This window comes from Bactrocera tryoni, chromosome 1 (assembly GCF_016617805.1).
Source record: "Bactrocera tryoni isolate S06 chromosome 1, CSIRO_BtryS06_freeze2, whole genome shotgun sequence".
NCBI lineage: Eukaryota > Metazoa > Arthropoda > Insecta > Diptera > Tephritidae > Bactrocera > Bactrocera tryoni.
In genome coordinates this window covers 35,618,607-35,690,695 of record NC_052499.1, presented here as the reverse complement: position 1 = coordinate 35,690,695, position 72,089 = coordinate 35,618,607, and the positions used below count along the sequence as shown (strand labels likewise).

Below are 72,089 nucleotides of genomic sequence, written 5' to 3'. Positions count from 1 at the left end.
CATGGTTACAAATGTGATTGCGAACAGCCATTGTTGCGCTCGCCCCGCACCGTGTCAATTCGAAATGACACATTATCTAAACAGCATAATTATTGGCGAGGATAATCGACATAGCGCAGAATGGTAATAAGGGTTCGAACGGACACATGACAAACCTCATTTGTTTGAAATTTTGCAAACGTTGCCATTTCGGTAATGAGACTCTCGTTTATAGGTTCATGGGTGCCGATTGCCGCTAACTAGATTGCAAGTAAACCTAGATTTTCGCTTAGTATGTAATTGAGGAATTTCGCCACGAACTTCAGAAATTTGTACTATGTAAGTTGGGTTTTGGTCAGAACAACATAATCACAACAAGTAAGGAAGGGTTGAGTTCGAATGTTACCGAACTTTATAGACTCTTACAATATGTGGGGAAATATCTTCAGGAGTTGACAAAACTTTACAATACACAAGTAAGGAAGGGCTGAGTGGGGTGTAATCGAACATTTTACAATTTCGCAAATGATAAAGATCAAAGACGAATAAAAACTTTCAGGAGTTCCAAAACTTTGAGTTAAAAATGTTGCTTAATAAATCAACCAGCATTATTCGCTGAAATCGAATAAATTATAATCACATTTGGAGTCGAATTAACTTCATTATTTCATTACTTCATTTCGTTTGTCCGAAATATTTGGGTGAAATCACATTATAACTCCGCACGGGGACGTGGCAGTGGTCCATTCATTTGTAATGGACAAAACTATTATACTGTTAAACAACATGTTGTGAAGTATAAATGAAGTATACGGTTATACGTCTACCTTTACCTTGCCCCTTAATTATCGAACATTGCATTGAGACATGTATGTATATGTATGTATATGATGTGGCTATGTTCATGAAAATGACAGTGCTGATGTATTCTAACTAAAACAAAAAAGTCGAGTTAAACATACAAACTACGAATTCAATAAAATTTAAAAATTAGTATTTTAGATATTACAAAATAAACGTGAACACATCTTTAAATATAAAAGGCTGTTGCGTTAAAATTTCTATGAACGCAACTGTGTATGTATATTAAGCTATGTATAGGCCCCAGTCGAGAGTCCTTTAGCAATCGTCGCCAGAATATTAAAAATTATAAATTTATGAATTTAATGTAATACTCTGGAAAGAGTAATTATTAAATTAATATTAAAAAAAGTGTGTTATTTTTAGGATTTTAACGAACTTTCAAGTAAATTTTCTTGAAAATATTGAAACACGTTACTCGCAAACACGCCTTTGACTATCCATCCCTCTATAAGTTTACCGTTTTTTTCGACCGTATTTAGAACATTTATACACTCCTAATATACAGACATACATAGCTGTTGAATAAGAAATTTTCGTTTTTGTTGGTGTCCCTAATTCCTATTTGTTGGTACTGGTGGACAAATTAGTCTGTGACTCCGCTGTTGCTAATGATACGCCGACGAAATTTTGACGCGAAAGTTGTTAAGCCGATGCCAACAATTATTTGACATTTCTCATTGTGTGCTGGACTTATGCGTATCCGGATTTGTGCCGTGCAAATTATTTTTCGAACACGTAACGGGGTTGTAAGCATACTGCATGAGTATGCGTTGCTGTGGGTGTGCACTTAGCAACGTGTGTCATTTATGGGCGCGTTGCAAGGTGATTAGCGGAACTTTTTGTGTGGAGACACAATCGAAAGGATTCGGTGCAATGAGACTTCACTTACACACATTCAAACGAAGGTATCAAAATGCGTTTTATTTTGTCGTTTGGGAATTTTGCAGGTGCAGCTAATGTTATAATGCCTCAGGCTTAAATGGCAACAATTTTTGTGGAGTTGTGCGCTTTTGATTTTGATTGTCAGTTTTGCGATTAATGTCAATTTATTTCATCCCATTCATGCCGTAGTTGCGCATTTGTCGGCATTAACTCGCAGGTTAGGTCAGAGATTCGCAACTACAATTCACACACGTGCGCAATACACGCATTTATGAACATAACTACATAACATATACTCGTACAACATATATTTCTGTGGAATGAGCGCACTTCTGTTGATAGTTGTTAGCAAGGATTAAAATGAATATCCCTTTGTTGGGACACTATTTCAAAACTCACCCACTTGACTGTTCGCAATTATTCTTAATTCTTGTATCATTTGTATTTTGCACCCCACAGATCACAAGTGCACAAATCGGCATAAAGTAAATCTCAGTAAGGCCGCCCTCTAAACAAAAAACCGACGCCATTGCTACCCATCCGTACTGCCACTTCACTTTAATTCCGGAAGTTTTTGTGCTGCAGCAGCTACTTCTTGGACTCATTATCATTTGTTGCGGCAGTTGGGTAATTTGCAAAGCGTAAAGGCACTCACCTGCTCCACACCGCCGGTGTACGTACTATACTTACTCTCACATTGGTATTATGTGCTGTTCGCTCATTTTCGCCGCATGATTATTTCAAGACAATTTGTTTAGTGCCGCCTTTGTATTGTATTCTGCTTGATATACTTCTGTGTATGAGTACACAGACGGTGAGCGTATTTTGTGCAGTAATGGCGGCAAATGAAGTAAACATTTCCCAAAGGATCTACCTTTTAATGGCACGCATTTATAAGAGGAACGTTTTAGCATGAAGGAAGATGTCGTGAATTTCTATCCAAAAGGATAAGAAAATACTGAGCTGTTGGCTCCTGGTAAATGGTCTATGGTATTGGAATCGTGTTTTCTCATTTACCAGACACACTTGTCATTATTCTCTCGGAAAACTTAATTTACAACTGACTATCAATTTCAGCTGAGATTGCAGATGTAACCAGATCGTTAAATGTTTTAATTATGTAAGCATCGGTGATTTGTACATTCAATCATTTACAAACTTTTTAAGGCATCGTTAATTGTTATACATAGTGAAGAGAATATACATACGTACATGTACATATAAGTATATATGTATAATAATATAGCTAAGAATCATAAATTATTTTTTAACAGCTGAAAGAACACATATGTAGCTTTGATAAACCTTGGTTTGACGAATTTTAAAAACCGTATGTTACTAAAAATGTATTTAGTTTTTTGATGTGGCATGTATTGGAATATGGTTAAATCTTTCCTATTGATTTAAGTGGGTATTCTAGTCTAGAAATGCTATTTAACGGCATTTTTTAAAGTCCAATAAAAAAAACTAAGAACATTTTTACCATCCAATTTTTTATCAGATATTTATTGATATTTTAAGAATACAAAAAAAATCAAAAAAATTTGGTGATAATTTGATTAATTGCGGCGTGGTGGCGTGGCGGGCTTGAAAATAAGGATGCGCCCTTCCTGACACGATTCCAACACTTTGGGTGATCTGAAAAAAAAAAAAAAAATTTTTTAATCAGTACAAATGCCGCTATCGTCTGAACTAGGAGAAATAAATAAAAAAATTTTCAGTAAATCTCGACTGTTTGAATTTTTTGCCCGTTTTTTGGCAAAGATCAAAATTTTTTAAAAATAGTAAAAATCAAAATTTTTAATAATCCTAGTTCGAACAATAGAGAGACAGTATCGAAAAGAAGAAACGACTGGCGCGCTGTTGTTAACTCGGCTATAATCGCGTAAGCGGTGTCTACGCCAATTAAGAAGAAGAAGGTTTAGTTGCCACGTCACTAAAATGGCTACAACTTTGAAAATAATTTGAGTTTTGAAAAATCCTTTTAGGGAGATAATTTTGAATATCAAAACTATCGAATTATATTTATATTCGGTTTTCGATTTCGGATATTTCGATTTTTTCAAATTTCTAGACTAGAATACCCCCTTAAATAAATTGTAACACTTCAACACTTCTATCCAAGCACACCTCTTCTTTTAAGGGGTTATATAAAGTTAGAAGGCCGAAAAAGCAAATTTTCCAGAATTTTTTCTGCGAAAACTTTCAATTTTAATAATCCAAAAATGTATACACATATTATGGTATCTTTTAGCTGAATTTTAAGACTAAGTACTTATTAGTAAAAATATTTATTTGGAAAGGATTTACAGCCTCCTCCCAAAAAAGACATTTTGTGGTGACGACAATATCTCTGGACTAATGGTAAATCTAGTAATTTGCGGACTGTTGTGTTGTAAATCGGCAGCAATTGTTCTGGAGTTTCCGGTTCCATGGCGCTGAACCGGCAGTTTGCGCAAATGGCTGGGCCAATGTTATAAGTGTTTAATGAGCTTACGAAGGCCAATATAGAATGCGAAAAGTTGCGGAATTTGTCTCTCGGGGGATGACCTGAAACTACAGTATATCCAGAGTTATACGTTCATTCAATTTTGTTAAGATATCTTTCACATTCACTGATATAGGCGGACCAGAACCGATATACAATCATTCTTAAGCAACTCACATATTGACGGCTATTTTCGGTGCAAGATCGGCCGTAGGCCCTCTTCCTCTTCTTTACTGGAGTAAAACCCACTTACCGTTTATAGCCGAGTTAACAACAGCTCGCCAGACGTTTCTTCTTTTCGCAAGGTGGTGCCAATTGAAGATTCCAAGCGAAGCCAAGTAGAGGTCTTCCTCTCCCTCTGCTTCCCCCCGCGGGTATTGCGTCGATTACTTTCTGCCACCATAAATCTTTCGTAGAACTTTTCTCTCGAAAACTCGTAACGTCAACTCATTAGATGTTGTCATCGTCCATGCATATGCACCATATAGCAGGACGGGAATTATGAGTGACTTATAGTTTTGTTTTTGTTTTTCGAGAGAGGTCTTTACTTCTCAATTGCCTACTTAGTCCGAAGTAGCACCTGTTGGCAAGAGCTATTCTGCGTTCGATTTCGAGACTGACGTTGTTGATGGTGTTGATGCTGGTTCAAAGATAGACGAAATTATCTACGACTTCGAAGTTATCAATGTAATGTTATCAATATCATCGGCGTACGTCAGCTGATGTACACTCTTATAGAAGATTGTACCTTCTTTGTCTAGTTCTGTAGCTCGAATTATTTTCTCCAAAAGTAGGTCGAAGAAGTCACGTGAAAGGGAGTCACCTTGTCTGGAACCTCGTTTGGTATCGAACGGCTCGGAGAGGTCCTTTCCGATCCTGACGGAGCTTTTGGTGTTGCTCAACGTCAGTTTACACACCGTATTAGTTTTGCGGGGATACCAAATTCAGACATCGCGGCATAAAGGCAGCTCTTTTTCGTGCTGTCAAAAGCACCTTTGAAATCGGCGGAGAGGTGGTGCGTCTCAATTCTCTTTTCACGGATATTTTCCATGGCGCATGGTGAGTATCTGGTCAGTTGCTGATATGCCAGGTCGAAAGCCACACTTATGAGGTCCAATCAGTTTGTTGATGGTGAGCTTTAATCTTTCACGCAATACGCTCGATAGAACCTTATATGCGATGTTTATCCCACGGTAGTTGGCGCAGATTGTGGGGTCTTCCCTTTTATGGATTGGACAGAGCACAATTAAATTCTATTCATGGGGAATGCTTTCGCCCGACTATATTCTACAAAGAAACTGACGCATGCTCCTTATTAGTGCCGTAATCATTCAGGGTCACATATTCGGTGTCTGGAGTCTTGATAAATAGTGCTCCGATTTTGACCATTTTTAAATATACTTTGAGGGCATTGTTTGTGTAATTTTTCGTTCTCATAACATTTCTAAAGTTTAAAATTTTGTTATATTAGAAGTATTCCGGTTTACTAAAAGATACAAATGACAGGATAGTGTTACGTACCGAATTTAGATTTAGTGAGGTAATTCTGGAGATATAGAATTTTACCTAAAAGTGAGCGGGAACACGCCCATTTTCTAGTTATCTTGATCTTCTATAGTATAAAACTATATTTTTCTCGATTAGCTGTAGGTGATAAAACAACTGTTAGATGAACCAGAATGTAATAGACTGCGGCCGCAGGTTGCAGGAGTATTAAAATTTGATCTTGATATTTGAAAAAGCATAAAAAGTTGGGGGCTGTCCAACATCTTGCTTTGATTCATACAAAAGCTGTACATTGAATTTATCAGCACAATCAAAAGTCTGAAGGAAAGCGAACCAAAGGTTGTATTTAAATCAGCCATAACAGCCGTATTTCTCTATATTTAAAATATAGATCTGTAATGGTATTTACTTACACTTTATTAAGGATCAGTATTCAATTACAATGCTTTCTTGTTTTATTAGAACATAAATGGGTTCAGCTTCAATAATTTTCTCTCTACTCATTTATAAATATGTTTTCTTTATTGTGGACATCTAGTTATTGTATGTGTATAGCACTTTCTAAAATCTCCGATTCGTCGCACTCCCTGTTCATTCATACCGGTTAGTTAGTTTCAACTGTTTTGTTGTTAGCTTTTGTTTCTGGCAACTAAGTTGCAGCTTTGAATGCCACAAAAGAGTGTATTAATTGCGAATTCGCGGTTTTGTTGGCGCGCTCCCAAGAAAATAGCCGACATAGTACAATTTACAATTTCCTTTTATCCATGCTATGTTTTTCTGTGCAGAACGGCTGCTCACCACTAAAGTGCGGTGAAGGGTTCCTAGGGGTGGAGAAGAATGAATAAACTTTCGGTTTAATTGCTTCACATTCTTTAAGGCAAATAGTATAATTTGTTTAGACTTTCGGTAATTGTAATTGTGTTGGTGGCTTTATGGTTGCTAGACAAAATGATCATTAAGACGCACACACACACAAAGCTGTTTAGTGAATGCGTTTCTGACTTGGTCGTTAATTGTAATATGAATTTGATTGTATTTAAGTCCTTTTTTACATAGATTCATTTGGTTTGTATCATCCAGCATTTGTCGTTAGAACGATGAATAGCTTTATATAAATTTTAACATACCGTTCCTTCTTTTCCAGTTTTCGTGAACAAAAGCAGACTCTTAGTTAGAGTAAAAAATAATTTTTTAAATATTATGTACTGTACAAACGTTTTATATTTATACCAAATAAGCCATACACAAATTACGGTATACTCATAATAAGCCATATGCGAAATACTTTGAGGTGTTTCTACGTTCATTATTCGAAGATACCATTAATGGATCACCATCATATCGGAAATCTTGGTCCCTTTAATAAGTACGGTCGTAAACGTGATTTTTAGTAATTATATTGTATGTAGACAACTAACACTCTGACCAATATATATGACATAAAGTATGCTAGAATAACGAAAATCATTGTATATAGAATATAGGAGTTGGAGTAATTCGTCGACCAATTGCACACATTTTCGGATTTAAGCTGTAGTATAATACATTGTCCGTTATTTTTCCAAATTTCTGAAAAAGTTCAGTTGACCTGAGTACATAATTGATATACATTGCATATCCGTTGTCTTATAAATGTAGAATAGAGCTAATCCAAAGTGAACGAATTTGTAGTCGATCCGATAAAGTCAGGTTCAAAAATTGGGAAAAAATTAAAACTGCCCTAAACAACAGTTTGTGATTAAACTCTTTATAAGCAACGAAAATACCATTTTATTTAAAATGAATCCGGGTTATCTGAGAGCCATCGGGCCTATGTCAAACTGGACTGAAACCCACGTTCATAGAATACAAGATTACGACAACCTTGACGTTATTGAGTCAACATCGTCATACTAACAATGGGACGAATCTGAAAACAAAAATTATAATTTACGTTGCTCTTTTTTTATTACGTTTTTTGTTCGATGATTTGATATATCTGTATTAAGAGAAAATTTTCAAAATACATTCGATATTTAAAAAAACAAAATTAAATTCTATTACTTATTATAGGTAACTAACTTCATCCAAATGTTTTTGGATACAATCTTTTAATATTAAAACATATATAATTTTTCCAGTTAGCCCATAATTATGACCTCTTCTTACGAATAGTCGAAAGGAATTCTGAATTCTGAATGCACCACACCTCGATAATTGAAAAAAACTGTCTACCTGCTTTGACGTGGTTTTTCTTAGCTTCGGCTTTGCCACGATATTCGGCCGATTGATCGTCTGTTTCCGGGTCGTAAGCATAGATCCAAGACTCACCGCTAGTAATAATATTTTTCATGGCATTGTGGTTGTCGGAAAGCGTTGTTTCAAAGACGTTAACGCGATACTCTGTTTTCGAAAAATGGTTACACTGACAGTCATAATCGAAATTTAACTTGAAAAGTCTTAACATTTTTCCAGTTGCATCTGATATTTTCACTTTCCAGTATGCAAATCAAGCCTCAATGTAACGGGATACAAATTTGTACGAGTTTTGTCTTTATGTTGTGCCATCTCAGGTCTAAAAATTGTCAAAATTTGACCGCAGTCTAAGGCTGACCGAAGATATGGGTTATTGTGTCAGATATATTATTAAAAGTAGTAGTCCGTATGTCAAAAATTGGTTTAATCAAGTCAATGCTTCCCTTAAGAGCCATACACCTAATAGAAAGATTTTGAAACCTCCAGCAGAGAACGTATTTCACCGCAGAAAATTATTAGCGCGTTTCACCCAATTTTTGCATCAAGGGACTCGAAAATAGCAGAATCGACCATTTCCAGTGTTAAATGAGAAAAGTAATCATAGTTCCAATGTTAATGAATGTAAGCTTACAGGTTCGCTAATTTACTAAACGCAAACGACTCTGCATATCATGTATTGATCGATAGATTATTCGAGTTTGACTCGAGATATAGAAATAAAATAATCTATCCGCTTTGTTGAAGAAGAACGAACCTTGATATCTACTTTAGAAAATAAAGCATACGTATTTTTAAAAGCTTAGTGCCACTCTCGGAAGAAATAAGGTATACATACCCCTTAAGGAAATAAATAATATTTTGCAACAAGCCATAGAACCCATAGATTCGGAGCTGACTTTATTTGCATACTGCTCCGTTTCATCTGTAGATGCCGAATGAAGTTTCTCCGCATTTGCAAGCATTTTAACTAAAAAACGAAAATCTTTTGTATTTGATCATTTAAAACATAATTCAATAATTTGTTGTAATCGTAATAACCTTAAAGAAAACAATAAATTTGAGTATAAGTATATTGTAAAATAAAATGTACATATGTTTTATTTATGGATTCAAGAAAGAATGGCTTAGTTCGGATGCAACTGAACATTTTATACTCTTCCAACTTACAAGAATCAAAGCCAGGGATCGGAATCTAAGCCTTTTTATATACACACATTCTCTAATAGGCGTAAGATTCTTTAGAAAATCAAAAATCATCAAAGTCAGTTGGATTATCAGAAATCTTGATAATAGTTATTATTATTATACACGTATGTATATACGCTCTGTAATTTTCATTGAGATATCTCAAATGTACAAGTATAGTGTTGGAAAGGTGAGATTTTAAGCTTCATTTAACCAACAAAATGTAACTCGGGGAAGTTGAAAAAAAGTTACAGCTGTTCAAAAATGAGTGAAAATAATGAAGAAATTCGCTATATTTCGGAGACGATGCTGTATTTGTTCGTGTAGCACAACAATGGTTCGCTCGCTTCCGTTCTGGAAATTTCGACGTGAAAGATGCACCTCGCTCTCTACATTTTACTGGCAATAACTGATAAAATTGGAGCAAGCAACCAAAAAAAAACGGCCAGAACTGATCAACAGAACGGGCTTCGCCTTCCTTCAGGACAACGCTAGACCACACACATTTTTGATAACTCGGCAAACACTGGGAGAGCTGGGCTGGGAAGTTTTGATGCATCCACCATATAGCCCTGACCTTATCCCATCGGACTTACATTTGTTTCGGTCAATGCAGAACTCCCTTAATGGAGTAAAGTTGGCTTTAAGAGAAGCCTGTGAAAATTACTTGTCGCAGTTTTTCGCCGAGAAACCAGAAAAGTTTTACTCTGATGGAATAATGTCTCTAGCGGAAAAATGGCAAAAAGTGTTCGACTAAAATGGTACAAAACTTTTTCGAGTACCCAACCAAATGTCGTGCCGTAACCACTGTATTCACCTGATTTAGCTCAGTGTAACTTCTGGCTATGCAGCAAACTCAAACGACTGCTTCGGGGAACCGTTTTGAGTCAATTGAAGACATTAAGCGTGAATCGCTCCTCGCATTGAAGGCTATTCCGGAAATTGACTTTAACAACTGTTTCGAAGATTGGAAAAAACGGTGGCACAAGTGTACTTAGGCCAAGGCGGATTACTTTAAGGGGGATGATATAGTATAAATTAAGAATTTTAAAACTGTGATGAAAGTCTTACTATTTTTTGCTCATATTATATATATGTATATGTACATATATGTATGTATATATAGTATACGTACCTATGTATAAAATTGCTTGGAACCTTTCGTTGAGGTTTTGATCCTTTTGATATTTTCCTGACTTTGGTCTTGCCAAATTGCAAGAGTATGAAGTGTTCAATTACACCCTAACATAACGCTTTTTTACTTGTTTTTTTTTTTGTTTTTGTTTTTATAATATAGCAGTTAGAGCTCAATTACTTTTTGTTCTTCAACCTGTCCGGGGAGGTCGTGTGCGCACATGAGAACCATTACAAATCCGTCAAAATTAAACGTCAAAGATGCATGGACCACATACACTTAAATATGCATATATAATATGTATGTGTGTGTGAGTTTTCGGGATCTTATATTTAAACTACTTAACTCCCGAACGTAGTTTGCTGATGTGTCGGTTGGTAAGCTGTTGCAGCAATCTCTGTAATTCACAGGTAATTTCCCGCAAGCGTAACGAAATGAGGCACGAAACGCGCCGCATGCAAAGTGAGCGCACTGCGTGATAACGGACACATTTTGTTGACGGCTGGAGGTTAGAGGGTTCCGGGCGACCACTAGGCGAATGTATATAGACTATTTGCGTTTTATTTGGTGAGAAAACATTTACGCACTAATTTCGCTGCATAAAGTTTCCATTACCAGCACAAGTATGTGCGCGCACAAACATCCTCACCGATGCCTAGGTGCGTAAACACCAGTCAATGCGCATTATTGTGTTTGGTGATTGTTGGCCTTCTATGCGGGTGCATGTGTGCCGTTGCCTCCCGGGTTGGCCGTACTGTTATCCCAATGTAACCAGTTGAATTGGCAACACTTCTCCAATTTGATGCGCTTGCGGCCTCGTCGTGGGCGTGAGTGACGGCGGCGGCTGTTTGCCACAGCGGCAAATAGCGCACGCGTCCTGCCACGTGCACCAATTACGCGGTTAGTTGCATCCAAATTGAGTTGTTTGGACCGCTGCAGCCACAGTCACTGCCCTTGGCTATTAGCCGGCATCGCTGATAAACAACCCACTTTGTTGTTACTATTACTACCAAATACGAGTATGTATGCAGTTATTATGAATGTGTGCGTTGCGTTTGCGGCTGCTGTTTGTAGTTGTTGTTTGAGTGTTTAGTGTGGCGCTCGATAACAATGTAAATCAAGAACACGTTAATTGTCAAAGCACTTTGACCATTGTGAGTCGGCGGGTTTATTTCATTAAAATGGCGTCGAACTCTTGCGTAGTGGGCGGACTCGCAACAATAGGCTGGCGCTCATGAGCGGATGCCATACCATATACAGTTATGTGTTTAGGGGATTTAGAGGCATTAAGCTGTCAACATTTAATAGCTATCTATCTTCAATAGCTGCATCGAAGCAGTTGCTGAAAATAATTTTTCTTTTCTGCCCTGTATACGGTATTGCATGGAGTAATATCTTTAACTTATATTAACACTCGATTTTCTTTTTCGCTTCAACAATTTGAAAACTGTTGGTAAAATTTATGAAAAGCTTTTCAATTTTGTAAAAGGTATTTTGTTGCAAACCGCAAGATTATTACAATATCCTTCTGAGGCTGTACTATCATTATGTTTAGTGGATTTACCATGGCTAGAGAATCTTAAATTTAGGCATATTCGACATTACTATCGGGAAAAACTCTCTCTGCATTTCATTAATACATCTGAAAGATTGACCGATATTTTTGGTATAATGTCAGACCTAGGCCCTGAGATTCACATTTTGGTAACTGTGAACTTCAAAATTTATTATGAGAGATTGTGAAAGTGCGATATGAGAGTAATATTCGTTGTTATTGTCCGATTACGCCCGCAATGTATAATAAGAAGTTTTCGAAGTAACCATTATATAGGGAGTAGGCTTGGTTTTCATCGATTTTCGCATTCCATTGTGTAAGGAAGTGATGGAAAGACTTGCTCTCAGCGCCTTTTCAATAACATGGCTTTGATGTCCAAAACCAAATTACAATTCTGTATCTTAATTAGAGTGCATTATAGCGTTTTTCTAACAATATTTAGGGCTCATGGCAATGGTCCGTCCACCTGCTATACCCACTTTCCTATGGTGCTAAGGTACATGTGTACTACGTTTCATGAATATGTCTTATGCTGCACTCCTCTTATAGCTAATACAGATGGACCAACGAACGAATGGACATTCACCCGGAAATTACCACGTCTCTCCATTTTGGTCATTTACACAGGTATGTATTTGGGGTACTGGCTTATTAAGAAACGTCTGGGCGACGTGGATACCAAAATCCAACTGACATGATTAGAATTTAATATCATATATGCTTATTTAGGTAACGGTGATCGACAAGCATTAGGTGATGTTGCTGTCAATATGTAACGCATTATTATGATAGCTTAATTTATGTATGTAAGAGAGAAAGAAGTACTATAACACTTGTGATAACAATGTAAAGTAGAATGTAGGATAACTTAACCTTTAGTTGTGCTAATATTAATGGATTTAGTATTGACCTAAGAACGCATGAATTAGATAAATTTAAAGATATGTTTAAAGTGGGTGGCGCCACATACATATATAGCTCAATATCTGTCTCAAATGTTAGATAACAGCATTGTACATGTTGTCAGAGTATAAAAGTTTTAATAAAATGTTTATATTTTATTTCCACTAGGTTATATTCGACACGGGTAAGTTCAAACTACATTCACAAACACTTTGTCATCACGAGTTAAACGGTATACTCAGAAGAGTATATATATTATATATTTTGAGACAAAAAAGTATCTAGAAATTGTAAATAAAACGCAAAATATTTAATTATTCACAAATATTTATTTTGGCGCCTTCAAAGTAGTCTTGCAACCTTTTTTCAAAAGCACTTTTTGGTTTTCAGCTCCTTTAGTGATTTTTCGGTGGACTGAAAACTGGTTCCACGGAGCGGTATTTTCAGTTTGTCAGTTTGGGGAACATGAAAAAATCACACAGAGCTAAATCTGATGAATGCGGTGGTTGATTGATTGGTATTCATTACGTTTTGGCTTTAAATTAGGTCACAATTTTTATCGGGATGCTGAATGCAATTTCATATGCAAAATATCCAGCAAAATCATTCGAACGAACTTGCGAGAGATGTCGAGCTCTCACGCCATATCTTTAACTTTTTCAATATTTTCATCAGTTGAAGAGGTCGAAGGTCGTCCAGAACATCGCAACGCACTACTGAGGTGTACGGACTTAAGCAGCTGCTGTGAACAAACTGGTAGACAGATCGCGCTCATATTTGGCATACTAATAAAAGACAGTCCTACCAACTAAGCAAATGTTTTTGCAATATCTTGTACTCTGGAGCTTAATTACAATTTCTGGGTGCTTGTTTGCCCCAAAGTATATTTATTACATTTTCCTCCACGCTTTAATTTTTCAGCCAATTAAAAGTCGATGTGATAAACATGAACCAAAGAAATAACAAGGGTACTGTAATATGTTCATAGTTACTGTTTATTAATATTGAAAACATTTCGAAAAATATTGAGAACTTCAAGTAGAAAATTTGCCATTTAGGCTTATAGGCTTTACCCTTGTACCGAATAGAAATGAAGCATAAACATGGTAAAAGATGTAATACAGTATTCCGAGCAGAGTTCTTTATTTTAATCACCTAGCTTATAAGATTTATTCATACGAGTACATACCACTTTAGGTACACCAAAACACCAAAGAGCTTTTTCCACGATGAAATTACAAACTGGAACAAATAAAATGCTGTTTCAGAGGGAGTTAACATATGTTTCGAAATCGTTCAATTTAGACTCAACGACTGAAAACGAAGTAGAGAGGTTATAAATATTATGAATTCTCTGGAGTTTGTCGTGTTCTCCAAATACGATTCTGAATCTTCGATTCTGAAAGAGTTTGGTTTAGACAAGACCACATCAGCTTCACCCTTCGTACCTAATATTACGCGAAACAAAAACCGACTGTAAACATTGCGAATACAAAAGCTTTAAATTACAGCATATTAAATATTTATTATAAATTGTATCACAGTACTGCTTTTTTACATCCAAGTGCCAGTCATCCGCCATTTTTCTCGATTTGCTGCCGCAGAGCGAAATCTTAATCGACCATAAAAACATCAAATTTCATGCGGCAGACAATTCGTTACAAATTTTTATTGCTAACAATTTAAAATATTAATAGCCACAAAACACCAGTAACATATTTTTGCGAGGGAAAACATCATAAAAGCGAAAGGACACATGAACGCAGTTTCCAGCAAAGAGATACAGTTTACATATGTATATGCATATGTGTGTGTAAGAAAAAATATGTCACATATGAGCTGTACTAAGGACCTGCTGGCAGTTTTTCAATATTACATGAGCACAAATTGTAATTTAATCCACAGATGTCACCATTACGAGATCAACGTAACGCGCGGCAATCAAGGGCGGTGAAGGTAGCAGTTATGCTAGTTGATGGTGTCATCAGAGTCTGTGCGGCGGCAGATAACTTCACGCACAAAGCAAGTGTAACGATCAAAGGCACGAGCGATGCCAACAAAGAAAACGCTGCCATGTGACTGTGGTGTCTGCATTGTTATGGTTATGGTTGCTGTGTGTGAGACGCTACCCTCGCACTCCCCGCATTTTAGCCACAAGTGTCAAGTTGAAAAATTGCATTAAAGTCACATGAACAACAATCAAAATGTAATTCAACGGATTCGTAAGGACTCATAAGGACAACAAACATACGCGCTACGCAGCGTGCGGTTAGGCAACGTCAAAACGACAATTGATGCTGCAACGGAGGCAGCGGCATACATATTTCTGCGTTCTGCAGAGAGAGCGCAATTTCCACCCAGTCCCCGGTGGCACTTTAGCGTTCGAATATGTGCGAACAGAACTAAGCTTCAGTTGGTAGAGACTACATGGAGTATTTGCTCTAAATGCTGTGGCATCATCAAAGCGAAATATCTTAAACGTTGTATTTTTTATGATTCCTCCATTGCAACTAACAAAAGAGTGTTTTGCTGTGCGTTATGCGGCTTATATTTCGCACGCTTTACTATTTTGTAATCGAGCTGGGAAATCTGCTCGATCTGGGGCGACGGCGCAAAGGCAGAGTGTATGTATGTGAAAGGGAGTGTTCTATTGCGACTGGAATTTGAATTGGTTTTCAGAGGGTCCTCAGACTGCCACACGAGCTGAAAAGGACTCTAGGGACGACGTTTATGTCAACTAAGCGACCATAATTCAAACACGCGAATGCATATACATTTGTATGTATGTATGGTGTGGCGGAGCAAAGGAGCAAATTAAGCTTTGTGCCAACTGGTGCAAATTTCAAGCCATGGAGATACACATACAGAGGGTGGGTGAAACTTAAAATTTAATTGTTATTGAAGTGGTAAATAAGTGCGTTCGTCCGTTTATATGAATCACTGATTGAGTAAATACGCGCCTGATAAGGTGTTTGTTCTTGCCAAACATATTTGCTTTATTATTTTTATTGCTGTCAGATTTGTTGACATTTTGAATACGACAGATTAATATGTAAATAAGTGGTTGAAATTTTTTGTTAAGTCACAAACACGTTGAATGATTTTGGACAAACAAATAGACCAAAACTAGAGCTCCTAGAAAAGTTGGCAATGCTGAGATCGATATAGATATTTCTAAGGAGTAACGAATAAGAAATGCTAAGCCCTGCGCAGGCGAATTTACGCAATTTCACACATTGCAAAAGTATGCAAAACATTATTAAAACAAAACAAGAAAAAACGTTAACTTCGGCTGCACCGAAGCTGATATACCCTCCACAGGTGCATTTCTTTTAGTAACTATGTGTTCAGTTTATTTGGAACCTATATGCTATAGTAATCCGATCTAAACAATTTTTTTGGAGATTATATTGTTGCTTTAGAAAATAATATATACCAAATTTCGTGAATATATCTTGTCAAATGCAAAAGTTTTCCATACAAGATCTTTTTTCCGATCGTTCAGTTTGTATGGCAGCTATATGTTATAGTGGTCCGATTCTGACAAATGAGCAGCTTCTTGAAGAGAAAATGACGTTTGCAAAATTTCAAAACGATATCTTAGAAACTGAGGGACTAGTTCGTTTATATACAAACAGACGGACGGACGGACAGACAGACGGATATGGCTAAATCGACTCAGCTCAACATACCGATCATTTATATATGTACATATATACTTTATAGGGTCTTCGACGCTTCCTTCTGTGCAAAATTTCAGTTCGGTATTGGTTTTTGCTAATTCATTGTAAATGGTATTAGGTATTGATAGAATTCACATGTATTTCGTTGACTGATCAAAAAAGTATATTCGTAAAATATTAGCAAATACATTTTAATGACGATTTTTAGAAAAATATTGTAAAACTGGCGAACTAGAGAGGAAGAAAACTTCAGGAACAAAAATAATTTCCAGCTTAAGAGAAAACCGTGCTAACTTAAGAAGAAGTTTACGAGACTGATTTAGGAACGCAACCAAGATTAATGCAGAGTTGCAGAAATCATTTAGTAGTGATATTTTAACTCGAACAATTTAATTCGAACACTCAAAATCGGCCTAATGAGATGAAAATGTTAAAAAAAGCCCCTTGTGGCCAGAAAAATTAAAGTATAGCGGTTAAGTTGGGTTAAAAATAAACTTAACGCAAACCAAGTGCAAATCTGTAATGTTTTCTGATGTGTCGAAGTTTAACCATCTTGGACCTGATGGTTATCAAGCAGTTCGTGGCAGATATGGTGAATTCGCATTCCTCATATGGGGATGCATCTCCAAGTACAAATCGGAATCAATTTTGATATTAAAGGGCTCTGTGAATGCTGTGAAATATAAAACTTATTATAACGGAAGGGATGGTACCCAGCTTGGTGCCCCTAAGAGAAAATAATCCAAGCCCTGTTTTTTAGGATAATTCTGATCACTGTTATAACGCTCGCTCGTTATGTTAGATTTTTCACTCCCGTCCTTTTTTACGTTAACTCGTTAATTTTGATATTTCAGATTGGAAAATTAAAGGAAAATTTTGATATTCATTCATTGGATTGGATTGAAGCAAAGAATAGAATAAGTCTGATTTAAGCAGTACTGAGCGAAAATTTAAGTGCTTTATACGAATCCATCCCAAAGAGACTTAAAAGTATCGTAAACGCTGAAGGTGACACCATATATTATTAAAGAGATACCATGCGATTTTTTTCTAAAGAGTATTACTACAAAAAATTATAATATAAAAATATTTTTTAGTAAAATATTAATGGCGTCACTGTAAGTTTACTATTAAATATACGTAAGTCCACTATTTTTGAAGGAACTGAACTAAAAATTATTCTTTGAAGATTTTGCATATATGTATATTCTTGAAAAGTTGTGCTTAATATTTTTATATAAACATTATTAAATTAAACTACAAAAAAACTTTAAAATTCAATTTAAGGATTTATGCAACGTTGAATGTCCTCCATTAAAGCACTTGGGGTTGTCGGCTTGTTGCAAAAGACCTGTAATTTTCAGAACCCTATAAAAGTAAATCACATTATCAAAGGAATTCTGATCACCGCAACGAGAGAGTACGCACCCTAGAAATGTCTGTCTTTTACAGTAAATGAAGTGTTTCAAGAGCTGTATGACATGTGGCTCTGACTTGTTGAAAGCACATATTGGCCATATCAATGTCCTCCAATTTCAGCAAAAAGAACTGGGTTATCTTTGTAAAAAAGTATGGTCCAATTATGCCTCCAGCCAAAAATCAATACCAAACAGTGACACGTTGTGGATGTATTTTTTCGACAATCGCATGGGGGTCTCAGAACCCCAAAAGCGGCAATTTTGGCAATTATCACACTAATCAAGGTTTCTCACACTAATCAGCTGCCAAACTTTCATTATATTTCATTTAAGATATTGATCAATAACGAAGACACGTTGTTCAATCTTGTAAAGCTCAATATTTACTAAGCCTAAACTGTCAGCTATTGTTTTGATCTTTCTTTGCTTACTTTCGGGATGCGTTACTTTCGTGTATGATAAATGCATTAGCGGTCAAAGTCGCATATTTGAAAAAAATAAAAATCATAATATTTTAAAACCCAGGCACTTTTGCTCTCAACAATTACAGAAAATTTTAAGTTTCGAAACCTTATTGAAAAATCAAAAGCAAATGAAGATAGTTGCACAGTGTATCCTCAATAATTCTAATTTAACTGCGGCATCCAAGTTAAAACAGCGCCTTACGTTGCCAGTCTGTTTATATAAATATATATCCTTAGGTATACTATGTACTTACAGAGTATTTGTATATTTATCTGCATTTAGTTTTCTCGTGTATACTACTTAGCTATTTGCAATAAATATAGTTTTATAGTTATATTATATGAGTACATATGCATTTTCAGTTAGCATCCATTTCTAGGCATATACATACATATGTATATGCTTGTGTTGTGTTGTGTGTTGTTGATGAGAGTTTCATCGACGTCAATAAAAGTTAAATGAAGTATGTAAAAGAAATCGTCTTCACATGCGCTATCTCACACTCGCAATTAGATTCCATTTCAACTGTGTCAGCTTAGAACTTTACGAAATAATTATTTCGCCAACAACCTTTTTCTTCTTTGTGGAATTTCCTATACTATTTACTACTGCTTTGGCGGCTGCTGGTAGCTGTCACGCTTCGCCTAAGCAAATAAGCCTGGCATTATCTGTGCAAAGTGGGCGAGCAGTCGAAAATTGTCGCCGCTGCTTATGCAATCCAAATTCAATTAAACAAACACAATAACTTCCGATAAATCCCGGCGATAACTACGAAACTGAATACGCTCATAAAGTCGCATGCCACCAACAACCACAATAACAACAAATGTATAAGCAGAAGCAGCAACAGCAATTATGCCAGCGGAAGCCAAGCTGAAGCTGTTGGCGCGGCTGAACTCAGCCAAACACCAATGGAATCAAGCAGAGCTGCCAGCAAAGTCAATAGCGCGTATGATGAAGGAAAGCGTACATACGCAGACAAGGATTTATAATTTACTAGCGTGTGCATTTCCCAGTGCTCCTTCGATGTGTAATCTTCAGCAATTCAAGCGAGTGAAAAGTGAGGAGAGTCACCCACTGCCACTGATACTGCCGTAGCCTGTCGTAAAAAATGCAAAATAAGAGCCACTGTGGATCCGGCAGTGACACTCGCATAAACAACTTAATTGTATTGCAGATGAGACCGGGTAGGACGGATAATACTTTTAATGTGTATGAGAGAATGTGTGCTTATGGGTGGTGTTTACGGCAATGTGTATAAATAAGATACTCGGCGCTGTTTAGTTGACGGGCAAATTGGAAAGCAATTGTCTTGGATACAGGATTAGTCCCTTTTACGCTTCAGGACATAAGCATACCCTGCTTTTCCTTTATAATCTAACACCATCACATACTTTACACCATCGAATATAATCGTTTTATTCTCCTTCGATAGTGTTTTATTGGAGAGGGAGTACCTAGCGGTTGACTATACAAGTATAATCAAGGCAGAACAGATATTAAAGAGTATCGGATGAAAGCAATGCTGTCTGACAAGTTTGTTGGATAGTAATGGTGCAGTGGTTTGCAATGTTATATCTGCTATTGGCCGCCCGTATAAGAATATTTGAAAAACATTTCGGCGGTGGGCACTCAGTTGGTAAGTATTGCAGTTGAGTGGGTTCAAAAGTGCAGTATCCCTATAAACTGTAAATAGGAACATTATCTAGTAAAGTACGTAAAGTTTTGCAGTTATTCGGTATTCAGTCTGTAGAAGATAAACACATGACTTTATTCTCAAGAAATTACGATTTAACAATTTATGTGCAAAGTCTAAGTTGAAAGATACAATATGTCTCTTCATGGAAAAGCTGTATTATTCTGAGAGGCTGAATATCTCGTTGCATGAATAAGTACGGAGGACTAAGTTCGAAATGGAAGTTGGTGTCATGTGGGAAGTAGTCGTGCGTGCTGTCCGATTTTGAAATTATGGCATGAGGATGTCAACGAAGTGTCAAATGAAATCGTGATTCAAAATTTTCACATAATTCCTCAGTATGGTGTGACATTTTATCTAAAAGAGAGCAAGGGCACCCTTTACTATTGAAACTAATTGTATACCGACTTGCGGTAAAATCTTTACGTTCAAATATAATGCCTATTACCGAAATTTCAGTTATAAGGTATAAATAATATAAATGATAATCATATCTCATTTTAACTAACTAGTCTTTTTTATAAGGTTATCACTTTCGACGAAGCTGCAGGCGATTCATTGCCGACCATGAAGAAGTTCGAGTAGCAATTACCCGCCTGAAGAACAACAAAGCGGTAGTTGCCGATGAATTGCCGGCCGAGCTATTCAAATATGGCGGCGAAGAACTGATAAGGAGCATGCATCAGCTTCTTTGTAAAATATGGTCGGACGAAAGCATGCCTGACGATTGGAATGTAAGTGTGCTATGTCCAATGCACCAAAAGGGAGACACCACAATCTGCGCCAACTACCGTTGTCTTCTCAACATCGCATATAATGTTCTATCATGCGTACTGTGTGAAAGAATGATTTCAAAGCTACTTTTGACAGCACGAAAAGGAGCTGCCTTTATGCCACTATATCTGAATTTAGTATCTATGCAAAATTAACACGGCTGTGCAAACTGCGTTAAGCAATACCAAAAGCTCCGTCAGGATCGAGAGGACCTCTCCGAGCCCTTCGATACCAAACGAGGTTTCACACAAGGCGAGTCCCTATCAAGTGACTTCTACAATCTACTGCTGTAGAAAATAACTCGAGCTGCAGAGCTTAATCGGGCAGGTACAATCTTCTATAAGAGTGTGCAGCTGCTGGCGTAAGCCGATGATATTGATATCATTGGTCTCAACATCCGCGCCGTTAGTTATGCTTTCCCCAGACTGGATAAGGAAGCGAAGCAGATGGATCTGGTAGTGAACGAGGGCAGGACGAAATACCTCTTGTCATTAAACAAACAGTCGTCGTACTCGCGACTAATATCGCTTTCGATAGAACGATGAGCTGTGTGAGATATACGACGGCATTGACATAGTTCAGCGTAGTAAAATACCACGGCTACGCCAGTAGAGAAGAAGAAGGTTATCACTCTCATTAATAGATTTAGGTGTTACAAACAACCATTAGCAGTTGGCAACATGGTACCTGTCATTTCGAATGTGTCGAAGTTCTCAATTAGAGCATACATCCCTTAATGAACTGTAAAATTCTACTGAATTATTAAGTCGGATACATTAACACAAGTATAGTACTTAGCTAAAAATAGTATATCACACGTTAAACATACCTATCCGAATCCATAGCAGCATTAGTAAGCAACGTGTTGGCTCGACAAAAGGAGATTTGTATGAAACTAATTGCAAATATCTAAGTATAGGATTAAAACAAATGAAAAGTAGAATTTCAATGAATTATTAAAATGTTCATGAGTCTTCGTTTGCATGCATACGGAAAACTGAGCATGTGAGTGCGGCATTAGGCAAATACATGAGGAGTAGTCTACCGAGTTCATGGGTTTTGACAACAATAACCCACGACCGAGTGTTCATCTTCTGATGCTCCCTCATATTTGACATATCTACATTATATTTCCATATTAATATTCAAATAAATTCAGCAACGTGAAAATTCAATTCTCGACAAGTGATGAGTGTTGATTTCTCGCCAATGGCAATGTTCTTGTTGTTGCTTCGCTTACTGATGGTATTGTTCTATGTTCTTGTGAGTTATTTCACCTATTTGTGTTGCCTCATCTGGTGACACTCTCTAGTTAACGTGATTTGGAGAGTTGTGTTCTTCTTACCCTTCAGTTCAGAACGATTCGCTACTTTTTATCATTTCATTTATTTATATTAAAATTGTTTTTCTTTTGTTTAATGCCTGAATGCGCCGATAATAATCAAAACCATTGCACATTCGAAAATCGCCGAAACTGACGCTGAAAAACAACACTCATAATTTCGATTGGATTTCTGAAATGGATGGCTCTCGGAGCATTGCCAGTGATTTTCAATTCACATTTCCACTCATCTGTTTGTGTTGCAGTCATTTTGACGCTCTGATGCGGCTGCCGTCGGATTTTCAACACCTCTTACAATAACTTTTTGTCATTAATGGTGACTGTTGTTGTTTTGTTCCGGCTTGTTGTCGGTTTGATATATTTCAATGCATTGAAAGAAATGTGCGTGCGTGTATATGTGTTCAGACTGTCAGCGGTAGCGATGGCAGTCGACTGAACGGTGACAGTCCTCAGCAAAGCCAGGAACACTGAGTAAATCCGACGAGTTGACGCGTGTCTCTATTTTTGGGTGTTTACACATATTCCTTTTATAGGCGAACACACGAATGTATCTACAAGCCGACAAAGAACGATATGCATTGGTAGACATTTACATAATCAAATTGCAATAAAAGTTAAGTTGTGTGATGCTGAAAAACCTGAAAAAAGGCGATGTGGCATTAACTCTGAGCCCTCACACTCGTTTCGGAGTTTTGTTCACTATACATATTGTTATACACGGATGTATATATATATAGTACACACATATATAGACCCATTCATCAGTTGCAGCGTTGCGGGTTGGCCACTCTTAGTCTTCCGGTGCTCGTGATGTGACTGCGGCTGCAATGCAAATCGGATTAAGAAATTCCGTTCACTTCCACATAATTGAATGTTTTTGTTGTCGCAATGAGGAGCAAATTTAAAATTTTACACTTGACTTATTTTTGTTGTCATACAATTTGCACACTTTGCAGGCATTGTTGGCATATCTCTGATGGCCTTATAGGAGTAAATGTGGAATGAAATTACTAAGGGTGTACGAAAGTAGGCTTAAAATATATCAAATTAGTAAAAATTTAAATATATATTTTAATGAGTACTACTGCTTTACGGAATCCTGTTGTTTGATTTTGCCCTGTTTTTGCTCTAGTTGCTGAAGTAAGAAGTAAGATTATAAAAGGAGTACTAGTTAGAAAATCAATTCATACATTTAATGTGAATATCATGAATATAACACCGATGATATGAACGAGTTAATTATCTTTTTCCATATAATTCCCAACTGCTTAGTCTGTTAAAAAAAGGTTTCTGTAAAGAAAACATTGAAGAGAATGATAAGACGGTCATCGAAGAAAATGTGGTTAATTGGTTGACATCATCGTCCACTTTTATTCTAGCCATTGAAAAAACTTAAGTGAATTCCGAAAATTGCTACTGTTTTCTATTGTAGTTAAATTTCATTATAGTAGTTAAAATTAACCCACTTCACTACTAAATGTCATAACTTACTATTATCTTAAATTAAACCGTTATATTAACAAGTATAGTGAACTATTTCCTTGAGAACACATGAAAATTTTGTTTTTCGTGTTGAAAAAAATGCCTGAACTTTCAGCCCTTAATTTTGACTTTAAGTACTTCCTTTTCGAGTTTTTACGTTTTTCATCTATTTTTGAAAAAAGTGAGTTGCTACCGCTATATATGTATATATATTAATTAATACAAAGGGGAATTGTGTATTTGGCGGTATTAAAATATTGTTCAGAATATTATTTAAGGAGAAGAATTGTGCGAATAAAGTCAGTCTAATACCTGACCACCTCACAGTGTCATTACTCGGCCCATTTTCATTTTCCTCGTTGCGGCGATTTCGCTTGTACTTTGCGCTTTTTGTAAATTTGCGCGGTTATAAAAAAAGCCTTATAGCTCTAGAGTGGGATTTGTCGAAACTTTTTTTATCTGAAACTATGACTATATAAATTTTTGTATCTAACACAATTACCTTAAAAAAAATGTAAAATCAACACCAATTATTGTATGTAACTTTTTGGTCATCAAAAGAAACAAATGTATTTAAAATAAGGACTTTAGATATTAAAATATTAAACATACTCTAATGAAATCATGAAAATATTTTGATAAATATAAAAGTAATTCACGTTTTTTCCTTTATTATTATTATTAAATTTTATCATAACATTGTCAATAAATTATAAAAATTTATTAATCTATAGTGGATGATAGCCAGGCGTTTTGTGAACATTTAAAAAAAAATAAGCAAATCGGTTGAGTAGTTCGACCGGAATCATGTCCGCCAGTTTAAAAAAGTGTGTTTTGAGAAAAACGCGTTTAAAGTTTGAGGTGTGCACTCCGAGTGCTCCGAACATCGAGAGGTATTATTATTTTTGGTCCTTTTTCGAACGTTCCAATGGTAAATTGGGTTCTACATTAATTCGAAGGGTATAAGGGAACAGAAAATGCAATAAAATACAAAAACAATTTTTAAAAAAGATTACCCTACTGACCCCTTAATATCATTCTGTAGAGAAATTTTACTTCTATCGGATTTGTTGTCCACATTCTTTACAGCTCGGATAGCTTTTTCTGTGTTCATGAACAACGTGCAAAATATGTTTTCCCCTCCTCATCTAGCCTTAAACAATCATTATACTTCTCCGTCAAAGGTACAACAACATCATTCACCACTTTCAAATATGAAAACCTTTTCCAGCATTCATTGTAGTCTTCTTCGGATACCCAAATATCAGTGTCATCTATACTAATATATAAAGAAGAAAGATTTGTTTGTTTGCATTGAATAGGCTCCGGAACCATTTGACCGATCTGAAAAATTCTTTCACTGTTGGAAAGCTACACTATCTGTGGTGTACATAGGTTACATTAAATTTTCAAAATATTTAGGGATCCATACTAAAACTCCAATAATGTAACCTAAGATGTGAATTATTAAAGAATCCTTTAAAATCGCATGTGCTGCGAAAACTATTGATTATAGAACAAATAATTTACGACCCCTAATTACACTGTGGAAAATTTTTGGGATTATTGTCTGGGGGGTGAGAAATTCCAAGTCAGGGTGATGGTACTAGGTCAGTATAGTAAAACCCTCAAAGGGTTTGGCGTTCGTATGTGTCAGTTTTTTTTATGACCTTTTAAATTGTTTCCTTATCTTGATGTTTTTTCGCTTAGTTGTAACATATTGGCAAAAAAAAAAAACAAAAAGTTTGAAAAAAGTCGCATGGTCGCCGCTCCAGCAACTAGGTTAGGCTGCACTATTACGGGGCAACTCGACAGTTAAAGTTTATAGCATACTAACTGTCAAATCAACTGCTATTGCAGTTGGGATTATTATTATTTACAAGAACTAATGCATTTTTAATACAAATGTGTATTATATCATCACCATTTCATAGGATTTCAATAATTTTTCCAGAATATTCATTGATCTATTTGAGGGTATTAATTTCAGTAAAAAATATCTTCACATATGCCAAAAATTCTCATTAAAATATTAACTTTAAGAATACATAAACATATGTATTAACCTACTATTCCTACCAACCTACTATTCCAGCCTACCTTCAAATAATATTTGCCCTGTCGATATGCCCCGCAATAATAATAAGCGATGTAGGTGCCACTGGGGTACTGGAGAGCAGTCAATGTCAAGAAATTAAGAGTTTTTTTCATTTTAAAAAACATATGTATGTACATATATGTATAAATATACACTACGCACTGCCACTACGCAGCAGTCGTGTGGGGAAATAAATCAATTCTGCTAGAATACATGATTGTCTATACTGGATGTATATACTTTAAATTCGTATAGCAGGCAATCCAACCCAAAATAAAAGTTTTTTTTTTTTTCAAAGTAAACTAAGTTCTTTTCAGAGCTAAACATCAGTTATTTTCAGAACTATGTAAATTAATTTTTCTAAGTTTTCGGTAAATAGTATATTGTAACATTTAACTATCCACAGCTTTGTGACCCAAGTAGTTTTTTAAGAAAAATAATTTAGTACAGTTTAACTTTTTTTCATTTTAAAATGCCCAGAAGATCTAAATCTCCACTTTTTAGAAATAGTTCCCGAGGCGAGGGTATAAAAACACACCGTGATGGGATCAATCAGAAACTGAAAATCGTCTTGCAAGTCGAAGATAATACGCATCGAATTCGCGTGCCGGAGGACAAAATTTAAGGACTTTTCAATTACCTCCGTGGAAGTCGAGTATCGAACGATTGCAGCGGCTTACTGAACAAATTTCAGAACCTCCAAAGTACTCGCTCGAGAGTCAAGTACGGAACGTGTGCCGCGGCTTGAAGAACAAAATGTTAGAAATACTAGGGAGTCGATCTTTGAGCGTTCCCAACGCCTTCATGATCAGAGAGAAAGACATAAACGACTAGAGGTCGTAATCAAGTTTTAGCTCATAGTAACAGATTGGCCTTAAGATACGATCTACAGATTGATTGATTGAACCATGAATAGGATGGGCCGATGAACCAAATGGTATGTGCTGTACCTTTGAAAAAGTCAATATCCCCAATATGCAGGAGCCGCCACAGCCAATAAAAAATTTATTGACAAATAGTCACGCACATTCTGTCCATTTTTTAAACAACATACATAGGTACAATAACTTTTTTCAAATGACGTCGTTTGGTGCGAAAAAAATAGGGGAAGATATTTTTATGATACAATTGTATCATCTAATAGGTTGCCTTCTACCACCATCAGGCCAAAGTCCACAATTCATTTCAGACGCAGATCAGCTATCGTTGCGGTCAAATATAGCTCAAATGCTAAAAATTGATTTAATTAACCAACTACAAACCGCATTGAATAGCAACAATATATACACAAACAATTTTTTTTACAAAACTTAGATCGTTACTCTTCAGTAATTTAAAGTTAACAAAATAAATTCGATTTAGGGAAGTTCTGACTCTATAAATTATTTTTCAGGAGCAGAGAAAGTAAAATTACTATTTATATAGATACTTTTTACAAAAATTTAAAAAAATAATAATAATACAAAAAAATATATGTACTTATTCGAATTTCCTTCACTTTACTCATTTGTAGTGACAACACGCAAAAACGAGAAAGTATGTGTGTGGTAGTGTTTACAAAATTATAACTTTTGAAATGATTGTTTAATACCCGTGCGAAGCCGGTCGACCTGCCAGTATACAATTAACCTATTAGGAGGAGGGGCGGCGCCCACTTTTTAAAATATTTAAAACCGCAGACGTGCCTTGCTACTGCAATCCCCTGTAACAAATTAAAATTTTATATTTTACTTTAGTGCTTCGTTATTTCATTTAGTTGTATATTTCATTTTATAGCCTTTCAGTTAATCGGGTTTTGTGGGCGTGGCAGTAGTCCGATTACAACCATCTACGAACTCGTCTTTGCTCTTTTGCCACGCAACGCGTTGGTAGATATACCAAGATATCTATATTTTTACTCAAGTAACAGCTTGTACAGGTGGACAGAGAGTCACCCGGATATGAACTCGTCGCTCGATTAGTTTTAGGTGATATAAACAACCGTTAGGAGAACAAAACTATTATACCCTGTAGCACCGTGTTCTAAGAGTATAAAAGCCAGTTGTAACATCAAAGTCAATTTTCAGAAATTTGCAGAAGATTCAGCTTCTAGCCCCGATTGAATAAATTTAGCCTTTTCATTCAATAAACAAAAACAATACTTTATATCTGTATGTATTTTTATGTCATACGTAGTTTAATGCTTTTAAATTTCATAATCTTAATTTTGATTTTCTTTGGCTTACTTTTAAAAATTATCGCTGGTGTTTATATTAATTTTATTCACATTTGGATTTAGTTTGCAAGCTTAGAGATAAAAAGCAGAGCCCTTTACTAACAGCTAATGTTTAATTTAAAGCTTTACATATCTACAATAATTATGATTACCTAACGCACATACATACGTGTATATACCATATAGTCTTAATTATATATTTACATTGTTCACAATTTAATGCTTGGTACTAAATAAAATGTTACATTTTTAATCAATTGATATTCCAATGCATACATATTTACAGTAGACGGTTGTGTATTTGAGGGTGCATAATTGACAGCACAAATAAAGTTTTCATGCGAATTTGCTTTGCGTTGCTTTTTGTATTGATGTTCGGAAGCGTTAACATTTTAAAGCAGCAAATGTAATTCGCAAATCTAAGCAGAATTGTATATTCGATTTGTGGTCTAGTCTCAAAACAATACTGCAATCACATTTTACAAAGGGTCACCGACTAAGGTTCTCTACCCAAGCCATCCAATACACTCAGAGTTGTATTTTATTTGTCCAATCTGCTCTCACTGCCGCCCATCTTAGTCGAGTGTTCGTCGCGCTTTTGATATTTGCGCATTTCTAATATTTGCAACAGTCGCTGTTGCATCTTGCAATTTTATGAGTGCGAGTGGCTGAGATGATGCGCTCCCAATGGATGGAAGTAAGGGCCGTATGGTGGATAGGGCACGGCGTGCGAGTAGAGCAGGCTGCTGGCGTAGGCACCAGGTCCAAAACCGCCTCCCGCCGGTGGCGGTGGTATTGTCGGACTATTCACATCCATGCCGGGATTTTGTTTCTTCCATTTGGTGCGACGATTTTGAAACCAGATTTTCACCTAAAATGACATAATAGACCTTGAATTAGGAAAGCTATGTGAAGACATTTTGTGACAGTTAATATATTGATTTAAGTGTTTAATTAATATAATTTCCAAATGGCTTTGAGATTAAGCCTTCGAATCGCTTCAACAAAGGATTGGGTCTACTATATTTTTTAGTTAGATCTAACCATCAAATTACATTAGCATATTTCACAACTATCGATCAAATCATTTTTGAAACAAGTGAAGGAGAGCTAATTTCAGATATAACCGAACATTTTATACTCTTCCAACTTGCAAGAATTAAAGTAAATCAAATTAAAAAATGTTGTAAAAAATTGCAAGGACGATCATTATCCAAGTAGGATATCTTCTTGATTTATATTGAAGGCCATTAACTTAGACTTACTTATATTGCTAAACGTAGATTGTCTTTTATACTTTGGGTTTAAAGAACGAGAACAAATTGTAATTATAGAAAATCGCTTTACTGCTTTTCAAATTATTATCCATTACAATCTATACACTTTTTGCATGTGTTTTTACCAATTGTCGATGCACCTTTGCCACCCTGATTGTGGCATGTCCAAAACATGCCTTTTGAAAGCAGTAACCTCTTCAAGGTTACTAAGTCAGGATCATATGGTAAATGACTTATCAAATTAATGATTTTTATGCTCTAAAATACAATTGTTTCAGTCGATGTTTGAGAGCTCACATTATCGAGGTGAAGAGTGGACCGTCTACGGCTGTTGGATTTCCTTATTTCTTGAAAGATAACTGGCATAGAAATGGTAGGATAACACTCAGAGTTTACTGTTCTGCGTTGTTTGGTGATATGTTAAATTGTTCCAAAACATCAAGAAAAACCATTTGCTTGGAATTGCTTAGTGCTCGAACATCTTTTGATAAATTCGGCTCATCTTGGAATACCCATACATTCGACTACTCATTACTTTCGAGCACATACACCTAAATCCTGTTTCACCATCTATCCCGTTTCAGGACGTCTTTCGAAGCACCGCTATCGTTTTTTTTACCCTTTTTTCAACGATACTACATGAGCCTTTTTTGAGCGATTGTTTTCCGCACAGTACCAATATTTTTTTTTTGCCTAGGAACATAAATACCAAGTTTCATTACGATATCTTAATTTTTACAGAAGTTTCAGCTTGCACGGACGGACGGTCAGACGCGCAGTCAGACGGATTTGAACTCGTCTCGCCATCCTGATCATTCACTTATATACATATATACCCCATATCTATCGCTATTGGTTTTAGGTGATACATACAACCGTTAGGTATGTTCCATGCTCCGTAGCAACAAGTGCTGATTTGCATCACATAAAGAATAATATTTGAAGACAATATGAATTCATAGAAATTAATTTGGCTGTGCGAGAGTTCGAATTTCTGCACTATTGTGCTGGCTTCCTCAGCTCTTCCCTGTGCTCAGACCTCATAAGAGCCTTGAAGAATTAATCGCCTAGACTGAAGTCTGATTTGATCATTCGGCAAAAATGCTGAGTAATAAACGCGAATTTTGTCAAAAAATGGAGTGGTTTCTTAAAAGTGAAAATGCTGTTTACTTTATTCAATTAAACCTTCTGTTACCTTAAGGTCATCTCGTGACCTTTTTATGTTATTTTTGCTTATACATATCTCATAAAAGACACCAAATTTGAGATTTCCTTTTACGAATTCTTGCATTGAGGGCAATCGCTTTGAAAAAGTGCAAAATATTTTTTATAATTTGATAAAAAAAAACATGACAGAATCAAACCTAACGTGTGGGCAACATAAGGTCATTTAGTGGCAAGAGGAAGTTTCGCGCCATTTTTGTGTAAAACGACAGACATTGCAGATATTTTGTAAAATGAAACGTAACCAAGCATCGGTGAGTATTTTGATTGACTTCGATGGAGTATTATCTGATTCAGCAAATTTGTCGTCTGACAGAAACCCAAATACATTAGACAATAATAGAAGACATTGTCAAGAAGAAGAAGAATTGCCAGATGACGAACCTTCTGAAAAGAATGCTACATTGCTGGTGAAGAAGAAGACAATATTGCTGAAGCTGATATAAGTAACATTCCCGTGTACTTTTCACCGACAACAACCAATAGCACTAGAGCCAGAACAGAAAATATAATTCGACGACACTCCCGGTTTCAGTATATTCAGTTCACCAAATATCAAATATAAAAGAATCATTTGACGTGTGCTACAGTTCACCAACATCGAGATTGGGGAGAAATACTCGTATATAACAATTGATGAAATAGAATTTAATGGATTTTTGGGTACTCTGATATTAGGATTAAAATACATATAATTTGGAAACAAGCGTTTATCGGTTGTACGGAGAAAATTTCCGCAGTCTTTGAGATGAAGTTCGTGGCCGACTAATATTTTGCGTTGTAATGTCACTTACAAATTTTTTGGAAATAAGTTGTGTGCTGAGGTTCATTAAAAGAGACAATCGCAGAGCGAGAATAAGTATATGATAAACTTGCTCCAATTCGGGATTTTTACGAGAAATGGGTACCTAACTTACCACTACTGTTTGTTCTCTATGGAAACGTAACAGTGGATGAGCGTTTAATTTCTTTTAAAGGCAAATGTCCATTCTTAGCTTACATGCCAAGTAAGCGATGTAAATAAGAGATAAAGGAATGGGATGCTTGGGTAGGATTGGATCTAGTAAGTGGGTATGAATGACGGAATACAACAAACAGATAACTTTTTTACAACTCGAGATTTGGCATTACTTTTACTGAATAATAATATGATATTGAGGGGCACTATGAGAAATAATAAGACAATTACCACTACTAAACAGACGTTTCTTCTTTGATGGATATCATCATTGTTCAATACATTCCTATAAAGTATAAAATGGTTAGTATATTGAAGACTTTTCATCATTAGGTTATTGAAAACCATGCCAAGAAGTTGCCGGAAATAATAGATTTTTATAATTCTACAAAACCAATTAGTAGAAACATATACGTGCAAGAGAGAAACTAATCGTTGGCCCTTATAATGCCTACGTTTTATGGACAGAAATCCACTCTAATTGGAACGCGTCAAAAACATAAAAGCGCAGGATTTTCTCGAAAAACTTTGCCTATACACATGTTCAACTTTTTATTAACATAACAGAAGGGTTAAGATAAATAATATATATAGTCAATCCAAATAATTTCCTTGTAAATTTCCACGAAGACTAAGATACATAAGTAATGTTTTAAAAATTCCAAGGCGCTTCAAATTATTTATGAAAAAAAAATAGATTTAGCGATCACTTCTTACTAATTAAAATAAATTTAAGTTCTTTAAAACCTAAGTGAAACTATTATTAATTTTAGCACTCACCTGTGTTTCGGTTAGACTGAGGCTCAACGCTAAATTCAGCCGTTCGCAAACGCTCAAATAACGCGTCGTCTTAAATTTGTTCTCCAGCGACACTAGTTGCTCATATGTGAATGCGGTGCGGGCACGTCGTGGCTTTGAACCACCACCACTGCCTCCCTGCGACTTGCCGTCTCCATTGCGACTGCCACCCTTCTTTGAGTCCGTCTCGCTGGCCGGATCATCAATGTCGCTGCTCATCCCATCATCGCACATGTCATCCTGATCCATGTCATTGAGGTCGTGAGCTACAAAAAATAAGTGAAAAGTGGAAAATAAACCAAGAAAACCCTTAAAATCATTGCAAATCATATAAACGAGACAATTAACATTTTGAAGGATATTCAGCATTCGACATCTATCAATCATTTACGCCACCTTAATTTCCTCTCCAACGCTATTAGCTCCATAGTGGACTGTTCGGGGGTTTGTCTGGGCGCTCAAAGCCTGTCTACAACACTTTGATGTCACCCGTTTGATGAAGGTGGAAACGCCGCAACTCGAAATAGTCATTTGATGAAATCAATCACTGATGCGTTGGTCAATCACAACAATAACACAAAAGTACTGACAGCAATAACAAAAACAAACGCAAGGAAAACAATTACAATGATAGCAAAACAAAGTCGACGAGGAACGACTACGGCAAAACACATCGACACGAGTAGCATTACGGAATTAATTGGAAAAGCCAATACAAACAAATACGCAAACGCGCACACATACTCGTATGTACAACCGCCCACGCGCGCTTAGGGAATTAAGGTGAAAATGTGTATGTTGTAAATTTATTTGTGAGAGCAACAGCACACATTCATACATGCCACAGTGCTATCTGTTGCCGCATGAGGGTACACATGTTCCGTTATCTCTTGCTGGTTGCCTGCATGTGTGTGTGCAATAACACAGAGCTCATCCATAACAGTTATTTTTCGAACTCATTCGCCACACCGGCATGTGCCAATCAAAATTCAATTAAAACACACACATTCAGCTACATGCCGCTTTCGTGTCTACCATTAGATACACTTACATGCATATGTGCAGGGTTTGTCCGGAAAGTAATAGGACTGAGTCGTTTTAAAAAAATTTATTGAACCAATCGTTACAATTATTTAAAATAGGCTCCTTATGCGTCGATACAGCGCTGCCAGCGCGATTTCCAAGCATTGAAGGCGTCACGGAAGCCTTCAGAGCCGACGTGCATGCCGCTTGGATCCCCTCTGTCGTCTCAAAATGCTTGCCTTTCGTTGGGCAGTCATTTTCACACATGTTCACATTTCCTGGCACACTTCCACTCGCCGCAATTTCTGGTCGTCGGTGAGCACTTTTGGGACCATCTTCGCGCACACCTTGCGCATGTTCAAGTGCTCCGTCACAATGTCATGAAACACAGATTTTGATAAATTTAACATCTAGGCAATTAAACGAATATTTAGTCGACGGTCTGAGTTCAAAACTTTGCACACACGAGTCACATTGTCGGTGTTTGTCGAAGTCGCGATCAGTCCTATTACTTTCCGAACAAACCCTGTATATGTATTGCATCTCCTACTTTTATATACATATGCTTATGGATTTCGCAGTGGGTGTTGCCCATCGTCCATCAAGAGCGTATGGCCACTTCCGTTGGGTCGTCTTTCAATTAAACGCAAATCATCAACGCTTTTATAAGATGGATCGCTCTTGATCCGGGTTACTAACTGCTTGCTTCGTACCTATGCACACATATGTACATACATTAAGCATTAGGATTTGTATATTATACATAGGCATTTGTAGCAAGTTACTCGCTTTGCAAAATATGCGATCTGCTTGCATTGCGTTTTGTTTACAAACATGAGCAATAAATCAATTACAATCACGCTTACTTATGTATGTGAGTAGGTGGATAGGTATGTGTGTGTATGTAATTAAATTCTTCATTACTATAAATATAATCACATTATATTAGTTCGGGGGAAGTGTATATCATAATGTGAACAATCGATTTGATTACATGACCTGATTGTTTGCTTTTAATATGAAAATGTATCGAGTATTATTGTAATTACTAACTTGAAGATGCAATCGAGTTACATAACATACTCATAAATATCACATATTCGATAGAATGATTAAAAATTTGAGTCAATTAATTGTTATTGCAATGATGAGTATATTCAATTTACCGAACTTATGTTCCGATGTGTGACATTTGCGATGACACTTTGATTCGTCAGCAATGTCTTAATTTGTAGGGGTTACACACAGTTAGAATTTTCAAAAAATCGATTTTTATACCCTGAACAGGGGGGTTAAGTTTGTCACGAAGTTTGTAACACCTAGAAGGAAGCGTCGGATACCCTATAAAGGATATATATATAAATGATCAGTATGTTGAGCTGAGTCGATTTAGCCATGTCCGTCTGTCTGTCAGTCTGTCCGTCTGTGTATTTACGAACTACTAAATTTTGCAAACGTCATTTTCTCTTTAAGCTGCTCATTTGTCGGAACTGCCGATATCGGACCACTATAACATATAGCTGCCATATAAACTGAACGATCGGAATCAAGTTCTTGTATGGAAAACTTTCACATTTGACAAGGTATCTTCACGAAATTTGGTATGAGTTATTATTTATAGAAAAAATATAATATCAAAAGAAATTGTTCAGATCGGCTCACTATAGCATATAGCTGCCATACAAACCGAACGATCGGAATCAAGGGCTTGTATGGAAAACTTTTGCGTTTGACGTGGTATCTTCACTTATCTTACTTAAAGAAATGCACCTGCGAAGGGTATATTAGCTTCGGTGCAGTCGAAGTTAACGTTTTGTTTTTTTTGTTTTTATTTCGATATTTTCGAAGTTACACGCAAATTTCAAAAGGCGTTCGGAGTGCTTGGAAATACAAAGTCACACTTTAAACACGTTTTTCTGAAAATGGAGTTTTCAAAGTCGGTGACCAACATTACTCGACGGCTAAACCAATTAGACTCAAATTTTAACATATATTTTTTAGTAATTAACCGAAGATTTTTTCACTACGATATATACTTTTTTGTTTATAAAAAATTTAAGGCCCTAAGTTTGGTAAAAAATCAATTATTTTTTGAGAAAGCGCAGTTTTGTCAAATGTTTTTTGCATATTCCTTCGGTTAATCTCTAGATTCAACATTCCTTTAACTAAATCTGTTTGCTTTTTAATATCAGAAATGCAATTCAGAGATATATTGGTCACCGCAAAACGCTTTTCGAGAGGAGTTCTCGGAGATCAGCTGTAGTTCCTTTCCAATTAAATATTTTTACTAATACTAAGAAATACAATTAAAATGCACCAAAATTGGTAAAACTTTTGTATCAATTCATTTAAACGTTTTCTCAAAAAAAGTCTGGAAAATTCGCTTTTTTCGACCTTCTAATTGTATATAACCCCTTAACCACACAACAAATAATGTGGATATCTGCTTAAAATATTAATCGATTTAAATGCATACAATCTAGGCTTTAAATCAGTGTTTCCCAAAGTGGGCGATAACGCCCCCTTGTGGGCGTTGCAGGTATCATGGGGGGCGGTAAGAGACCCAAAAAGAAAATGGGGGCCTGGGGGGTTATTTGTATTTTTATTTAGCTAGGAGGCCTCTTAGACAACGACTAAATGAGCTCTCGACTCTCAACAACAACTTGTGAACATCAACTAATATGAATTAAAAGATTGCTCAAACTCGGTTCTATATTTCTCTCCGTGTAGTTCATATATCTGTCCTATTTTATTGAATATAGAAAAAATTAAAATCATGTCAATCGGTCGCTCCATTTCATAACGGGGCATCTCGACAGGATAGAATTTATATAATACTAACTGTCAAACGTATTGCTATTGCCATTGCCAAATCTGTATGTGGGCATTTGCTATCATAATATAATCATTTGCGCAAAGGTGTAGGGTAGGTAGGTTCGAGCTGATGTAGCGAATGCTTTGAGCTCTTGAATAATTTATTTTATCACTTGCGAAATGACGTCGGGTAGGTAGCTGATGTAACGCACGTTTTGAGCTTTTGAACTCCTTAAACCTTTTATGTGGAAAATAAAAAAAGGATCTTTATCCTTTCTTACAAATGTATTTCTGGGGATAAAGATCCTTTTTTTTACAAATGTATTTATGGGAAAAATAAGATAATAAGAAAAGGAGAAAGATCCTTTTTTTACAAATGTATTTCTAGGAAAAATAAGAATTCATAGTTTTGAACTACTATATAATAATTATGCTTAATATAAACAATGTAATATTTATTTTATATTCATTTGTGGTTTTGCGCGCAATAGATGAGCATTACTTATGCCTCCTTTACACTACTCGCGAAGTTAAACGTATTTCTCAAAGCAAAACAATGTCGGAAGTAAAAAAGAAGAGACGGCAATACTGTGCGGAGTACATTAAATTTGAATTCATTGAAAATCCCACAAACCATCTCGCCTTTGTGTCTTCTATGTCTAAAAACATTTTCGAATGAAGCAATGAAGCCTTCAAGACTGCAAGATCATTTGAATAAAATGCATCTAGATAAGAGAGACAAAGAATGTAGCATATTTTCCTAGACCTAGAGAAGAAGCATAATACTCAGAAGTGCGTAGCAAAACTATTTTCGGCGGCTGCTAAGCAAGATGATGACGGACTTCGAGCTTCGTACAATATCTCTTTGTTAATTGCTCAAAAGGCAAACCACATAACATCGGAGAAGAGTTAATATTGCCAGCAATAAATGAAGTAATAACTACCGTGCTTCATAAACCGGCCGCAGATATTATCCGAAAAATTCCTTTGAGTTCTGTGCAAAGACGAATTGATGAAATGGCTGAAAACATTGAAGAATCATTGTGCGATCACCTGAGGTCAAGTCAATTTTCAATTCAGCTGGATGAGTCCACTTTACCAGCTAATGAAGCATTGTTGTTGTCTTACGTGAGTTTTATTAAAGATGAGAAAATATGTGAAGAACTATTATTTGATAGAAATTTAGAGACCGATACAAAAGGCGAAACCATATTCAATATGTATATTGGAAAAATTTTGCGATGAGAAAGAAATTCCTTAGAAAAATATTATTTCAGTTGCTACGGATGGCGCTCCAGCTATGACAGGGTGCCATAAAGGCTTCATAGCGTACTTAAAAAATAAAATTCCAGATGTCCTTGGTGTACATTGCGTTATTCATAGACAACATTTAGTTGCAAGAAACTTAAGTGAAAAACTATTTCATTCACTGCAATATGTCATCAAAGCAGTCAATAAAATCCGCAACAGCTCTTTGAATGATAGATTATTTTATCAGCTTTGTGTTACTAATGACGAGGATTTCAATCGTTTGTTGTTTCAAACTGAAGCTTGTTGGCTATCAAGAGGCAATTGTCTGACTCGATTCTACAACCTGTTTGACTCTGTTATAGAGTTCTTGAAAACTTAAGATACAGAAATGCAAGACAACCTCATAACATCAAAGAATGATATAGCTTACATGACAGACCTGTATAAATTGTTCAACGACATGAATCTCCAACTGCAAGGCGATAATCTAAATTTAATTAAAACAAAAAACGTCGTTGCTGCTTTCGCAGCCAAACTGCTTCTACACAAAAAGAATCTGGGCAGACGTGAGTTTCACAACTTTCCGAATTTATCAGTACTCGTATCATGCAGTAACGACGAATTGTTTGCCTACTGCCAACATTTGGAAAACCTCCACATTGACTTCACCGAACGATACCCGGACATTTTGAACTTGGAAATACCAGACTGGGTGTTGGATCCGTTTTCAAATGTCAACACAGCAATATCACCTCAGCTGGAAGAAGAACTTATAGAATTGACAACAAACGAGGAAATAAAAATCAAGTTCAAAAATGGTTACCAAGAATTTTGGCTACGAAAACCGATCTCGCAATTGTACCCTGGATTTTAGTCAAACGTTCAACGATTCTTGATAGCATTCCCATCGTCATATTTGTGTGAACGTGGATTTAGTGCTGTGACAACACTGCTTACTAAAAATAGAAATCGTTTGCTTGTTACCGAACGTGGCGACTTGCGACTGTTCTTGAGTAAATTGGAACCTGATATTAACAAACGTATTAAACAGCATCAGATTCATCACATTAGTTTTTATATAAGGATCGATTATTTTAGTTTTATTTTTAATAAAAGATTCTCTGTTTTAATACTATAAAGTTGTGTTTCAATAATCATTCTTATTGGCAAGTGGAGCCTGTAAGAGTTAACTTGAGACCTAAGCGCCGTTGTATGTTGCCTACTGCGCTTAGGTTTCAAGTTGCTGGTTATAGTAAAAGTTTCGTTTAGAATTCTCCGTTAATATATGTACATATATACTTAGGCCACAATAATTAATTTGAAGTTATAGTGGTTTTTAAATAGGTGAAAAAATGGGGGCGCTAAAAAAATATTTATTCTCAAAGTGGGCGGTAGACAAAATAAGTTTGGGAACCACTGATTTAAATGGTATACTATAGATAAATCAACCAAAACCAAAGGAGTCACAATTTCTGTTAGTTACCAGAGGTGTTGTCAAGTATTCGTTGAAATACCGTCTGTTTTGGTGGCCTAGTTTAAGGAAAAATATCTGCTCCTATGAAAATAATAGACACGTTTCTCTACGTAAAGATAGTTTTTTATCTCAGTGTGTAATAATATGATTAACATTGCCCTGCATGATACATAATATAATTGTAATTTTTAAATATAACAATTAAATTAAAATTATAATTATAAAATATGTTTTTATTTTTACTTGATTGAGCAAAACTCAAACTCAAATGATGGAGGGAAAATCAAAAAATATCTCCCAATAAATTAAACCTTCATAAGACCGCTAATCCATCCAACAAGCGCGAGAACATTCATACCACTATATTATAATGGCCGTTTGGCTTCCGTCTTCAGGCACACCCTTTTCTGTCAACTTAGCATGAAGGAAACGTAAAATTCCGCCCGTAAACTTTTCGTGTTAACAAATTAACTACACGTCAAAACAATTTAAAATGCCAAAATAAACTGACAATCTGGTATGAAAAGCCCAAGGCATGGCGCAACCCTTTGTTGTCACCAGTCGTGCTTAGCGCAAGTCACCAGGCAAATGTACTCAATGGGATGGTGCGGCATAAGCAAACACTCGGGTTTACACAAATTACACGGCGAAAATTGGATTGACGCAAATCAACTCATTCGTGGCAAATCGAAAAGGGTGCAACGTAAAACGGGCGGCAAATGGGGATAAGGAAAGCTGTCGACCCGAAATAAAATGTTTCTAAATTCTTTCAAAGACGAAGGACTCCAAAGCGATATCTCCAAAGCATAAGTCTGTGGTTGTGTGTGCGGCGACGACTCCCTATGTTATCAGCTAGTTTAAATCTTATTACATTGGAATATCTGCTTAACTCCTGTCATCCACAAATGAATTACCGAACACCGTTCATCATTACACCGCAGATTGATGAAGAATGCTTGAACAAATCTGGTAATTGGCCAACATCATTGGCCATATTTGCATGTAATTAGGTTAGGTGTAGGTGTGAGTATCGGCTGCAGCGCCTAAAAGTAGGTAAACATGCGCGAGCAAACACACATTCGTTTGCTTTACATTAGCGTTCAGCACAAGCAGAGCTCAGCAGCCTTTGGGGGCATTACCGCCAAGAGCTGCGGCGGCTCGACTGCGACAGACAACAGCACAACGCCGCGTCCATGCAATCATTGCACTCCATCAGTTGCAAACATGGACGTATGCATTTGAAAGTGTGTGTTTTGTACATACTACACATACATACAGACATAACAACGCGGTAATTAATCAGAAAAATAACATCAATGGTTCATTTAATATTTAAGGTTTGCTGACGGATACAGCTCGAACAACAACAACGTCGATGGTTAGCATGAAATTAAAAGCAACAAGCAAATCTGTATGGCCTCGGTTAGTTCTGCCAGAAGAAGGGGGTACGCGAGGCTGCAGTGGAAACGGTAGCAAATCTTTGCACAAGAAATTATTGTTTTGTTGCATCAGGGTTCGCAGGCTATGGAGAACAAATGCAGATTGCACTTAGTGGGTATAGCATAGAGCGAGGATTTCACGGTAAATAAAGTGTAAAAAATTCATTTTCTATTGGGTGTCTGACTCTTACCCAGCCCAAGTTTATATAATGGCTCGATAATGAGTCCGCTAAGTTTCGTTGTGTTCTATTATACTCCTCGGACTGTATATCTTTGAAACATATGTACAAAAGTAAAAATGATAGTCAGATATATTTTTATAGATTGCCCAACCCTCTTACGAATATACCACAAGCATACACTTGAGAATTTATTTACTATGAGTCCATATCGTTTTTTTCTACGAAGCCTAACTGTATTACAGGTCAGAAGTTTAATAATAATTGAGGAACAAAACAAACAAACGAACCTAACCTTTAACCTAATAACCATAACCAATTTCAAGAATTTCTCCGTCAGAATTTATTCTGCAAGAAATTATGCTTTCTTTTCATTGTTTAATATTTACCCTAACTTATACTTACAACTTACTCATACAAGTATTAACTAACTGAGGACTTAAATTTTAAAGAGATCTCAAATTTAAATGAATCTCATAATGATCATTTGTCGGAACCGCCGACATATAAAAAGCATATACATAGATGGCATATAAACTGAACGATTGGAGTCATCAAGTTCTTGTAAGGAAAGCTGAAAGATGAGAAGGGTATAATAGCTTCACTGCAACGAAGTTAAGTTGTTTCTTCTTTTTTAATTTCTAACTACATTAGCATAGACTTTCCCTTGTAAATCAAAAGATACACTCTATTAGCTCCACATGTGCTGTACCTGTAAGCACAGTTGAAATGGTTTATATGTACTGGTAGTTATGTAAAATTTGTTAAAATATTTGCATGTAATATTAAGTCAAATACATTAATTTGCGCTTCCATTAAATTAAGCAAAGCTATTAGTGTAATCAAAGCAGCATCTATCTGCAAAGCCATTTACACATATTACATGATTGTGTGTATGTGCACACTTATATACTAAGTGCAATGAAATTTTAATGACAGACAAATTATGTTTGTGTTTTGTGAAATTTGCCACTTTATAAAATTGCCATAATTATAACAACAATTTATTGTGTACGCACACACTTTTACACTTTTAATGTACCGCAATTACATGAAAAGTGCTCTTACTTCAAAAGCTCAGCCATATCAAGTGTAGTTGAACAACTTTACGAGGCGAAGCCCATAATAAAATGGCAGTTTATGAAAATGTGCCGACATAGGGATACGCACACACACTAATACACCAAAGTACGTCCATATGGCAATATCTACGAGGATATTTCGTTCGAAGCAATGAAAATATACATGGGGTTCATATATACATTGGTATATTATATATACATATATATATATATATATATATATATATATATATATAAACGAAGCACTTAAATTGGCTTATAATGGTTTATATCTGTGTGTTTATATGCATGTCTTATCACCCAAACTCATGCCTCGGATATGCCTCCTTGCTTCCCGTGTGAGTCAATGAAGTGCTGTAGCAACATTTAAGTTATTGGATCCTGATAAACCAACACAGCGGCATAAACAAACTTGACTCGACGTTGCACAGCAAGGACATAAATGCTTGCACAAACACTGCACACCAGTACACTTATCGACCGTATGAAAGCTACGCACAGCTTTAGCAAGTCATACCCCATTCATAAACAAACATACATATATTTTAAGTCATAAACTTAATTATGAAATCAGAGTGTTAATTACCAGTACCATCGTATAATTCAAACCAAACACAAACATAAAGAGAACACACACTCAAACACACATTCACAAAGATTTTATCGTTGACAAAAACAAACAAACAACAACTCGGTGGAGACGATTGGTGCGTTGGTGGGTAGGAGTGGTTTACAGACTGCCGGCGGTATTATGGGTTGATGGTTATTAAGCTGCCCCATGGAAGGCGCTACAGCGTCAGCAGAAGCCCGCAATATGATACCTTCTCACGTCTTTTCCGTTATTATGGTTGTAATCGTATTCACTCGTTGCGGCAAACTCACCGACACACAAAATTTCACCAACAACCACTTTAGTAAAGTGCTTACGGCCATGCAACTATATACTCGAATACAAATGTATGTATATGGTATGTATGATATGTATGTGTCCTCGGGGAGCATTTTCTGTCGCATTTTGGCATTTTCATAAAATTATAATTGCTTATAACAAACTTGATACTTTGCATAAATGCGCATTTAAAGGCGCCGTGAATATTTGATCCTGAAAGGGATATGCAAATTGACATCTGAAAGCAAATGGCAGATTCAAAAATGATAACCATTAATTAGTGAAGCAGGTATTCACATTAATTCGTTTACAGAAATTTTCTTGTGCAACCTACTTAAAGTATCAAACTGCCTAGGAAAGCAGCAGGGTGTGATTTTGCGATTTCTTAGCTGTGCATATACAGCTTTCATAGTTGGTTACATAATCTTTGGTAAACGCGGACTGAAATCATAGCCATTACTCTTAATTACTGTAACCTTACCATAGTTAAATTCCATGACTGTTTTTACTAAAATCATCGGTCAATGTGTGAGATATATTGGGTAGTCGAGAAGTCTTTTTATATTTTGTCAATAGATGTCGGTGAGGTGAGGTGAGGTCATACCATATAGTGTTGGAAAGGTGAGAATAATGAAGAAATTCAGTATATTTTGACATTTTTGTATAAAAAAGAGATGAATGCCACGCAAGCCAACAATGAAATTTGTGAAGTTTACGGACACGATGCTGTATCAGTTCGTATAGCACAACAATGGTTCCTTTGGTTTTTGTTCGTCGAGAGAGGAACTTACTGCTCAATTACCTACTCAGTCCGAATTAGCACCTGTTGGCAAGAGTTATCCTACGTTTACGGATTTCGAGGCTGACATTGTTGGTGGTGTTTACACTGGCTCCAAGATAGACGAAATTATCTACGACTTCAAAGTTATGACTGTCAACAGTGACGTGGGAATCAAGTCGCTAGTGCGACGACTGTTTGTTTGATGACAGGAGATATTTCGTCTTGCCCACGTTCACTGCCAGACCCATTTCCTTTGATTCCTTGTCCAGTCTGGAGAAAGCAGAACTAACGGCGCGGATGCTGAGGCCGATGATATCAATATCATCGGCATACGCCAGCAGCTGTACACTCCTATAAAAGAGTGTACCTGCTCGATTAAGATTTGCGGCCCGAATTATTTTCTCCAGCAGCAGGCTGAAGAAGTCGCACGATAGGGAGTCGCTTTGTCTGAAACCTCGTTTGGTATACAGTTATTTTATTTATGCTTTCTCTCCACATATTATTTCTTACACCAACGATGGAAAAAAAGTGCTTAATGAATTCAGTACTAGCAACGGTATATGACATACATATGTAAGTAGTAGCGAGTAACTGTTAAAGTATGGTAAATTTAGTGCGAAGCACACAAAACTTCGCAGCCATTTTACATTTTCATCAACCACCAACACATATCATAATGGCGAAGGGATGGCCCCAGTAGTATGAGAGTGTGTGAGTGGCTCTGGTAGGCTACAAAAGCAGCCAAGCAACCACCCACAATTAAATGGTTGCCAGACTTTGGGGATGAATGCCATAAGAAAGGAAAGCCAAAGCAAACACAATAAAACAAAACAAAAAAACAAAAAACTAAAAACTTTAAGCAGAAGTGAAGATTCGAAACACCGATTTCTCGTGGATTTTTTAAAACATTTTGGCGGAGAGTCACTGTGCAACCATCAACATTAACAAGTCCCCGTTGTCAAGCGACAAGTAGATCGAATCAACTCCATTATGTAAAAATATATGCCATGGCATCACAAAAACAGCAGACACTTACACATATGTAAATATTAGCATGTGTATGTATGTATGTTTCAGGAATCGCATAACCGTAATCTGTATCATAATAAACGAGCGCGTGCAATGCGCATGTCATGAACTCTGTGATACTCAAACATACTTACCTACACTTACGAGGATACAATCGTCATATACAAACACACTCACAGCATTCGCATTCGCTTGAATACACTAGCAGCAAGGACTTTTAGCCGGCAGTGGAGCGGCTACTGGCACCACTTCTGCAAATTGCACCAGTTAAACACACAAACAAGCCGAAGGATCAACGAACAATGCCAACGAATATAGTAGACAGCAGTAGACAGCAGCGACAGCGGCAATAAAGGCTGCAGCAGCAATCGCCTCACAGCCTCATTAAAACAACAACCGCAGTGACACTCGGTAAAGCGAATGCCAAACTCTCATTGAGTCGCTAAATAAATGTGCGGTCATTAAGTACCTTGCTAATTAATGAGTCCAGCCGCTGCACTAACAGCACAATAACGAGAATACGGCATTAGCAGCCACAACACCCAGCAAAGCAGGAGGGAGGCACAAGCCCCACAGAAGCAGAAACCGCATCTGTAAGCGCATGCATATGAGTAAGTGGCTGAGTATCTGTGCGCCAGTAGCGTATATGTAGTTAACTGTATTGTTGTTTCTCTGTCCGCCATTGTTCCTAGGTAAGGCAGGAGTGAGAGCTATATTGTAGAGACAGTAGCTTGCAATTTGCGCACTGCCTTCAGGGTCCCTCGCTTGCTATGGCAGCGTTTCGCTGTAATTATCATTACCAGGGTACACATTATCGACATTGACAATGGCAATAATAATGCTAGCTACAACGATGCGAACAGTGATTCAAAATGAATACCACGATAGTCAAAATAATTTTCGTTGACTTGCAATAAAATAATATTACTTTTTCGTGATATTTCAGCTGTTTATATTGAAAGATCTTATCGAACTTTTGGGCTAAAAGTATTTTAAAATACGGGGTATTGATCCTTATTCAAATACGGTGTATTGGTAAGGACTTAAAATAGAATAACTCGAGGGAAGGGGAACCAATGATTAACTATACTTCTGCTAAGATCATGGTTTAAATTAGCGTCCTCTGATTTCATATATCTTCAAAAGAGCAAATTTCTCCACGGTAAGTTGACCGAGCAGCTGTAATAGCTGTTATTGCAGCAGCGGTAATGCCTACAGCAGTGCCAACAAAACCGCGCACTCCTTCCTCTACAACTGCCTCAGACCAACCGGCCGAGCCACCCACACTGCCGCTTGTCCGCAAACATAATTTCCATGTATTTACGCTGCCTGTTTTAGTAGCAGTTATTTCAAGTGGTACCTTAACGACTATCGAGTTGAGTCAATTTGAGTGTCTGGCTGGCGGTGGGAGTGCCGGCGAGCCGCCTAGCTGACGGGTGTCTGCAGACAGATTGCGGGTAGTAGGCTACAGCCATTCAGCCATTGATAGAGTTAATTGTGTTTTATTAACACAAACACGACGATAACGTGTTGATGATGATGGACGCCATTGTGTTTATAATGTGTGTAGTTAGTTAATTTGCGTGCTACAAGAGCGTGTGTGCGCTGTGTATGCTCGTATGCATAGGCGTATACGTAACTTTGGTAATGGTAGAAATGGTTTCAATTCAGAACCAACTAAAATTTTATTGAAAGAAATATACACCAACAGTGCATTTTACGTGCTGCGTAGTCCATCAAGTATTCAAGATAAATATTTGAACCAATCTTATTTGCAATGTCAGTACTTCATTCATAGCTTAGTTTTTATTGAGAACACAACCTCTAGAGTACTAAATTAAGTTATTTTTAGGCATATTTTCTGCAAAGGTGTTGGAATAATATTGGCTCACCGATATCAATGAAATTTGGAATGGTTTTATGCATGGCTTAGCGTTAGAAATATAATTTCAATTTCATAGTTCTCTTTCTCTTCTAACATACTCTTTCCTGTTATCTCAACCGAGTTACATTTAGAATTTAATAAAATCTGAATCACATGTAAAGAAGAATCGCATCAATAAGTTCGAGTATTTTTTCAGGAGCTAACTTGTTGCACAAAGCATTCTCTTAATATTGATTTAGAATTCACTAAGGAGTGTAATCGAAAATCGCCAAAACATAAAACGAATTTCCAATTAAAATATCAATCAAACCAAAACCTACCGAAGCATAACTGAGTTATAGCATACATACATATAAATAAATATACATATAAGAGAACGGTGATGGGTGAATTTCGAACTCCGTTCATTGATATTTATGTTTAAGTAGGCAGGCATGTAAGTATTTCATGTGTGTATTTGGTTTTTCACAAACCGAAATTTTAGAGAGCTTTTAGATTTGATAAAAAAAGTTAAAATATACTGATTTTCAAAGAAAAGCACATTGTGCTGCTCATAACTAGAAATGAAACGAAATGCGAATAGAACATTTCGAATTGAAAAATGTATGAATACATATGAAATATACCATAAATACGTATACATATAAACATTCGCGTTATTGAGAGCTAAACGCATGGGCAAATGAAAGCATACCCATGAAACACCGATCTAAACACAAGCACAGCTAGATGCTTCCAAAAAGCCACAAAACTCATACAAATAAAAACATCATGTTTGCTAAACTAAAAGCCAGTCTGTATCGCCTGCACCCAACACGCAGTTAAAGTGGGCGCCTTTCCCGTAACCATATGTGTGTACAAGTATGTGGGTGGGAAAGGTCTTTTTATTGCGTTACGAGAAATAGACTACTATTGAAGATTGAAGTGGAAACCCAGAAATATCGCACATTCATTTATTCAAAAATGCGATTTGTGTGAAAGCAGAATTGAAGTGTTGGTTCGTTTGTACATTTTCAAGTAGAATATTTCGAACTCAATTCAGTAAATAAAAAAGAGCTTATTTTCGTAACACTTTTCTTTTTTACTGTTGAATAAGCGCAATATTTTAATTTTATTTGATCAGTGCTGGCAGTCAGTATAATATGTATCTTGGGCTAAGCCGATCCTATATATTATCGTCTAAAAATTAATGGATTTTGATTATAAATCCATTACGAAGTATTTAATATAATTAATTAAAGTTATAATTTTAATATTTCTATATCATTAAGTTAACGAAATCTCTATAATGCTGCATTAGAAACTACCCGGATCAAAAAATTCTTCGAATACACAACTTTTGAGAGAACTCATTACAAATCGCTTTAAAAAAACCAAAGCCGAAGGTTTTTCTGTTCAGTGAGTGTAGCATTTTGCGGTTATATTCACTACTTCTGTATTGCTTTAAGGAAATATAAATTTGAGCAAATCATGATTTCATTATTCTAAACGACTCTTTGCAATTGAAGCAGAAATTTAATTTTTATTAACAAATGCGATTACACTGATTTTTTCTTGAGAGAACGTTTACCGTTATATTTAATGAAAATGTTGTTATAACTCACCTGACATGTCTTCACTGTGCTCGTCGTCGTGCATTTCATCATCACGATCTGCATTACTGCTGCTCGAACCCCAACCACGTCCACCATAATGGCCGATTGATCCAGTTCTGCCGGTAAACTTATTCGGATCCAAAATATTTTCCACCGAGAACGCTAAACGTTTGGTGGTCTCTTTCTCCAATGAAGCATTTGTCGCCGAAGACGTTGTTGAGGTGGATGTTGGTACTGATCTAGTCAGATCAACCGGACAGGCCTATAAAGGCAATAAAGATAATAAAGATAATAAAAGGTGTTATATATGTACATGGATAAGTAATTGAGAAAGGCATAGAACCACATAAATGTATGTAGTATAAAAAGAAACGAACTTCGATGAAACTCAGCATACAATAATCATTTGAATAATATCAAAACTTTTTGACATTTTAAATAATTTTGAAAACAAAGCGCTTATTCCAATACATGGATATACTATCTCTACAATTATTTTTACTAAGATAAAATATTCTATAGGTAGATTTCTGAATATTAGATAAGCTTTGCATCTTAACTGCTAGTAGCCTCTAGCTTTCAGGTAGAAAAAGATTGATAATAAATTAAAAAACGGAAAACCAAAAGAAACTGACTTTGATATATCAAAATGTTATTTTCACAATCACTTCATATCAACACTTGAATTAATCGTTATTTTCACAGTTCACAAACAATGAAAATTAACAAAATCAAAGGAAATGCTTTAAGTATCGCTTGTATGGTATAGACGTGTGCTTTAACTGCTGTTTCTTCAAGTGGCGGTCACTATTTTCTGCTAGTAGAAATTTCACTAGAAGAACTAGCAGCTCTCTCAGCTTTTTACTTTCTCAACTTGTGCTCTCTTCTGGTAGTTGCTCCTGTTTTTTAGGTTAAGAAACGCTTTGCCAGTAATAGTTACCAGTTATAAGAAAAACGTATAACAAGTCAGCAGAGCCTAAGTTCGAGAATAACCAAACATTTAACACTCTTGCAACCTGCCAGGATTACAGCCGGAGTAATACTCCGCAAAGTTTCCATCCGATTTTATTTATTCTAAGCACATGCGGTATAAAGTCACTCGGAAGTTCAAATTATTCAACGCATTTGTAAAACACAAACATGCTACTACATATCAAGACAGGATTCTCTCTGTATTTAATTTGGTGGCAATATTGGAGAAACCGCTGTCCAATTTATTACTAATATGTTATCTACATTTTCTCTAATCCTCTCTGGTCATATTATTTCCAAAGTAGTAAGGGGTCTGCAAACTATCACTACAACCTTTTGAATACATTTCACCTGCATAAACCAAAAGAAAAGTCAATAGATATAGTTAGGTCACCTAAACAAATTTAGTACACATGATACTACTGATATGATAACAGAAATTTAAAAAAACTATGTACAGAAGGATATGCGGCACTTGGATAAATGCACTGGATACTGCAAATTCGATGAGCTCGAGGGAAAGAACATTCTTGGACCAATGGAAAGGAGCCGATATTATTTCTTTTAGCGCTGAATCTATTTGTGCGGCAACGATTTCCTTCTGAATTAGACCGAAACGTGAGAGAACCTTTGAACTATTTGGTCTTATTAAACATCACCTTGCACAAAAGTAAAAATCCTAACTGAGCATTGTCCATGCATTGTGGCTGAATACCTTGTCAGGCGTAGAGCTATATTTTTCTGCGAACCCGCTAATTAGCTGGACTTTATGTTAGCCGTTTTAAAAAATGTGTAATAAGCTCAAAAAAGTACGTCTTTACATAACGGTGTTTTGATCCATATCTAGTTTCTAGCATCAAAAAGTTCTGTTCAAGCTGTTCAAGTGATCCTTTGTTACCTTTGTCGCGAGCATCAGCCTCGTAACCTAACCAACCCTAACTTAGAGAAAAATTTAAAATATATATTGGAGTTATTTATACTAATACAAATATGCGATAAATTCCAAAAACAATAAAAAACACAAAAGCTTAGCCCATTCTATAATATTTGGTAATACTTTTATGATATTGTATGAGACTTTCAACGAACCGACTTCTGAAAAAAAATAGTTTTGATTAGTATTTAAATTACAGGAACATATTATCAAATACAAATATTTAAAAATTATTAGAAGACTATTTGATTTGCTCTAGTCCAAGTATAGGAACATATTATCCTTTAAATTCATTGTATCGTTTTAAAGATTGTAAAAAGATTAAAAGAATATTTGATTTGCTACGGGCTAATCACTTTGTTTCCCTAAAATTTTAATATAAGTGGATTCAAACCACGTCAAGTAGTCCATGAAAGTTTCGCAAAATCACCGAATTCGAAAATTAGCAGTTCATTAGGAAGGGGGCCAGACGCATACCCCGTGATATAAAGATTTCTTAAAATTTCTTTAAAGTTATTGAAGATTGAAATTTAGAGCACGATAAAATTGTAAAATTATTTTCTTATAAACTACTGGAAATAAATCGATGAAATTTTATGAAGTTGAAGAAAAATGTTTGTGCTATATTATAGATATTTTTTTATGATCTATTTGTTTGAATAGTAATATTTTACATAATTTTTTGTGTGCAACAACGAAAGGTAAATTATACATTGTTCTAATTTTGTATATTCACACATTCGTCTATATGTTCATAATAATTGACAATAATTTATTTAAGAAGTATATATTAGAGCTATTGATTATTTTCCTGTATCAGTTTATGCTTTTCTTGCACTGCGCAACGAAGGATGTGCCAAACGTTTTAAGAGCGGAAGAGGGGACAAAATATTCAATATCTTTGAAATGGTATGATTGAACAAACATTTTTTTGCAGATTATTAAAGGCGAATAATATTTTCCGCGTTGTGTTATATACTTTTCAATTTTTTTTAGCGTGAAGAACACATGAAAAATTTCAATTGTTTAACAAAAAATTATGTAAAATATTATTTTTTAAACAAATTTACCGTGAAAAATATTTATATAATAATATAGCACAAACAATTTTCTTTCATTCCATAAAGTTTCATCTATTTATTTCCAGTAGTTTATGAGAAAATAATTTTACAATTTTATCGTGCTCATCGTTTCAACCTTCAATAACGGGGTATGCGTCTGGTCCCCTTCCTAATGAACTGCTAATTTTCGAATTCAGTGATTTTGCGAAACTTTCATGGACCACTTGACGTGGTTTGACCCAGTGGCAGTTATCTTGGATTAAATTTCTAAAAAAATTTCTTTTTGGAAATCTAAAATCCGAGACATCTCATTATATGAATCTCCAAACCTTTCCCGAGGGTCGGGAACGTACCCGGTGACAAAGGACTGTCAACTCGACACCATTCCTTGAAATTACTTTGGGAATGTTTTCTGACGCTACAACAACAACAAAAAAATTTCAAACTAATTATTTGAATGAAAAGATAATTACATAATTTATTATGAAGCTACGATTCAGTAGATAAACGATTAATCTATTGACTCATATAATTGGTTAAACAAAACTCATAAAAGTAGATAACATTTTATCAAACATTGAAACGCAAAATCATTCCAGGTTTGCATTTCGGAAGACTCACCGTAGGTGTGCCATGGGATCCATCATTGCTATCCTCATCATTCCCATCTACATTCAATTCCTCACTGGTATCACTGCGTGCGTAATTCGCCGCTGCGATTTGGCGTGAAGTGGCCGCAGCTGCAGCTGCTGCCGCCGCCAGACCCCCCAACTGTATTCGAAAGCCATAATCACTAAGATCCGGACGAGAACTCGAAGGTGGCAAACACAGACCGGACGCAGCGGCAGCCATTGAGGCAGCAGCGGCGGCAGAGGAGGTACTCGACGCGGAAGCAGCTGAGCTCAAACTCACAGTGGAGCGGGCAGCTACAGCTTGTGCCGCAACCAGTTTAATTCTTTCCAGATCCATGTCATGTGGCGTTGGGAGTACTGATGAGGGACTGCAGCTGGCCATTTGGGTAGTATGTGGAAGAGTATGCGGGCCACTGAGCAGCATTGATGTGGGTGGTGTTGACAATAGGTGATGTTGTTGTTGCGACGAAAGTGCCACACTTCCACTGACAGTGGCGTTGGCAGAACTAAAGGATTGTTGTACGGAATGTTGCTGTTGTTGGTGTTGATGTTGCGGCTGCACGGGTGAGAGCAGTTGTGGCTGATCGGAATGCGGTTGAAGTGGTGATGTGGGTAACGATAGCGGTGAACTGGCTGGTGATGGAAGACGTTGCAAATTCGAAGTAGCTTGCAGTGTCGTCGGCAAACCGACTAAGTTTGATAATTGTGGACGTAGTGGATGGAAATCTGCTACTGGATGAGGATGTGGATGTGTGTGATTTGCTGGTGAATGGTGGAGGATATGCTGATGCTGGTGCTGATGGTGATTATGATGGTGCTGCGCAGCGGCGGCGGCAATAAATTGTGGATTTTGCAACAAATGTGGATGCTGTTGTAACAATGCCGCATGTGGATGGGACAATGGCTCGGGGCGCGTCAGTTGGCAAGAAACATCGTTACTATCGATCACCTTACGTAACGGTGGACTATGGTACGTAGTTGGCGGTGGTGAAACTGACCGACGAATACTGGACTCATGGTTGCTCCCATTTGGGCCATTGCCATTAGTATTGTAGTTGCTAACACTATTACTATTATTGTTATTATTATTTTTACATTTTTCCATATCAACGTGTTCTGGGAAATCCCCGGCTTTCGCACTAGGACTCAGACGATTTACTACATTTAGTTCAGTCATTTGTTTGAGACGCTCCAGTGAATAGCGTAAACTATCGCCATTTGCATTGGGTATTTTGCCTGTAGAAGTCATGGTACCGGTATTGCTACCGGCACATCCGTCAGTAACTGATGGGGATTGTTGGCTAATAATGAATTTCGGTATCTTCGATGTCGACGAAGAGCACGAAATTGTAGACGTTGGCGTGACGGTAACGGCGGCATTGCTGCATGATATCTCCGGTGATGTGTTTGATTTGGGCGACTCTGGATTAGAATTCGGACTCAGCTGGTCACCGACGGTGTTCGCTGGTAAAGCTTCGGCACTTTTTGCAGGTGACTGAAGCATCACCATTTTGCCGAATAAATTTTGAGACACTGTAAAATTATTTGAGTAGATTTTGTTAATTTTTCTAGTTTTTGATTTCACAATTTTTTTTTGTCACACACGACGTTCCGACACACAAGGTCTTTGAAGTCTTAACTTGATAGTTCAAAATTCGAATTCGGATTCCTTACACCATGCGTTCACTTGTTGTAATGGCGCTCTCGGACGCCGTGCAAACACTTATATTCCTCGCGGCCGACACTATCAATTTACATGATGCGGAGGGTGACAATGGTCAACGAAATGCGTAAATACAATCAACCTAGCATCGGAAATGTTTAACTGCTCATGGGCGATAAGCGATCGAGATCTTTAATTTCCGTCCGCTTCGCGTCGTTTAAGTACTTGTAACTCTGATGACAGCCAATCGACTGTTACTGATTTCACATCACATCCGCATCCGCAGTGCGTACTTTCAGCTGTCACGCATCCCACTCAGGCTCAATCAAAAGCCAGCGAAAGCATGGACGAAGGGATGGCGCAACATACTAAATCTGTGGCAATACATAACTGTATGCTCTTAAACAGAGGGTTGCTGTGTCTTATGGGTCGGATTTTATATCACTCGGATTTGTTACGCGGCGTTAATCTAATTGAGTTGCACAGTGGCCGACTATCTGTTTATAACAAACAAAATGCTACTGAGCGGATGCTGAGCGCTGCTGCCAAATTCACCCAGTCACTCATACTAAAAATATTGTCGTTTGTGTGCGCACTGTCGGTACCGGTGGTGCTTCTGGTCAAGGTAGTGGTGGAGAATACGTGGTTGGTACATGTGAACACCCGGTTCGGAAAAACATCTGTTGCAGCTCTCCGATGGTTGATGAGCTCAAATTTGAGTGATTTCTGAAGAGCGAAAACAAGCCCCGCCCTTCTCCGCTGATGGAAAGAGAGATTTAGTTTTTCAATGCTTTTCCTTGTATTCATTAGTGGATGGTGGTTTATAACAAACATTATTGTAGTTGTCCCTATGCAGGCTGCCATATACGGCATCTTTTGACACACCGTAACTACACTCGGTACTTAAGTTTAAAGGATCAGTATCACAATCTAATGATTTAATTTGTTTTCTCCTCGTTAGCAAATGTAATGGTGTGTTCCGAGGCGACTTTTCATTTTTTTCATGCATCAATTTGCACGACATCGCCTCGTGCACTTACTTATTGTAATACATACAAGGTGTACCCTAAATCTATCCGAACTTTTTGGATATGTAATAAAATTCAAATAACATTATCTTTGAAAGTAATTATTTTTATAAAATAGTTTCAATTAAACACAATAAAATGTCTGGAATGATCAACTAACGCATATATAGAATCTAATATAATAAAATGACTGGGATATCAACATAAAGTGCTCCTTTCCTGTGGGATTTCAGTTTTGAAAATATAACATAATCACATGTTGATAGATTATGATCTTCATTTAGCTCAGGTGAACCAAACCGCGAACTGACATTTCTTTACCTAAATTAAATCCTCTGAATAATCTCTTTACTCATATTTAATCACTAAGCCAACCTTCTCATAGTAAAATTTGCACCAATATCAATAATTTCACAGACTTTTTACACGAATTCAGTACGATTACTTTTGGACGACCTAGCCTTTGATAATTTTAATCCGCAGGACAATTTCCAAATCGTCCAAACAGGTAAAAACTTGTGTTCGACTCATAAAATCATCACCATAAACTTTTTTTTTATCAATTCATACGTCTCAACGATTTGTTTTTTAATTGAAGATCAAATTTTATATTTTTCTTCTTCGTAAAAAAGGAACAATTGCTTGCTATTGTTGGCACGTTCGAAATAAGATGAATGTACATTTTTAACCTCGAAAATTTTATAGAGATAGCGTTGCATGTTGTGTGATTTAAATATAAATTTTGGTTAGTTTTGGGACCCACCTTCTATGTATGTACATATATAGCTGTATGTAGGTGTATTTTGGGAAGTTCACTTTGTGAGTACGCCATCACTCCGCCTCTGTACGAGCGCCTCCAATGTCTCCCGAGAGTACTGTGGATGAGAGCGTTAGAGAACATTTTTTGTATGAAGTTTTGGCTTCACGCCCACTACTCTCGACCACCCCAGCGGCTCCGACTCTAGCCGCCTGCTTTGAAGGATGTGAGTAATTGTCAAATTATTTAGCGAAAAATTTGTTTGTTTAAACGCATGGTTGCACGGCAAATGGATTTCTCGGTTTTGTTTTAAAGCACTTACTGAGTTTTTTATTGTTGCTTGTTTTTATTTAGGCTTCCTCCGTTTACTTGTTTTAGCCACGCACACAATGTTGATCAGCATATGCGCTGTCATATGAGGACCAAAGCGTGTAGTATGTGTTGCTGTCTGTACGTATCTGTCCGCTTATGTTTTTGTAACGGCACATACTTATTTACGTTTTTTTGTCGTCGCTTATAATGGGTGGCTGGCAGGCTAGATGGCGATTTGTCTGCCAGTTGTTGATGCTTGAATGCGATTTTCTTTGTAGTGTTGCCAATTCCCGTTGAACGTAATTTAATTGCCAAATAGCTACATAAATGCCACATACAACATACACCCGTAAGCACATTAAGGTTTACACTCACACTAATTCCGGTGCATGCTCATATGTTAATTGGGTAACGTTTGCGACGGCTAATTAATTAAAATTCACCATGCATTACCATGTAAATTTGCAGTATCCATACGCTCATACCCTGGCATCTTTAGTACATTCATTTGTACTTACATACATATGTATGTATGTTTGTGCGCATTGCGTACGAATTTGTAATAATTATAGGGGTTGACAAGGCACCACTCACGCAGGATTTCAATGATTCGCCTAATTTTCTTCTACTCTAAGTATTTTTTACAATGAATAAGTGTTTTTTTTTATTTTAGAAAAATCATGTGAATATCCATGTAGGTTGTATATGTACGAAGAAAGTTGTAGGTCGCTCTCTTGGATAGTTCTCATCACTGAAAAGCTCTTATCTAACCGGCGCGCCGCGGCGGAACCATTTTAACGAGTGAGAGTAATTGAATTGAACATTTTTATGTTTGTGTTTTTATCTTTTATGTAACCTACTTGAATATATTTCTGGATTATATTTTTTAACGGAACTTTACAAGTATTTTACTCGTTTACTTTTTGTATTTAAGGTTTAACAAATTATACTTCAGTTATAAATAGTGCTGGATAATACATTATGTAATAATAATAGCATATAGTCAGGTAACGTCGATGCTATGCAAATATCGGCCAATTTGCGGGTTATAAATAAAAGAATATGAAAGATTATATTGTATCCACTATTTTGTTTTGAATAATCTGTTGAGCTCAAATTAAAAGAAGTATATCAGCAGGATACTGTCTCTCTATGAATTCCAATTGCCTGATTTCAATTTACCTGTTTTACTATTAAGTCTTAAGTGAATGCGGTATTTAACTTAATTGCCATGCAAATTTTGAAATGGCAACCCTATTCAATCTGGCGCATAAGCTTAAAACATTCGAACGGTTACTTGGTTGTTGCCGTTCTCTATCGCATAAACTTATAAATCATTTTTTGTGTATCACTGCATTTAGTGAATTACTGAAGCTGAACAATAGCGACAAGCATTTTTATTTTCCATAAATTACATACGTGACGCAAGGGCTAACAACGAAAACAGAAATGGGTATCTAAACGAGGATAAATACAGCAAGTGCGGCGGTGGCGCCAGCGAGTGTGATAACAACGAAATAGGATCCGGGCAATACGAAAATGAAGAATGAAAAGAAGGAAAAATTCAAATGAAACAAATGGCAAAAAGTTGTAAAAAATGAAAAACGCGCGCTCAATTACATACAAAAAAGAGGAGAAAATGTTCGAAACTACTTAGCAGTCGCCTACAATAAAGCGGATGGGGGAGGAGATGTGGTGAAACTCACTCGTCTCTTAATCGACGATTTGCTGGAGTTTCTCCCAAATAGTCGACGATGCATAAAATCCATCTTAGTATATGTGGAGCATTTCAGTCAAGCATCCATCCCTTTCACACGCTCACTTCTGGTGCACTGCTCTTGGGTAAACATCCCTATGCATAAATATATGAGCGAGTTGTAGTTCGGGAGTGTCGTTCGTGCACAATTTTACTCTCCATTTGCACAAATTGTTTAAATTGAGAAAAATTTATATACGCTTTGTACAGGCAATTTAATATCGCATCCAATTTGCGGTTTATGCGCATTGTCGGGCAATATTCGCTGCGGCTGCCACCCAATATGCAACATGCGGCACCCCTTCCGCCTGCCGGGGTAATCTTTTGCGGTTGGTGACAATGGATCTGCGCACAGATAATATGCGAACTTTGCAAGCCCATTCTGAGCAGCCGGTGCGAGTTGTGGGGGAAACGGACTACTGGTAGCTCCAAATGAGTCCACTCTGTTTAATGAAGTACGACGATATGCGGAGCTAGCGGAACAGAACGAACTTTACTGGTATTGCCTGTGTGATATTGGGTCTGCAGTTGTCGTCAACAGCAGTTTGTTTTTACTAAGAAGCCAGCCATCTTTTCTAATATTCTTTCCACACAATATGGCAACATAGTTGTACCACAATCAAATATACATATGTATATGCAAGCATGCTGCAACTGGCTGGCAATAGTGAATGTTTTGCCTCAATGCTATTTGCTATACCACTCCACCTACATACTCATACATATGTGTATATTTCATATACAGACATACAAACGTCTAGCTACTAAGCCCTCTTTAAACTCTGCCACAGCCACTTTCGGAACTCCTTTCGCTGGCTTGTTTGCATTGCATTACTGCTTTCACGTAGAAGAAGAGACATTTTTCTATAATTAACCACTAAATGGAAGCAATGGAACGCGATTGTGATTACGCTTGTTGATGGGTTTTTATTTCGTGTATGTGTGAGTGTGAGTATGGCGGAGGACTGGATCTGGGTGGTGTGCTCGGGTCTTGGTTGTCAACATTATTAATGGGTGGCTTCTTATGCCTTTTCGCTTTAATTAGTTTTTAAGCGCATATTCCATGTTCACAACACCATTTGTCGCACTTTATTTAATTGGTGTATTGATGAATGCATTCACTGAGAGAAAACATTAATTTTGGTATTCTCGCCACAGATCGCTACAAAGTTTAATAGTTTTGTTCACCTAACGGTTGTGCGTAACGAATTGAGATATCTCGATGAAACTTAGTATATTGATTCCTCAGTACTCATCTCGATTAGTATAGGTATTACGAGTTCGTAGATTCATATCTCCTAAGCCACTCAAGCTACTACAACCAAATTACGGTACTGTTAAAAACGACTAAAAGCGCGGTAAATCAATAACTAAATACGCCAGATACATACATTTAATTTGACCACCGAGATGGTATAAATGAGCTTCATGAGAGCTGGTGTGTAAATTGGACGATAGACGTGGCACCACCCATTTTTTGGTGAAATCCTATATCTCGGGACCCGAATAACCGATTTCGACAAAATTTAGTATGTGGCATTATTCTTACATTTTTATGTCACATTGTGAAAATGAACGAAATCGGAAAACAACCACGCCTACTTCCCATAAAGCACAGTTTTAAATCCCACTTGATTCGTTCAGTTTTCAGTACACAAATCAAGAAGCAATTAACACAACGGGATAAAACTTTGCACGAATAATGTCTTCAGTGTGTGCACCTAAAATTGTTTAAATCCAATAAAAACCGTTCAAGCCCCTAGGTACCGAATATTTAGATTCCGGTACCTAAAGTTGACTTTGAAAAATGGGTTAAATCTTCCCTTAGCCCCCATATACATACTTAGTATACAGAATTTCGAACTTCTGGGTGACTTTCGGCCAATATGTGAGTTATCCCAAGGAAAAAAATAAAGCGTGTTTTACTTATAACAGTGTATCTTTGTGCCTAAAATAGATAAATTTGAGCGAAAACTTTACCTAGCGCCTATATAACTAATATCAGGTTTTTCGAACACTTGGCTGACCTTACTTTATAAGATTGGTTTTACTCCTTAAATTATTTCCCTGGCTTTGATTCTTGCAAGTTGCAAAATTATAAAATGTTCGGTTGCACTTCCTTACGTTTTTAATCCATTACTGCCTGCCTATAGATCCCGCCCTACGATTTTTTCGGAAATTTACGGGGAAGTTTATGTAGGTCATAGAAGGTGCTCTGCGAAATTTGTAACTTTCTGCATACCTAAGATATGCGATGGGTTATAAAATACCCAATGGACTAATAAGGGTTCTAAGTGCACTTGAAATTTAATATATGTGCCAACCTGTTGATCGGCTGTTCGTCAAGTGTCGATCAAAATCAACTCAAAAATCGAAATGGCATCGTAATAAAAAATACATGTTTGAGAATCAACCCGACTATCAAATTTTAAACATCAAAACACCATAACGTCACATATGACAACTTCCTTACAATCCACAATTTGATGTGCCATGCTTGGATATTTGGCAACTGCCACTGCGCGTGACAATAGCGTCAATTGTGCTCCTTTGTTAGGCATGAAAGAAATGAAGAAACCACGGGGAACATCCGATTTGGTTATCGACAGAACTAGCAATATATTAGCAGTGCGCTGGAATGACAATTTAGCAATAACCAGATTTTCAAACAAATCCATTCTATCACTCCTTCTTGATTAATTTTTGTATTCTGCAGTAACATTGATGGGTAACTTTTTGGAGCATACGCCAATGTGTTATGTCAAAAGATGCGATCGGAAAATGACGACTTATTAATACACCAATATTCACGTCCTTGTGGAAATTGCAGAAGCTTTAATAACTCAAGCCGTTCCACGACGATCTGGTGGAGGGCATAATAACAATATCAGTAAACATACAGACGGCCTCATTTAATATCAAAACTGGACAGATGTGCTCGCTGCCTCCAATTTGGAGAAAAAAAATCAGCTTGGTTGCAGAAAATTCAAAACAATGCTGTTTTGACTTCCATAATGGGTTACCACAACACGAAGGGAAAATAAAAAAGAATTAATAAACTTATAAAAAAAGCTTTGGTTAGTTTTAGTATGAATTAGCATTTAAACGATTAAGAAAATTATGTGTTTAAACAAAATTGAAATTTCTATTTCACTCATTTTTTCAGCATATAGTACACACATCTGCCCAATGGGTATTTCAACACCCAAGTGAGTATATTCAGCTCCAGGATCTTAAGGGGTTCGCAATATATATTTTTTCGCTTTTGTTTGTTAAGAAAATCTTTTACAAAAACTGGTTATGGTTTAATTTACAGGTATTTCTTATTTTTTAGTTTGCTGGAAAGCATGAAAAATATGTTTTCTGGTTTTGAAAATTACTCAACTTTGACCTTGAAAATGGGCACCTATTAATCGAAATTTTGTCCTGTCTTATAAGGAGTATATAGAATATATTATTTTACGTTTCCTCTATGATTTAGAAAAAAATAAAGTCAATATGTCCAAAAACTTGCGAGATATGATTCTTCGCGTGAACACTGCGTGGGTATTTAAATACCCATCGGGCAGAAATGGGTTACATAAATATAAAGTTTAACCAACACCTGAAGGTATTTCCCCTGCCTTGATAATTCCAAGTAGCAAGAGTATGAAATGTTCGGTTGCACCCCAAATTAGCACTTTCTTATTTGTTTACTGTAAAAATTATCTATTTTCACCCATTTCCCATTTCCTATTTTATAGCTTTAATGGTTTGTGGTATACATATGTATGTACATTAATGTTTCTCCACTTTTATAAATTGTAGTAAATTACAAATTTGACTCCAGTCGAGTCATAGTTATATCCTTTAAAGCTTTTCAATTAACAGCATTTTGTGGGAGGGCCAATGGACAGATTCCACCTGTCAGCAATACCAACTTCCTCAGAATAAGGAACGTGTGTAACAAGTTTCATCAAAATATTTTAGATTTTACCTAAGTTATCGATTACACGATTAGTCGGACAGATAGTCAATCGGAAGTCAATTCGCCTCGCCATTCTGAACATTTATATATATGTAATTCTCTCGATTAGTTATATGCCTTACAAACTCCGTAGCAGCTTGTTTCGAAGATATAAATATTCCACTGTTTTTTTAACCTTTATTTTTATATTGTACCTATACATATATGTATTTCTTCAAGTGTAAAACTTGCGTGCTTATGCTGCGAATGTGTTGCACTAAATGAAGCGCATACGCACCCAACAACCACAAATTATTTAAATTGCTTGTCTGCTCATTATTCATTATTTAATAGCATGCAAACGAGTTAACTCACACATACGAGTGAAATTTCGCGGATGGTATCTTCGTCACATTTTCCTTTTTTCTCTTCAACAATTTGGACGTAATTTTGTTTTGAGTATATGAAGGATCAAGCTTATGTAACATATGCATGCCCGTCTTTTTTGGTGGCGCATACATATTTTACCACCCAAAAAATTTCAGAAGTTAAAAATCATACTATTTTAAAAAAATCTTGTATAACGTGATTTTCAGCTCAAAAAATAATGCTTAAGGATATTTAAGGCTTGTACTGCTCTAAAGCGTTGAAAAATCAAAAATCACTTCCAGATTTTTAAAAGTTTACGCAACAAAAAATTTTAAACTATTCTTAATTTAAGTACTTTGCCACCCTAACTAAATATATTATACATTTCTTCTCCCGTCAATTTATGGGTCCGCGGACAGAAAAGTTTATCGCAACATAATTCCAATTCGATTCAATATTTTTCAAATATCATGGCACTTTATGCCGAAATAGGTAACTAACAACAAAAAAATTACGACATAAAAATCCAAAGTCCTTTCTTGGATAAAACTATTTAAAAACCAAGAAAGGGATAACCTGGCATTTAATATCCTCGCAATTTTCAGGAATCTAAGCAAGAGAAGTAAATTCAGGTGTTGAAAGAACTTTGCCTTAATAATTGTTGTGTTGAAACTCACTAAATATTTATTCGACGAAAGGGTAAAATGATTACATGGCATTTTATTAACAAATATTTTAAATGTTAAACATGTCACTTCATTTCATTACGACATACTCGTACATTGTACTTCTTTTTTTATACTAAAATCAACCTGTTTTACTCAAATGGCCTATATGAGGAATAAACTCTTCCATAGGTACCACATTTAATACGGTATAATAGGAGTACTCGTATTGAAAAAAGCCAACCAAACAATCGGGCACCGTTATATTATGGATATGCAATTTAGGCAACATACAGAGCAATTTCTATATATGGGGGCTAGGGGAAACATTGACTAGATTTTACCCATTTTTGCCGCAAAAGCATGCTGTTATCTAAAAAATAATCGCGGCGAATTACAATAATATACCTCACAAATTGCCCTATATTTTCGATGAAAAGTTAGCCATGAATATGGGGGTTCATACACTCGGTATCTGAAGCATTGAAAGATTAAGGTCCAATTTCCAAAAACCTTAAACGTCAAATAAAATAGGTAAACGATACTATTTTTTTACAATATTGAAAGGCGTGGTTCTAGATTGATTGCGGTTAAAATTGGTCAGTAGTTCCTGTCATGCCCATAATCCAATTTTTATTCCGGATCCTGTGAAACCATTCTGTACCACACAGAAAATGAAAGTGAATGCTCCTGTAATATTTATTAGCGTTATATTGATAGAGTGAGGTGTTATCATCTGACTTGGTGATTGGTTGACATACATAGCTGAAGTAGTTTGTGGATACCTTCATTAAACTAATAATTGTTTGGACGGACGGGCGGACGAACAGACATACCATGAATCGGACAACGTCTCATCATACTGATCATTTATATATATATATTAATTTTAGGTGATACAAACAACCGTTACGTGAACGAAACTATAATACTCTAGAGCAACATGTTGCTATAGTATAAAAAAACTATAAACGAAATTATATTTATTTAGCGAACCTTTCCTTCGAAATTTCAAAGCTTTTAATATATAAAGTCCTTTTTTTTTGGTTTTTTAGTCTCAAAACTCTTTTCCACTTTGCAATTACGACTCATTTCATGACACTCCACTGTGCGCCATTCCACTCTGCAGCGAAATTAATTATTCATGCAAATGAGCTTAAAATCTGCTCGGCCATTTTCGTTCATTAAATCGCATTTTCTGCGGTCAACAACATAATTTATTGCTAATTAAATTATTTCAATTTGTTTTATGCTTTTTTATGATTCTCCTCGCTCCTTGTTGTTGCTTCGTTTTTGCACATTTTACAAATGCTTCAGGCACATTTCAACCGAGCCACGCCAGAGCTCTTTATGCCACAGTGTTATATAACACGGGGAGCCTGTCACTTCAGATGCATATTAATCATGAAAATAATGCGTGCAAATTTATGCAAATAAGTTCGTGAAGCATTTGTGCGATTGCACTCACATAGCGTCAAGTGAGTGTTGGTGTGGTCGGTCATTTGCTATTTACAGCGCGTTCACGCTGCCTGGGCTTGTTAATTTGTTTCCTAATTAAACTAATGAGCGACTAAAGTCAATGTGCAATTATGCGCAGTAGAATTCATTTGCCGCAGCAAATCAGCTTTGACCGCCTATGCTTTGCATAGACAATTGCTAATTGATGGGTGTTTTAATACCATAGATATCTACGCAAAGTATACAAAAGTTCCGAAAACTAATCACGTTTTGGTTGTGTGCCTTAGATATAGATATATAATTTAAAATTAGTTCACAAGCGCAGAGTACAATTTGCACAAAAATTCTACAAATCCTATACAGAAATAACGTTGGCGTTCTACAGCATAGCCTGCTTTCCAACGCTCTAATAAGTCAATTAAGCTGAAGTCATTTTGCAGCTAGCTTTTGACCAATGATAAATATCATAAACAATATAATTGTTCAGCGTCGCCGAGGCTGGGCTGGGTTTTCCCCAGAGGTAAATAGCTTAACCCCCTCCCTAAATGACGTAGTGTTTTATGCTCTCAAATATATCTGTATTAAATAACCTTTTTTTTAGGTGGGGTGAAACGAATTTGTTTACGATTTTAAAAATGATTAACGTACAAATCAGTTCATGCATAGACTTTCAGTCAATAATATGTTTCAGATTATACAGGAACAAATGAATATATCCCTCTATAAAACTTTTCAGTTAATAAAAAGCTAGAAACATCTCATTCAAACATTTATTTGTCGATCTAACTGGTGGAAAAGTGATTCTGTTGAAAACTGTTGATTATCGTGATAAAGTAAAAGTCTGGAAATCTAACTTCTTGGCTTATTCTGTACAGTGTTGATAGTCCTGAAATTCTAACATGGCCTATGAAAATATTTGATCCTTGATTAAGCACCAAACGAAGGTATATCACTTGAAACCGGAACGGGTAAATCACAGCGATGCAAATATTAGGGAAATGTCTCCCTAATTTTCAAGCATTAGCGGCATTCAATAAGTTATAGGGCGTAAGTCATGTTTCAAATTTGCATCGTAAACGTGTCTGAGAAGATTAGATTCGGACAACTTATCAGATAAATCCCACGATCAGCTGCGTTGAGTTCATCTTCTTTCATATCATGAAACTGTTATTGGGATGAAAACGACTTATTTTGAATTCAATTTCTTCTTAACAATTGCAATTGTCATCTACTTCTTTATATACTACATATGTATGTACGTCGTTTCCGTGATAGTAAAATCGTCTCGACTTCCTCTATTGATTGAAGGTTTTGAAACCAAATACAGCCCATCAAAACAATTTGCTGAAATATTTGAAAACTCCATCAAAGCCTTGCCGAGTTGCGAGGGGGCCGTCAGAATTTGCGTTGCTTCTAGTTCCTAAATTTTATATACTACATACTTAATATCGAAGATATTTTGCAAAAATTCACTTTTGTTCGAACCACCTCATGAAACTTGTAGGTAGGTACATAAATGGGGGCGGTGGAACATCCTTGGCCCCGGGCGCTCGAAGTTGTAGCTACGCCACTGTGTGTAAGTTTGCGTTTGCGTCTTGAGTATTGAAGATGAAAGCTTTGTACGAAGTACGCAAACGCGAAATTTGTTAATTCTTTAACAATTTTTTTTTTAAATTCTTAATTATATTTTTGGGATTCGGAAAAACAAAACAAAACCTTAATTCAAATGTTAATTCAATTATGTTTTAATACATTAATAACTCTGACAACAACATACTTATGTAGCTCTGATAACTTTTTATTTATCTTTCTTTTAATTAAATATGAAAGTTTAATAAACTTGACTGCATTCAAATTTTTAAGTTTGTCCTCGCTGTACGAAGTCTTTACTGGTGTACCGTAAATATTTTATTCCGCAGACTCTATGGGGGCCATTAATACGAAGGTCTATTTAACCCAAGTAATACTCTGGCAAAAGCAGGCTATAAATCAACCGTTTTAATTGGAAAATACAAACACTGCCTTCTAAGTCAAACGCTTTTGAGCTTAAATACTGGAAAATGTGCTTTAATACTTAATCAAAGTCCATTTGTATCGATGTGTCTGTAGGTGTCGATGAGCGAAAGGATAATGCAAAACTGTGATGCAATCTGATCTAAAATTCGACGTTAATTCCACCTTCAATTTGGGACTAATTAAAAATTCTACAGCGTTTCACATCGTCGTTGGACGTCATCCAACAGCAATCGTTGGCACTTTATGACACGAGTTGCCGGTCACTTTACACGTAATTAGAAAGTTTCTGCGTTCGCGACTAGACGCGCGGTACCGCTTAGTACCACAGTCCTTGCTCTGCTGACTGCCTACATTTTGGTTGCGCTTCATTTGTGCGAATAGGCAAATGTGATTTTGGGCGAAATGAAAACAAAAACGTGCTAATTGCAATTAATAATGCAGGACACTGAGTGGCGCCTTAACGCCAGAAGCCTATATACAATTTTAAATGAGCAATAAGGTCTCAGGCTGAGAACTAAGAGGGAGTACTAATTTCGCAAGCAAATATTCACAATATTCGGAACTGTGAAAAATATAAACAATGTAAATTCGATTTGCTAAACAAGCTTTTTTGTATGTCCGAAGTAGTAATATTATAAACGCAAATTTGCTTTAAAGCAATTGTGAGCACAATTTTACAAACAACGGATTACGACAAGTGTTAACTAGCTAGCCTGCAGCAGCCTTGCGGTCAATTCGCTGCTGCCAGCAAGAGCAGAGTAATCCGACGCCGGAAATAAGCAGCTAGCTAAAGTGTTAATTGCCATAAATGGTTGTCATTGTAACCGTAAACGACAGTAGATATTTGCATCATTGCGCGCCGCTCCACGCCGCACCGCTCGGCGTCACATCACACAGTCCAGCAAACTCTCTTTCAGGTATTCAAACGTATGTGCCGAATAAAGAAAGTAATAGAAATGTTCCAGGACAGGCTAATGGGTAAGCACTGTCAAAGTGACAAAAAATGCAAATGATGGTATGTCTGCTAGTCTGAGTTCATGTGAGCGAAGTAGAGTACAAAAATGGAGTTGGTTGTGTAAAAAGCGGCGCTGAGCACATTTTCACGGTCTCACTCTACCTAATAAACCATATTACCTTTCAGCAACCAACCCCACTTGCATAGTCACAGTTGCGCATTTAAACACTCAAACTAATCCACTCTATTAATTTTATGTGCTCTCAATATAATTTCCCCACACATAACTGTTCTTCCCTGAATACTGCACATGCGCATTTAAGTTCCTGAAAGAACTCTTAATTTACTCAACAATCACTCAAACCAAGCACAGAGACACGCCTTCGCTGTGCAGCCAATCGTGACGGTTCACTTTTCCTTTTTACTGTTATTCACTCAAAGCTGCAAAGCAAAATACTCTCGCATGGACTACCTGCTCAAAGGTTGTTGCTGTGCGGCGGGTTTTCCAATATGGCCGCGTCGCAGGTATCGAGAACTCTCGCTGTTAATATTCCATTTATTTTTATCGTAATCTCCGTGGTGCGAAGATTGCACGCATCCTTTTTCTCATATTTGTTATTTTGTACTTCGCTGAAATCGTCCGCTGATATTGCAAAGCCAGTTATGGTGCATCAGCTAATGGTGCACTAACTGTCACTATCCGCAGTATTCTCCACTTTGCGACTTGCCAAATGACTTAGCGCCCACCGCAAAACGGCACTTTACCTCTATTGCTGAAACCGTCGTTAAACTGCGACCTTTACATCGCTACTTATGTGCAATTCTGTTCTATGCTTGTTGCAATCAATGTGCGCCGGAAAACCTCAGGAAACACTGTATGTCGACGGGATTATATGTGTCTACTGCCTTCAATGGTTCATGTTTTTAAGTATCCTCTGGGGCACTTAGTTCGTTACCAAAAGTTTATTTCTCTTATTTCAGCTGACTTCTCACACAACTCTCACTGTCCTACTCTCTGTCTAGATCTGCCAATTTCGCGTTTGATAGCCCCCCTTCCCCTCGTTGTTGCCGGTCTGCGGTTATATTGTCAGTCGTTTTCATAACTGCAAATTGCTTTGGATATTAAGTGCTCGGCTGTGCATGCGAAGACCTCCTACATACCATACTTATTTCTATACAATATACATTTGCAAAAAGAGTCTCATTTACAACGTAGTTTTGTTTGTTTTTTTTTTAAGCAGACTCCATTTGACCGTTCGCATTGTAAATTGCTGGGATTATTTGAACCTCATTAGAACGCGGAATGGAGTATGAAAAATATAAGAACGCTACAAATTGAAGTTTAAATTGGAGTTGACTAAATCGTTTGTGGTTTTGATTTTCCTTTTCGACTTCGGAACGCATGCAAAGTTCTTTCACTTTATAGTCATATTTCAATTAATAGTGAGTAGAGTTTTCAGATCAGAATCAAATCGGTGGTGGGGGTTTAGGTAAAAAGACCGAAGTCTAATCTTCTTTTATTTTGGGCCATAACATTTAAAATCTCTTCCCCTCCGTCACGTCTATATCTCTATGGATATTCAAGAGAGCCATTCCGTTCAGGCGTGCTTCTCCAGTTTTATTTCTTAAATGTGTTTTAAGCCTGCGAAGTGAGGAAAACGAGCGTTCACTTGAAGCGGCAGATATAGGGATTAGTTGCTCAATCTTTAAAAAACGATGCACTAAAAAAGTTTTGGATCTCTTTGTTTGATTTAACCAGTTCCTGAAAATATATTCAAAATTTTAGTTAGAAAATATAATCTGAAGAAAAGATTTTTAACCTTTTCCACATTCTAAATTCAGCAAATGAAAAACAAATAATAAGTAAAGTTGTGTATCTAATTCAGACCAGTTTTTTCTGGTTGTTTTTATTAAAAATATAGACATTTTAGTTAAGACACTCAAGTATTTTTTTGCAAATAGCATGATTTTTTGTAATTTAAAATTTATTTCACAAACAGTTTACCCATGTTTGAACGAAAAACTGAAAGTCTAATAAAATGATTTTTTATTTTTCCTTTATTATGATTTAACAATAAACCTAAAAAATAATAGTAGAAACCTTATTGGTGACTTTTCAGTTCAGGAACTAATTTTGAAAAGAAGTCCATTTTCTACTCACAACTCCCTCTAAATCTAAAAAATCCAATTCAGCAGCCACAGAGTTAGTAAGGTAAAGCTTCATTACTTTGAAGCAAATTAAAAACATGTCTCTGTCCAGTTTATATTTTTCTGGGTTTTTTAATTGGCCTACATTCCCACAACTTTTTAATACTATCCAGATACAATAGGTTTGTTTTTAGTTTAACATTTTCATAGTTTCAAAAAATTAAATTCTATCAGCAGAAAAGTATCAAAATAAGCCGTTTGTGAACAAAAAAGTATCAAATCACAAAATTTAGAAAAAAGGTATCAAAAAAGATACAATTGTATCAAAACGGCAACGCTGTTAGTGACTAATGTATTCATTTATTTTACATATTCATACATCGTCGGCAGAAAGATTGCTTTGAGAACAACAAATTACAATTTTTCAAATGACTATGTAGAATTAAATTCTATTATTTAAAAATTCAATTACTTTGGGGGGGGGGGGGTTTAACACCCCAAATCCCCCCCCTGCATTCGCCCCTGATTAGAGTGCATTGTAGATCTAAGACGAGAGAAATGACTGAGAAAACTTTTTTCGTAGTAATCATTTGTCTACTGTTTTACACGACAGCTACATAAGAATTTTTAAGGGGATTCTTATGGAAAAAGTTGTGTTGGATTAGAGATAACAGAATCGACCTGAACAGTTTTCAGGAACCGTATTGATTAAAATATATGAAATGTAAATATGCAAAAAAAAAAATTAAAATGCTAGAATCTATATTTGAAAGTATTAAATATTGATCTTTAAGGAAATCTTAACCTAAATTGAAAACATGTAAAACCGATAGGCATAAACTTGCATATCAAACCAAAGTGTTTCGGCAAGTGACTATATTAATTTTGTGAACCAATCGAGTCCGTTTTGCACTTCTTCGCCAAATCTTTAACTATTTCTAGGATCGTTATGCACTGATAATTTTTTACGTATGCTGATAAATGTTGCTTTGAAATAAAAGAATTAATTGTAGATTTTTCTAAACAGGAGCAAGAAAAAAACTCTAACTTCGGAACTCCGAAGCAATAATATAATGTACTTCACAAATAAAAACTTTTCATACGAGAACATGATTTTTATTGGTCAGTCTGTATGACAGCTATTTCCCATAGTTGTCCGATAAAAAAAAAATGTTTTCGGAATGTTACTTTAAGGTGTAAAACGTTTACCAGAGTATCGAAATTCCAGCAATTTTAAATATACATATAGTATATATAACTGACAGACACAAAAGGTTTGTTAGAAAAACGAAAACCATATATGAGGTATTTGAGAGTTGGGGTAATATCGACCCGATTTTATCTATTTTTCCCAATACCACATATTAAGAGGTTGGCCGATATTTTCAGTCAAAAGTCAACTATAGGTACTGGAGTCCAAATATTCGGTACTAGGGGCTTGAACAGTTTTTGTTGGATTTGAACAATACTTGTTCATAATGGGGCATACATTAAGGGCATCGCTCAATGCATTCAGTTTTATAAGGTTATATTAATTGCTTCTTGATTTGTGTACTGGAAAGTGAAAGAAACAAGTGGAATTCAAAATTGTGCTACATAAAAAGTAGGTGTGGTTGTTGACATATCAATATGAGTATAATGCCACGTGCCATTTTGTCGTAATCGGTTGGTCGGGTCCCGAGATATGGGATTTCATCAAAAAGAGGGTGGTGCCACGCCAATCTTCCAATTTGCACATCGACTCTCATAAAGCTTTCTCATAACATCTCAGAGGTAAAATTTAATGTTTCTGGCGCATTTCGTTATTGTTTTATTACGCTTTTACTAGTTTTTAGCAGTACCGTTACAAGAGGAGTGAGCGGCGTTATCTCCCGATTTCATCCTTCACATTGTTGGTAGAAGTTTTTAAATTATTGGTGCTGGAAGAATTAAGTTATAGTAGCTTTTTTGATTTAGGAGATATGTACATTAAACTTATTAGACGGCGCGTGTGCGTGACAGTGGTCCGATTACGCCCATTTACGAACTTGATTTTTTTTGTATTATCAAGCTTCATCATGATATCTCAATTTCTACTTAAGTTGCAACCCGTACGGACGGACAGACAGATGGTCACTCTGATTTCGACCTTTCTCGTCATCCTGATCATTTATATATATACATATAACCTTATATCTATCCTGCTTAGTTTTAGGTGATACATACAACCGTTAGGTGAACAAAGCTATTATACTCTGTAGCAACAGGTTTGAAGAGTATAAAAATTTGTTTAAAATTTCAACGATTGAACGCCTCATTCTCATGTGGGATTTAAATTCGCTTTCGCTATAGACCTCATTTACTTCACAAAAATTTTAGCATTTGTTCGTTTCCTTATGCTCCCATTTTTCGAAATTCGATGAAGATTCTTAGTTGCAGCTGGATGGCTTGCGAGGTATTAACATAAAATTCTACTATACCAACACTCCCGATTTTGAGCTCTTCCTCATTCTGCAAATATTGAGTAATCTGCAAAGTAATTTCTTAATAGAAATACAAACACTTATATTTAAAATCGATTTTCAAATTAAAATACGCGTTGTTTTCGATTTTATTTTTAAATACAAAACTGTCAAAACTGACAGTATTTTTGAACAGTTGGTTTAGTGGGTGTGATTTGCTCGAAGACAGTTATTATATACCAAACTTAGTCGTAACTGGTAAAGTAGTTACTTATATCAGCAATTTCAACTAAAAGTGGGAGGGGCCTTTTCCCAAATTTTACTGATTTATTTGGAACCTCGCCGTAGAATTTTTACAATGATTTAATACCTGTAACATTTTTTTTTTATTGGTGGGGATCCTCGATATCCTGCCAATACACATACAAGTGAGGTATGAGGCAATGGTTACCGCCAGTCGGTTTATAATTTTAAGCCATTGGAGCCAGGCTAGGCGTCATCACAGGCACGGTACCATAATCGACCTTATCAATGAACTCGGACTGGCGACCTAGTGAAGAAGATCCACTAGGAACTGAACACATCGTTTTCACTCCGTAGTAGAGAAGATTGAAGCAATGGTTCCGTGGTCGACAATTCCAATGGAGAAATCTACATATTCACTGACGGAGTTCGAAACAAGAACAGGAGCGGGCTTCTTCTGTGTAAACCGCACACAGAAGGCAACTTCAAACTAGAAGTAGATGAATACAATTCTGTATTTCAAGCCGGAATTGGGGCATAACAAAAGTTCATTGACGGAGTCATGCCAGGACATCTACCCTTAAGATTCTACCATCACAAAATGGCAAAAGTGGATTCGACGAAATGCAGAGAATGCGCTATCTATACGAAACCAACCTTCAGCCGGATGAAGAGGGACATATTCCACGACTTCCAGTATTCCAACTTATGAGCCATTGTGGAACTGGGCTGGAAAAAAGCCACTAAATTGCTGGACTTAAATGGGCTATCCAGGGAGCATAATGGGCCTAATGATGGCTTAAGTGCGGCCGCTTGCGGTCCGGTGCTCAACCAACCAGACAGTCAATTGGAAATATGTATAAAACACATAAGGGCGGAGTAATACCAAATAATATAAGCGATATTCAAACAGTTCCACATTACATGTTTTCATATCACAAATAATTTCTAAACGATTAAAGCAGGAATTAAAAACGAATAAATGTTTTTAGCACATAATACCACCGTATTACTTCAAAATCACTCAAATGTATGCATGTAAACATAACACATAGTAAACAAACAAGCATTTTCGCCTCCTTTATAGTCATTCGCTTATTCACAGTCAGTTGGCAGCAGATCAAAGAGCA

General features: G+C 36.4%; 1 protein-coding gene across 1 annotated transcript; it reads right to left on the bottom strand.

Moving 5' to 3' along the window:
• Nucleotides 1–27,911: 27,911 nt before the first annotated feature.
• On the bottom strand, nt 27,912–53,111 carry LOC120778737 (homeobox protein slou). Its single transcript, XM_040110708.1, has 4 exons — nt 51,192–53,111; nt 47,613–47,865; nt 32,145–32,428; nt 27,912–28,776 (listed from the first exon to the last, which is right to left on the bottom strand). Exons 1-4 carry the CDS (start codon nt 52,710–52,712, stop codon nt 28,558–28,560), a joined length of 2,277 nt encoding a protein of 758 aa, XP_039966642.1. The 5' UTR covers nt 52,713–53,111; the 3' UTR covers nt 27,912–28,557.
• Between the last annotated feature and the right edge of the window lie 18,978 nt (nt 53,112–72,089).

Coding starts and splice junctions, on each gene's coding strand:
- LOC120778737 (XM_040110708.1), bottom strand. CDS start 52,712: ATGGTGATGCTTCAGTCACCTGCAAAAAGTGCCGAAGCTTTACCAGCG. Junction 47,866..51,191: donor GATCCCATGGCACACCTACG/GTGAGTCTTCCG, acceptor TTGCCTTTATAG/GCCTGTCCGGTTGATCTGAC. Junction 32,429..47,612: donor GCACAGTGAAGACATGTCAG/GTGAGTTATAAC, acceptor TATTTTTTGTAG/CTCACGACCTCAATGACATG.